This window comes from Medicago sativa, chromosome 2 (assembly GCF_051527215.1).
Source record: "Medicago sativa cultivar Bolivia chromosome 2, Bolivia_mono, whole genome shotgun sequence".
In the NCBI taxonomy this organism is placed as follows: Eukaryota; Viridiplantae; Streptophyta; class Magnoliopsida; order Fabales; family Fabaceae; genus Medicago; species Medicago sativa.
Genome location: NC_140750.1, coordinates 72,616,170 through 72,667,096, shown reverse-complemented (window position 1 = coordinate 72,667,096; position 50,927 = coordinate 72,616,170). Strand labels below are relative to the sequence as shown.

Sequence of the window (50,927 nt, the reverse complement as noted above, 5' to 3'; positions counted from 1 at the left end):
CCTAGCAACTTTCCAGATCTCACACCAAATGTGCACTTGTTAGGATTCAGCCGCAGCTTGTACTTTCTTAGTATTTCAAACATCTTTTTCAAATACACAACATGCTGCTCTTCATCACTTGACTTCACAATCATGTCATCAACATATACTTCAATCTCTTTGTGAATCATATCATGGAACAAAGTTGTCATACCTCTTTGATAGGTAGCACCAGCATTTATCAAGCCAAACGGCATTACTTTATAACAGAACGTTCCCCATGGAGTGATGAAGGACGTCTTTTCTCTATCTTCAGGAGACATCCGTATCTGATTATAACCAGAGAAACCATCCATGAAGGAGAATACTTTGGATTGAGCAGTACTGTCAACAAGCACATCAATATGAGGCAATGGGAAGTTATCCTTTGGACTGGCTTTATTCAAATCTCTGTAATCAACACACATTCGAACTTTCCCATCTTTCTTTGGTACTGGCACGATGTTGGCAATCCACTCAGGGTATTCAGCTGTCATGAGGAAACCTGCATCAATTTGCTTCTGTACTTCAGCCTTGATCTTAAGAGCCATGTCTGGACGAGACCTTCTCAATTTCTGTTTGACAGGAGAACATTCAGGTCTTGTCGGTATCCGATGTTCCACAATCTTGGGATCTAGTCCCGGCATATCTTCATAGGACCATGCAAAGACATCTGGATAATCATGGAGAAGCTGGATGATCTTCTTTTTCACCTCTGGCTCAAGTGCAGCACCAATCTTGATCTCTCGCTTGTTTTCTTCAGTACCCAGGTTGATAAGCTCAATCTCTTCCTGGTGAGGCTGAATGGCTCTTCTTTCTTGCTCAAGCAGTCGAGTGATCTCATACGGTATCTCTTCATCATCATCCTCATCTTCAGCTTCATATACAGGGAATTCAAAATTTGGATGAACCATAGGGTCACTGTGTTCAACGGGTTTATTATGGTTCAATCTGCATAATATGATTGGGATGATTTTAGAAAAATGTTTTCTATGCAGATTTTTGAAATTAATAAGAAAATACAGATGTTTTGGTTTTTTCTGGCATTACCATTATTTCCAAGGAAAAAGCACTAAAAAGTAAAAAACAAAGAGTCGTGAGAAAAACGACAACTTTTATTGATAACGGCAATGCCGAAACAAACACGCCCTTACAATGATATCACTTTCGCCTTGGGCAGAGCGAAAGGATTGTTATTTTGAAAACAAAAGACATGAGCAACAAAACACATTACATGGAAGCATGCATGACTAAAGGAACATTAATGGCCTCCCAATTTCTCACGGTGCCTCCTGGTATAACAAATGTGGGCACGTAACTACTCCCAGCAGCACCTTCAGTAATAGCATTGATGAACCCAGCACTGTAGAAAGTTCCCTTTGAAACACCAGAGGTTGGGGAGAATCCAAGGCCCTCTTTACGCTTGTTTTCCAAGATCTGAATCACTTTGCCCCAGCCAGCAGCTTGCCCTGCTTGAACAGCCTTCTGGGCGTCCTTGAGTGAAGCCATGCTAGCACCAGCCCTCCGGGGCTCTGCACCCTCAACAGTCAAGCCAATCACACATACATCACTGGTAATCAAGTGCTTGTCATCCATCAGGCTCTGGATATCACCTTGCACCACACAACAGCCCATAGGATTCTGAAGACATTCGGAACAAGAAGCATGATCATGTTTGAATAGAGAAGCCTGGCAAAGCTTGACATGTAATGGCACCAAGGGAGTAACGACATTGCGGACATCCAACATGGGATCCTCTTGAGGAACGGGAACCCTTTCAAAGGCCTCAATCATGTTAACAGCAGCATGGTTTGGAAGCGGATTGTCAAGGACATGAGGAACACTGTTCTCAAAAGTCAAACGTCCTTTTTCTATGAGATCCTTCACAATATATTTCAGAGCAAAACAACCTTCAACATCATGGCCTTGAGCACCCTGATGGAATTCACATGTTAGGTCCTGACGGAACCTGGGAGGCAATGGATTAGGCGGAGGCTTGCCTGGTCTAGTAACGCAGTGTCCCTTGGCCAATAGAGTTGGGAGCAGCTCACCATACCGCATTGGTATTGGTGGAAAAGAAGGTTTGGGTCGGGGACCCTGTTGTTGCTGCCGTTGCTGTTGAGCAGGAGGCTGTTGTTGCACTTGCTGAGGGATGGCATTGACGGGCATTGGTGGTTGACCCGGTGGTAGAGGATATTGCTGATAAAATGGTGGGAAGAAAGGGTGTTGAGAGTATTGCATGTAGTGATAAGGCAGAGGTAATTGTGTAGCAGCTGCAGATGGGTTACCAGACACCATTCCTACGTCGGATTCTTTCCTCTTGTGGTGACCATTGCCATACTTCTTTGGCGCACTGTTTGAAGATTCACCTTTCTCAAGGACAATAATACCATCTCGGACAGCCTCTTCTAGGCGAGTTCCCATTGTAACCATATCAGAGAAGTTGTTAGGAGCAGAGACTATCATTCTCTCCTTATATTCCTTCTTCAGAGTCTTCAGGAATGTCTGTGTTAACTCTTCCTCATCAAGTCGAGGAGAAACACGGGCAGCTGCCCCTCTCCACCTTTGAGCATATTCACGGAAGGTCTCATCTGATTTCTGAGATAGGGCTTTAAGAGAGTCCCTATTTGGCCTCAGACGGGTATTGAACTCATATTGACCTTCGAAAGCAGCAGCGAGTTCCTCAAAAGTATGGATGTTATCTTTGCTCAGACTAGTGTACCAATCTGCTGCATCATCTGTCAAGCTACTCTGAAAGCAGTGGATCATCAGTGCATCATTGTCGGCATAGTTAGCCATCTTTCGGACATACCGGATAACATGGTTATGTGGGCAAGAAGTCCCATTGTACTTGTCAAATTCTGGCTCTTTGAATTTCTTAGGAACCTCAAATCGGGATACCAAGCACAGATCACGAGCTTTAGCAGGAGCACCATTGTTTCCCCGGCTAGCCTTGACCTCACGGAGTTCTCCAGCCAACTCCCTTAACTGTCTCTTCATAGCTTCCATTGCGGTATCCTGTCCACGCGGAGTATCAACATCAATCACCTGTTGCACAGTGTGTACAATAGGGTCGGTAACAACGGTAGTCACCTGAGGCATAGCAGTAGACACAGGAATCTGTCCTTGACCAGCAAAACCAGAGACACCAGCGGCAGTATTAGGAGAGTAGTAAGCTGAGAGGCCATAAGGACGGCCGTTGGGCATAACAAAACGAGCATCAGTAGCCACAGTAGACAGTGGGATAGAGGGAATCACCTCAGCAGTAACTGGAACAGAAGTGGCTGGTTGTTCCTGTGCAGCCATCATAGCGGACATAGCGTCATGAGCCTTAGCCAAGTCTTCTTTCATAGCAGCCAATTCGGCACGGAGCTGAGCATTTTCTTCTTCAAAATTAGCCATCATCCTTCTCTTGTGAAATCTTGTTTGATGAATTCTATCTGGTTGGTAGACTTTGCGAACACGAGCCACTTTTCAGACTGCGGCGGACAAAACCAGGAGGCAATGAGCACGAGAGAAGTTTTTTGTGGTCAATGAATGCATATGATGCATGAAATGTGTTAATGTATATGCAAAAAAAGACTCTTTTTAGGTTATCGAAGGGTTTTAGACAAATTATAAACTCGTAAACATTACTAAACAACAATTAACATAAGCGGGAAACAAACACCAACATGTAGTTTTACAAGACAATTTTAACATAAACAAATGGAAATAACAGCAGGAAATGGAAATCCTCAAGCATAGGAAGTGGAAGCGTCGTTCTCAGAGTCGGACTCATAGTCGCAGTATCGTGCGTAGAAGTCACGGGCACCCCTAGCTCTCTTGGAGTCCCTCATAAGCAGCCTATCCTTCTCCTCAATCTCTCTCTTAGCCTTAGCTAACTCTTTCTTCAGTGTCAAGACCTCATGAGTCTGCTGCTCACCTTTTCCATCCAAAGTCATGATCAAGTTCTCAACCTCATAGTATCTAGCTCTCCACTGATGCTTCTCCCGACTCTCCATAGCTAGGTGCTCCTGATACATCTCCTGGGTAGGTGGGAGTAGAGGCAAAGGCATGGTAGGGACAGTTGCAGACACATATCTCATAGAGGGGTAAGGCGTACCAGCCTCCTCAGCTCGGTTTATCACCCACTGTGTATAGGCCTCATGAGCGATACCGGACCTTACACCCATATGCTTTACCTCTTTCTTCCGAAGCTTGGTCCAAGCTTGCATGAAATCTTCTCTAATGCCTGTGGGAGCACTGGAGTAGTGAAAGAAGTAAGGAGCTGTAGCAAGATTGATGGGCTTATCTTTCATCGGAAAACCAAATTGTCGCAAAGCAAGCTCCGGGTTGTAGTTGATTCCACCCCGGGTACCAAGAAGAGGTACATTAAGAAACTTTCCACCACCAAAGATGATTTCCTTGACCCTAGAAGCGGGAGTGAGCCAAATCACTTCATTAGGAGTGAGAGCCATAATCCTCTGTGAAATAGACCAATTCCTCGGATTGTCGTGGAAAGACTGCGGAAGGTGCGAAATAAACCACCTATAGAGGAGAGGCACACAACAAAGAATGTATCCACGACCTTTGCTGGAACGATCGTGAATAGCATGGTATGTGTCAGCTAGCAAAGTAGGAACCGGATTCTTGGAGTGGAAGATCATAATAGCATTCATGTCCACGAAGCCATCAAGATTCGGAAAGAGAATAAGCCCATAGATGAGAAGTGCAAGAATAGCCTCGAGAGTGTCCTGACAAGTGGTCTTGAGGTTGGCTTTCCCAAGAAGATACTCTGAAGTGAACCCTCGGATGCGTGCCTTAGTGACAAGATTCTTGGAGACATCGGTGGTCTTGAGATAGAGATCTTTAGCAATAACCAATGGAGTAAGAGGAGGCTCAAGCCCTGAGAAAGGTACCCCCTTAGCAATAGACAGATCCATCAAGGAAGAATAAGCCTCTAGAGTAGGCACCAACTGAAAGTCTGGAAAAGTGAAGCACCGATACCCCGGACCATAGAATTGCACTAGAGTGTGGACAAGCTTCTCATCCACATTAGTATGGAGAATAGGAAGTAAAGCCCCGTAACGGCGTCGGAAACCAGTTGGATCCTCAATCTTGAGTGCCAAATCCCTCAAACTAGCCAAATCCACTTCCTTGAACTTGTAGGATTTAGTCATCTTCATCCCTACAGTGTTTACAATTTCAACTTGTCTAAGCCCTTCGATAACAATGCATGGAAAAAGTTTATGCATGTATGCATGTATGCATGAATGCATGATTATGTTCAAGTTCGGAGAAAACATGGTGGGTTTGAAGTTCAAAGTCGAGGAGTCACGGGTGGACACGGTGTCCGGTGAAACTAGGGTTTTAGGATAATAGTAACCGGGTTCTAAAAAGGTTCCCAAGTTGCAACCTCTCCGACGTATCTCATGGTGTCACGAGACAACCCTCGCTCCATGATTATACGTGGAAGGTCTAACTTGAGTGTAGTATCGCGTGACGACTAAAACTCGAGACAACACCCGGTTTAGCCTCCGCACTACATCCTAGAAAATGGCCATGGATGGGTTTGGTTATCTACGGTTCATAGCGTCATAGAACAATTAGAAGCAAAGTGCCTAAACGCGACAACTCGCGCCGACAACATCACCCCCAAAATGCCTCAGCTATGTGGGATTGATCGCATAATCCAAAACACGAGGCAACCCCCGGAATGAATTGTCGATTATATCCCTCCTAAATCCTAAGTTCACTCAGCCCGGGTGCAGGACTTTTGATATTTTCACCCCACACGTTTGCAAGAAATTAAACATTTATTCACATAGGAAAGCAAGTAAAAGAAACAAGTAAAAATACAAGCGCAAGCGTGGAAATAAAGACTAGGCGTAACTCTCGAATCCCCCCAGCGGAGTCGCCAGCTGTTTTATCTTGGTTTTCGGGTGTCAAACATTGATCACGTTTGAACCTTTTAAACCGGTGATATCTTATTTTTTCTTGGGAAGGGAAAAAGTAAGCAAAACCCTTGAGAATCGAGGTCCGGGAGTTGTTTTCGCTATGGGAAGGTGTTAGGCACCCATAACGACTATAGTAACCTATAGGAACCGTCTTTAATTTCTACGCTCGCGTTTTATTTTTAAATGCTATTTGAAAATGTTATTTACACCTAAAATTTGCTAAGTGAAGAATTGGAGGGAGAAGAATGTTTTTGGATTTTTTATTTTAGTTGAATTGAAGGAATTTTGTTCCTTGTCTACGTACCCGTTTAAGGGATCAAATCCACCGTAGTTCTCTCTCAAAAAATGTTTTTGTTTTTGTTGGTTGATTTTAAGTTTGAAAATGGATTTTGGAAGAATAGAAAGAGGCCTCAAGGGCATGAGATTAGGAAATAGTGAGGTTGGATTAGTGAATTGCAAAAGAAGTCAAAGTTTGATTATTTTCATTGAAATTTGATTAAGAAAATGGAAAAGGAAAATACAATGGGATATTGGATCCCAAGGTTTATTTGGAAAAGGTTTGAGTGAAGTTGTTCACATTTGTTTGGAAAATTGGTTTTTCTAAGTATAAAGCCTAAACATACATCTAAGCATACAATCCTAAACATACATCTAAACATGCATATTCTAGCTACTTAGTGATGTGTGTGCATGTGTCGGTGCTTGTGTCGGTGTACATCATTAGAGTCCATTGTCCTTTACATCATACCCTAGATACATTCTATGGCCTCTTTGCCAAGAAAATTAAAAGCATGAAAGTAAAATATTACAAAACTCCTAAGTGTTTACATTCTAATTTTTGGTACAAATTAAATTGCAAGAAAATAGAGGGGAAAAAAAAATATGAGAAGGAGATGAAATGCTTATGGATGTATGAAACATAAAATGAAAATGGGTTAGTAATACCAATGATATAGAAACAAAATGACAAGTGCATGGTAAAACAAATATGACTTGCAAGTAAAGTAAACTAACAATTTTAGTAAAAAGTGACAAAAGAACTTGAATTTCAATGTAGGTGGGGTTTAGTATGGGAAAGGAAAGTTTTTTCCCATGATGGGAAAGTTTAAGCAGGGCCATAGATATATTATTTTTTTATTTCAACGGTTGAGATTTGTTACCTGTTAATTGAATTGACTTTTTGAAACAAAAAAAATGTGACCCCACCTCATGATTAAATAACCATATCTCACTTGTTTGAAGAATTGAGATTTTTGGCAATTAGTGTTGGGCTTTCTGTCAAAGAATTAACCAAAGGCCTCACGATATATATTTGGAAGAATCAATTATAAATTTGATATTGATTAATAATTATACTTAATCTCTAAAATAACAATAATTTGATTAAATATGAAAAAGGAAAAACCAACTAACTGCACATTATATTTTAAAAAAGACTGATAAATTATTTTGAAGGGAATGATAAGTAAATTTAAAATAGTTCGGATGTATTTTTAATCAGTTACATGACAAAAATAAAATAGTTTTTAATAATTGAGCAATAACCTTTGTTATTAAAAATTTTGTGGTAGTAATTACACACAACATTATTAAGATAAAAAGTTGTGATTTTGCATAATATATCAGTCTATATTTCCATCAGAACTTGATTATGCAACTATATTTAAGCTATATAAATTTTATTATCAACAACTATATTTCAGTTTATATAGACAATGGAATATTCCAGTCTTTTAACATTAAATCTAGATTGATTCATCAGAAAACTTTATTTTTTGGAACTATATTTCATTTTAAACGTCACCAACACTACGACCATGTCCACTTCTTCTTCACCCAACTCCATTAACACTCAACTTCAATTTTATTTAAGCCTTTATTCATTTACCTTGTAGTTCCTTCAATTTGGTTTAAGCCTTGCTTTTCTTTTCTCCAAGTTACAGTGACGTGTGGGATGTGGGATGCAAATTGCAATAAATTTGAAAACAACATTTCTGTTTCATATATGTTGATACATAACATATCAATGTAAACTCTTACCTTTCTTTATGTTAGGGAGCTAAATCTATGTCAGATCTAATTGGTTATGCTTGATTCAACAACATTTAAATCAAAGTCTAAAACTACCGGTTGTTGAAATTATCAAGTAATCGAATGAAAGAAGAAGAAGAATTGGTGTTTAAAATGAATCTTCACTTGAACAATCGTAGGAGAGTATGTTAAGCTTTTTTTTCTGGGTTTTTCTATGTTCTGTTATGTTTAAGAAGAAGAAGAATTGAGCTCTTCATGCTTCAGTACTAAAGGTGGGTTAGGTGCTGTTGTGAGAAAGTGGGAGGTGCAATAGCAATGTTACAAACAACATTAAAAAACTAAACTGAGTTTTTTTTTTTTTTGGACATAACCAGTTGCAACCTACAGCTGTCCTGGAGAAAGGGACTTTCCCATGGTGGGAAAGAAGTTTCCTTTCCCAGGCTAAATGCCACCTTCAATGTAATCCTAAAGCAAACTCAAGACCTAGATTCTCACAATATTAAGACATTTCAAGTGATTCATTCCAAGGGAACAAATATGAGAACCAAGGGAAATTATCATGCCAAAAATTATACGATTTTCAAGCTCTTTATGCACTTTTATTTCACAAAAGAGTTTCACATTATTTACCAAACACAAGGTCCTCAAGAACTAAACCAAAACAGCAAGCAAACACCACATTAAGAGGCAAATTTATTCCACAAAATTACATGTCTAAATGTCACAACTTTATACCAAAATCTCAAGGTCAACATTACATTAAAACTTCACAAAATTCTTCAAAAAAGTGAACTAAAAGCAAGACAAAAACACACATACTCTTGGAGTGAATTTTGGCATGGAACCACATCCCAAAGGATAGGTTTACAGGGCCAAGATTACTACAAGAAAAAGTTTACAAAGACCTAGACAATTTTTAAACAAGAATGCACGTAAAAATTAACACAAATGCATTAATGAGGACACAACACATTTCCACATATTTTGATCAAGATTTATCATGCAAAAGCTACTAATAGTCATCAAGAATTCACAATAGTAACAAGAAAAACAAACGTGCGTTTTTTTTGGAATTTTTTAGCGTTAAAATTACATGCGTGGGGGTGAAAATAGCAGAAAAACAAGGAACACGCCCAGGAAAGGGGGGTGCGAGCAGCAGGCCTGCATAACCATGGCAGTTGGGCCCAAAGAAAAAAGCAAGCGGGCTGGGTTAATGGAGCAACAGATGGGTTGAATGAGATTAGAATAAAAACACGTGAGCACAGACAAAGGAAAAAACGGTTCCCTCTTCTCCTTCTTCCTTGCGCGTGAACTCCCTCCTCCTCACAGCTCTCAACAACTTTTCGGCGGCGGTTGGCCGGCCAAGGGTGGCGGCGCCGCCGCCTGAAAAACTCAAACCACCTCTTTTCTTAACATTTTTTACAGTTCTTAAAACCAATTTCCTTCCTCTATTCGTTCATGCATTCAAAGGTTCCAAAAATCAAACTCAAGCCCTTAGATCTAACAGTTTCAGCAAGCAATTTTATACAAACCTTCAAACAACACAACAATGTCGAAAACGACATAGAATCAAGGAAGAGAATACAATACCTCGAGTTTGAAATCGGAGGTGACGACGAATTCGACGGGAACACTTCAATTCAGACTTGTTCCAACTCGAATCTGCTGGTTGTTTGCGTCCTTTTTCCTCCTTTCACGGTCCTGAAGCTTTATTTGCGGTAATCCACAAATTCATGTTCGAACTCGTTCTTCTTCTCTGATTCACGGCCTCTCTTCTCCGTGTTGCTTCGGTCTGAACTGTTATTGTGTTTCGCGTATTCGACACTTGAATCGGATTCTCTTTGTGACTGAAAATGGCGTGATCTTGAGCTGTTTGAGTATTGGAATTTCGGCCAGCTTTCCTTTCCAACGGATTCGGCTTAATTCGAAATTGCTATGTGTTGGTTTGATTGGAATTTGCGGTATTCGAATGAATTGAATCCGTGTTCGATTCGAACGAATCCGTCGGAATTGTTTGAAAATTGAATAGAGGGAAGGATTGTTGAAGAAAAAAGAAGAAAAAAATGGATTAAGGATGAAGAAAGTGGTGGTTATGGAGGTTGTTGTGGTGGTTTAGGTGGTGGTGGAAGTTAGTTATGGTGGAGAGAGAAGGTGGTTGAAGGTGGAGGAAGTTAGTTAGGGTGGAGGAAAGTTGTTAGAGGAGAGGGAAAATTGAGAGAAGATAATTATGAATTTTGGGATTTTTTGTGAAAAATGATTGAATGTGTAAGACTTTGACTTGGACCTTTGACTTATATAGGGGATGAAAGGAATGCTTGGACCAATGAGGAAATGCCATGTGTACTTGGACTTGTAACAAACTCTTAAGGACCAATAACATTTGGACACGTGGCACTTGGACTCTAACAAACTAAAAAAGGATTAAAATGCAAATATCAAAAGTGCAAGGACCAAAATGAAAATTAAAACTAAAATTGAATTGAAAAAGTAAATTGAAAATTAACGTAAAGCGAGACGATTAAAAACACAAAGCAGATTAAAATGAATCAGAAATATTATGTGAAATGACCAAAACGCCCCTAGGGACTAAAATGACTCGAAATGACTCAAATGCAATTTTAAAACGATTTTTTAACAAGGGATTAAAGCAAGAGTTCATACAAGCGAATTAAAAGACTCAGAGACAATTTTTAGAATCTAAACAGGGTTTTAACACATGAAAAGACTAAAATGCCCCTAGGGGCAAAACTGACTCAAAATGACTTCAAATGTAATTTTTGAAATGGATTTTGACATAGAATTGAAATGAAGACTTATTCAAACTATTTGAAAGGACTCAAACAAAATTTAAAAGACTTGAGAGAAATTTTGACATAGGAAATGACTAAAATACCCTTGCATGTGAATTTTGCAGATAACATTGAAATAGAGTGCAGAGAAAGATGCAACTGATTAGAGACAGTTCAAATGACTTATAACGCAAGAAAAGAAGAATTGGATAAGTATTTTTAGGTCCAAAATTAGGGTATAACAATTGTATCTTTGAACAAGTAATTTTAAACAAAAAAATATAAGACCTAAAACGCAAAAAATAAAATTAAAGAAGTGATGAAACAATACAAATTGTAGCTTTAAACAAGCAATGTTAAACCCTAAAAATATAAAATCAAAAAAAAATCCATGAAACAATAAAATTGATCATATGAACATATGAAAATGTAAAAATCGAAGAATTAATACGAAACCCTAAAAATTTGAAACTATAAATCACAGTGAGAATTGAAAATCTAAAATCAAATTAAAGAAGCAATAAAACAAAATCTCGCATAACAATGAAATGTTACCTGAAAGTTTTTGGAGAAGAAAGAAGTTATGAAGAAACGGCAGTGACAAACAGCTTTGACAATTGGTGGTAAGTAGGGCAGGACAAGATTTTTAAAACCGGCCGAACCGGGTGGGCAGAAACGTAACGGGTCGGGCAGGCGGTTAAGTGGTTAATTCCGTTCAGCTGCAATGGTTTGGGGTGGCTATTACCGGTCGGTTACGGGTTGTAAATTACAACCCATGGAAAAACCGTTTCAAACCGAGTACAACCCATAATAACATCACTAATATCCAGCCCAAGATCTAGTCCAGTTCAGCCCACATATATATAGTTAGTGAGAACATGAAACCCTAGTTCTCTCATTCATGTCTGCTGCAGCCGCTTTCCTTCCATACATCAGAAATTATTTTTTCCTTCAAATCAAACATCATAAAAAAAACCCACAAATCACAGATCATAAATCACAAAATCGTTCATCTTCTTCCATTTTCCACAAAAAAGTTCAAACAAAAATCACAAACAACTATGTTAATCAAGATTTTCAACCTTCCTCTTTTTTTGTTACATAAATCCGAATCTCAATCTAGTTTTTAAGATCTCTGAAAGGTTTGTAAGCTCTAATCACATTTGTTCATATTGCTAGATAGAAAATGTTTTTAGACATAGAAAGAGAAGCTCTAGCGATTTCGAGACTTTCTTTGTGTGTGTACTGTTCACCTTCAACCTAGTGTAGCTACCCTAAACCGCCTTCAATTTCCAGCCTTTTCTTCGTTCCTTTCACTATGTCCACCTTTAACATACCCTGGAAATGCTTAGACTTTGACCTAGAACCAACAAAAACACCAATCCAACAACCAAAACCTCAAAAAACCTTTGCTGAAGCTGTTTCAAATATTTGCGATATTCCTCAATCTCAACTCCCTCAAGCAGTAATCAAGGGTGATGACTATGCTATACAGATTCCTGAAGATGAATACTCAGCTGGTATGGATGATTGCAAATTCAATCTACATGGTAGAGTGATTTGGCCAAAGGGTTCCACGCCTCTCACAGTCGTTGCCTTAAAAGCCAAGTTAACTTCGCTATGGAAGAACTTATCACCATGGGGAATCATGTCTCTAGGCAGAGGATTCTTTGGATTCACTTTTTCAACCCTGGAAGATGTCAGAAAGGTAAGATCCTTCGCCTCTTGGAATCTTAGTCCTGGGTTTCTGAAATTGTTTCCCTGGACAAGAGATTTTAACCCTAAATTGCAAGCTAACTCTTCTGCTCAAGTCTGGGTAAGAATCCATGGTCTGGCTCAAGAATATTGGAGGAAGAACATCATCTTCTCAATCGCTAGTGGCCTTGGATCTCATATTTGTACATATAACAATACTGCAAAGCCTATGGCAGAGTGCACGTTTGGACAGTTTGCTAGGGTTTTGGTTGATATTGATTTATCTCAAACCCTAAAACACAAGCTCTTGGTGGAAAGAAAAGGCTTTGCCTTTTTTGTGGAAATAGAATATGAAAATATTCCTGCATATTGTACTTATTGCAGGTTGATTGGTCATCATGTGGATTATTGCAAGAAATGGCATGGTGAAGATGATTTTGTTCTAGACAATGAAACCCTAGCAAAGAAGAAACCTGTCAAGGAACCAAAGAAAGTTTTTGTCCAGAAAAAAGATGGGAGACAAGAACAGGGCAAATCGAAAGAAGTGATTAATACAGAGAAGGAAGTAGTACACGTCGAGGATGAAGTTGATGGAAACATAGATGAACAAGCTGTTGTTGCCTTACAACCAGTGGATGTTCCAAACAAGGTTCCTGAACCTGCAGAAGTCTTCAAGAGCCAAGATGTTCATTTAGAGGCAGAAATCAATGCTAACATTGATGAAGAGGCAAACAAGAGTAATACCAAAGATAATGAAACGGATAGTACACAAGGTTCCTTTGTAGATGCCACCATGGATTATAATGACAATCTGTCCACTGATGGAGAAGTTTCAAGTGCTCAAAATGACATTTCAACACCTGAGAGAGTGGCCAAGGATATGGAATTTTTGCAACAATCTTGGGCTAACATGGCAGAGAATGAGGATGTTGAAACAAACTTGCTTAAAGACTTAGAGAATGAACCTGCAGCTCATGCTTCAGATGGTTTTCAAATAGTGGTTTCCAAACATAAAAAGGCGCAACAGAAGGTAAAAAATCTTAACAGAGGTAATTATGCAACCAGGTCAAAGGTTCCTTCTAAACCTTTTAAATGATTTGTCTCTATTGGAACATAAGGGGAGTGGCTAATTCCCCATCAAAATTAGCTCTTAAGAGGCTTATACTACAACATAAGCCTGATTTTTTGTTTATCTCTGAGCCATGGATGAGTTTTGATGATATGCCAAGAAGATGGCTAGCAGACCTGAACCTTAAACTTTTTGCTGTCAACAGCAGATTGAATCAACTTCCCAACCTGTGGTGTATTTGTAAAACTGATCTTGACCCTGTGATTATTGCCTCTGATGCACAACAGGTTTCCTTTACCTATGTTGTTAATGATATTTTGACTGCTTTTTCTGTTATATATGCATCCACCAACTATTTGACTAGAAGACAGCTTTGGAACTCCTTAACCTTACTTCACAACCAACATGCCCTGCCTTGGTGTTACATTGGTGATTTTAACTCTATCATGGGTGCTCATGAACATAGAGGTCACTTCAACCCAGCTAGACTTCCTGTGGAAGATTTCCAAATGTGGACCAACACAAATAACCTCCTTCACTTACCAACTAGAGGTGCATAATTTACTTGGGACAATGGAAGAGAAGGTAATAGATTCACAGAGAGAAGACTTGATAGAGTGATTTGTAATCAAGCTTTGATTGATTCTTTCTGTTCCCTATCTGTTTCAACCCTTACCAAACACAAATCTGACCATTACCCCATCCTATTTGACCTCCAAAATAACACTGATACATTTGCTTCCCAATTCAAATTTTTTAAAATGTGGACTCTTCACCCTGATTGTAAAACCGTTGTTCAAGATGTTTGGAATACCACTGTTATTGGCTGCCCCATGTTTGTTTTAACTAAGAAGCTGAAAACTCTTAAAGAGAGACTCAAAGTCTGGAACAAGGAATGTTTTGGTAATGTCCATGAGTATGTAAAGGATGCTGAACAAAAACTGCAACATATACAATCTCAAATTCAAACCCTTGGCCCATCTGATAGTTTACTGAATGAAGAAAAACAAGCTCATAAAGTATATGAAGATGCCTTGAATAGACAAGAATCATTTTGGCAAGAGAAAGCTAAATTGAATTGGCATCTAGAGGGAGACAGAAATACTCAATACTTTCACAGAATAGCAAAAATCAAAACCACCACCAAAAAAATCACTACGCTACAAGATGGTGAACATGTCCTCACAGAGAAATCTCAAATTGCTGAGCATATGGTCAATTATTATAAAAATTTGTTTTGCTCTAACTTTGTTTTGCAGGAACAATCTCTTGCTGAGGAAGTCATCCCCAATCTGATATCTCTTGAAACTAACACAATGCTTACTATGATTCCTACAAACCAGGAGATCAAGGCTGCAGTTTTTAACTTGAATAAAGATAGTGCTCCAGGTCCAGATGGCTTTGGAGCCTACTTTTATCAATTTTTTTGGGATATCATCAAAGAAGATGTTTTTAAAGCTGTGATTGAGTTTTTTACTTCTGGATGGATTCTCCCTGGTTATAATGCAAATATAATTGCTTTGCTCCCTAAAAGTCCTGATTCTATCTCCATAGATCAATACAGACCTATTGCTATGGCAAATTTCAAATTTAAAATCTTTTCAAAAATTTTAGCAGATAGGCTTGCATCTATTTTGCCAACAATTGCTTCACAGGAACAAATGGGATTTATTCATGAAAGAAACATCAAAGATTGTCTTTGTACTGCCTCAGAAGCTGCTAATATTCTTCACAACAAAGCTTTTGGTGGCAACTTAGCTCTCAAGATAGATATCACCAAAGCTTTTGATACTCTAGAATGGCCTTTTTTATTGAAAGTTTTGAGATGTTTTGGCTTTAATGAAATTTTCTGTCAGTGGATTCAGGTGATTTTAAATTCAGCTTTTTTGTCAATATCCATCAATGGTGAGTCTCATGGTTACTTCAACTGCACAAGGGGAGTTAGGCAGGGAGACCCTTTATCTCCTCTATTATTTTGTCTTGCTGAGGATGTCCTTAGCAGAAGCATCACCAAGTTAGTTGAGGAAGGCAAGCTTGATAGGATCAAAAGCTCAAGGCACACTCACATCCCTTCACACACATTTTATGCTGATGACCTTATGATTTTTTGCAAAGGAAGGAGCTCAGGTTTACATGCTTTATCTGATTTGTTTCAAAGATATGCTCTCAATTCTGGCCAAATAATCAATACAAATAAATCAACTATTATATCCAACTCAATGTCACATCAGAGACTAGCTCAAATAGTTGATATTCTACATTTCAAGATTGGCACTCTTCCTTTCAATTACTTAGGAGTTCCAATTTTCAAGGGTAAACCCAAAGCTCAATATTTACAACCTATTGCTGACAAAATCATTTTAAAACTTTCTAATTGGAAAGCAAGTCTTTTATCTATGGCTGGGAGGGTTCAATTAGTAAAGTCAGTAATTCACATCATGATGTCTTATAGCATTTCTTTATACTCTTGGCCATCATCTCTTTTGAAAGATCTTGAAAAAAGAATTAGAAATTTCATATGGAGTGGAGACACTGACAAGAGAAAACTGGTGACTGTTTCTTGGAAAAAAATTTGCAGACCATTTGACCAAGGTGGTTTAAACATCAGGTCACTAGTCAATCTTAACCAGGCCAGTAACTTGAAGCTTTGTTGGACAATGTTGCACTCTCAAAAACCCTGGGCAATAATCTTGAAAGATAGAGTTATCAGATCTAGATCAACAATAAAGCACCATATTTTCTCATCCATTTGGAGTAGTATAAAGGAAGAATTCAATGTCATTTCAGATAATTCTTTTTGGCTTCTTGGTGATGGAAAACAAATTAACTTCTGGAATGACTCTTGGTGCGGTCCTCCACTTGCTGATATTTATAACATTCCTCATTACATTAGTTCATTGCTATCTTCAACAGTGAAGGACTATATTCTCAACAATCAATGGCAAATCCCTCTTCAGCTGATTCATATGTTTCCAAACATTGATAATGTTGTTAAGTCAGTTGCCATTCCTTTAGAAGATAAGAATGATCAATTGCTTTGGAAACATACCCTTGATGGTGAATTGCAGCTCAAGACGGCTTATTCTTTCAAATTGCAGCAGTACCAAGACATCCATTGGGCCAAAATGATCTGGAGCTTAGACATTCCTCCCTCAAAATCCATGTTTGTATGGAGATTGATGCATGACAAAGTGCCTAGTGATGATAATTTAATGCAGAGGGGCTGCAACATCCCTTCAATGTGTTCTCTTTGTTTTAAAAGTATTGAAACTTCATTTCATCTGTTTTTCCAATGTTCTTTTGCAGTCAAGTTATGGTCTTGGTTAGCAGCTACCCTTGACAAAACATTACATTTTCAATCAATTGAGGACATTTGGAAATTATGTGATTTGTCATGGTCCCCTCAATGCAAAATAGTGATTAAGGCAGTTCTAATCAACTTGTTAAATATTATATGGCACGTTAGGAATCAAGTAAGATTCAAGAACAAGTGCATTACATGGAGGTCTGCAGTTGGTATGATTATCTCAAACACATCTTTATCTGGAAACTCAACTTCAAAGGTCTCAAACAATTCAATCAGGGACTTCATAATTCTCAAAAAATTCAATGTAACAATTCACCATCCAAAGGCGCCTCAAATAAAGGAAGTAATTTGGCATCCTCCTATCCATTCATGGTTGAAATGTAATATTGATGGTGCATCAAAAGGTAACCCTGGTGTTTCAGGTTGTGGGGGAATTTTTAGGAATGAGGAGGCTGAAGCAGTTATTTGCTTTGCAGAACCTCTTGGTTTAAGAACATCTTACCATGCAGAACTTTGTGGTCTCATGAGAGCCGTTGAAATTGCAAAAGATATGAATTGGAGCAATATTTGGTTCGAATCTGATTCAACTTTAGTGGTTCTTGCTACTAAAAAGCCAGATAAGGTCCCTTGGGAGATAAGGAACAGATGGAACAATGCTATGACAATGATTAGAAGCATGAACTGTATTGTTACACATATTTATAGGGAAGGTAATCATGTAGCAGATTCACTTGCTAATCAAGCTCTTTCTTTGAATTCTTTCACAGTTTGGCACGATGCTCCTTTGTTCATTGGAGAGCATTATGCTAAGAACAAACTTGGTTGGCCAAGTTATAGATTTTGTTAATACTGGAGTTTGGTTTGGCCCCCTCCAGGCTGTTTGTCTTTCATCCTTTTTAATATATTTTGGGGTTGGTTAGTGCTTTGCTACCAACCTGTTTTTTTAAAAAAAAAAAAACATTTGTTCATATTCATGATTTTATTCTGTAGAGTATTTAAAATAAAATTCTAAATATTTATAAGAACCAAAATCATATTTAACCCAAATATTTACTTTTACATTTAACCGTTCTACTAAAAATATTTACTTTTCTATTTAACTGCTCTATAGTTGTTTTCGACTCTACAATTAACTAAACTTATAACAAAAATAGTAAATGAGGGGGATTTGCAATATTGATTGTTTGCAACTAAAAAGTAATGGTTGAAACAGAGTAATGACGACGATTATAATTATTTGATCCTATGTCCTTGTCGGACAAAACGTATTCATAGTTTAATTACTATTTAAAGGCTATGCTTATGACGCCTGAAAAAGTAAGACATATTCCAGTTATTGTTCCATATAGGCCCTTTTCGTGCAATGTTGCTCCTCTAAGATTAGTAGGGACTTATATTCTCACGAGCGTTTGGAAACCTTACACATAATTATACAAGATAAATTCCGATTTCTTGGCAAACTGACCTATCAAATAATATATCTCGATTCCGGTTGGAATGTTGAAAACTTAATCAAGGATTATTAACTAGGTTTGATTCAAGATCAAGGGAACTAAAAAGCATTAAGAATAATCTATATTAAATGAGCATAATTCAAATAGTATTCATAAAAGAATACATCATGGTAAGTGAATACATCTCCAAAGATAAAAAGAAAAGTAGACATACACAATAACAAGTGGAAAGGGATCGAGAAACACCCTTTTTTGTTGCTCTGGTCAAACTTTTTAGCCTATGAACCGTTATGCTTCTAAATGAATGATGGTGGAATGAAGCATGATTTAAACATGCAAACTTTTGCACATAGCATGCACGCGGTGCATGGCATAAAAATAGCAAAAGTTGTTTTCTCCATGTATGCAAGGCTCATGGGCCAATGAGTTCTTTCGTGCTTTGCAATCAATGTGTGAGACATATTGATCATATGCAAAATCCCTTATGTGTTTCATTCTTCATGCGTTTTTTTTTATCCTTGATATGAGATTGGGACTTGAGACAAAATTCCCCCTAATTGTTGTCTTTAAATTTTCATTGTACTTGATTCTCTAACTTTCACAACTTCCATGAGATGTCTTAGTTTTCCAAATTACACGATTAATACAAAAAAAAAGACTCAAAGCACATATGAAATTGTCTTATAAATTAGTTATAATTTTGACGCTGTATAAATTAGTTATAAGACTAAAAATATTAAAAATAATTTAAGTAAATTATTTTTATTAATCATTAGTCTATTTTTAATATAGTATAAGTAAAATAGACAAGCCTTGGACTCAAAGGTTTGTTTCACCCCATCCAACCTTTGGTCTTTCCCATGCCGAAGTAGAAACATGATTCATAAAAAATTCCACCACCTCCCTTCTAATCTCCTACTTCGTACACCCATTTGTTGCCCACATTTAATGTCTTAATCCCATTTTTAAGAGCCCTAGATTTGATGCACCTATGGAAGTACTTTGAATTTGCATCACCCTCTTTAAGCCACTTTGATTTAGACCTTTGTAGCAACATAGACTCCTTACTCTTCCACAACCTCCACAACTCCGCATACTTCAACATTCTATCCGCTACTTCTTGCATAGTCAACATTCCCATCTCACTCTTAGCATCCAATTCCTCAATATCCTCCCTTAAACTCACCAACCTCATCTCTACATTCCCATACTCTGCCTTATTCCACTCTCTAATATCCCCCCTTCAAACCCTTCAACCTGGACTTCAACACAAACCTCATCCAACCACTTCCATCATGGTTCCTCCAAGCTCTCTCCACCACCTTCTTAAACTTCCGTAGTTTTCAAGCCAATGATTGTTGAACCGAAACGGCTTTCGGCCCCAATCGGTAGTATCTGTCTTCAACACTAATGGACAATGGACGGACACATATCGAGGAAGCGCCCTGATGACAGTCAGTCATTCACTACTTTTAGAGTCATTTTAACTAAGTTTTTAGTCTATTTTTATTAGTTTAGTATTTAATATAAAGTCATATTGAATAAATTGTCGTTTTTATTTATTGAGTCAAATTGTATGTTATTGTTATTATTGGTCAATTAGTATGGTCAAGAAAGTGAATAAACAAACACATGGTATTATGAGCAAATGTGATTGGCCAAAGAAGTTGAAATAAAAGAAAAGGAGACAACAAGTGCAACATGGGGTGCTGGAATGAAGAAAAAGTAATTGGGCCTGGATTCAAGAAGTGAGGCAAGTAGGTAACGTTTGGAATTGGATAGAAACAATACATGAGAGCAAAAGAAGAAAGAAAAGGGAGATATATAAGGAGAAGCTAGCCGCACAGTACGGAAAAAAAGTCACGCTTTGGAAAGGAATAGGGAGCATCACGCGGTACGAGACAAAAAGGAGGAGGAGAAAGGCACATGGAAATTGGAAAACAACAGCTATCGAAAAGAAATTGAGAAACAACGCCGGCAACGACGGAACTCTATCGGTTTATTTTCTTTACTATGTTGTTTATTCCTTTGATCATGTTTAGCTAATTTTCTTTGATTAGGTCAAGAGATGATTCTGTACTAGCTCATGTGATAACCTGAAACTTGAAACTCTTACGTTATGAATGTCAATCTAGTTTATTCAGTATATTTTGTTCTTAATGCTTTTATGATTCTGACCAAATATAATTGTTTTAAGAGATTATATGACTACTGACACTAGCGTGTATCTCGGAAATATTTATGCTGTTCTATCTAACGGATAATCTAGGGATGGAGCGTTGTTAGATAGTGATAATTGAATTAACGGACTAAATAGCCTTTGATGATTATAGGTTCACCTAAGGAATTAGGGAATTATGATTAGATGGGAGGACTTAGGATCAAGGGATTGACCTAAGTTAATTTGTTAATTCGTTGTTGACTTTGTGACATTCGTAGACTTAAGAAACAGGTTACTAATGAGTGATGTATAGATGAATCGAATGACCTAGTCATTTCTCTAAAATTATTTCAAAACCAAGTTTATATTTCAGTTATTTATTTATCATTGCAACCAAAACCAATTTGCCTAAGGCAACCCCCTTATTTACTTACATCTTAAATATTAATGAAATTGCCAAGTAGAGATTAGAACAGTCCCTGTGGATACGAATTAAATTATTACTTCGATATAAATTGGTACACTTGCTAATTCTCTATCACGCCCAAAGAAAACAAATACCCCAATACTTCCCCCACTTCTCCGATACCAAAGCCCGATCAATTATACTCATAGATAGACCATTTGGATGAAACCAAGTAAACTTCCTTCCCACAAGATTCACATCTTCCACCTTCAAATCTTCAACAACCTCATTAAATAAGATAATCTCTGATCGCAACTCCACACTCGTCACCCCATTGACACCCCTTCTTTCTTCCCTACTAATCGCCGCATTAAAGTCACCGATAAAATACCAAGCACCTACACCCAAGTAGTTCCGTAGAAAAACAAGTTTCTCCGACAACCTTCTCTTTGCCACCAAATCACATTTAGAATGCATGATGATAATGAAACACCTCTTCCTAGTAACCCCCAATCTACGCACACTCCAACTCTTCACCCACAAAAGAAAAAATAAACTTAGCTTCAAACTTACGCCAGATAGATAAAATACCTCCTCTATTTCCCACCAAAGGAAGGAGACCCATTGACAATCTTCATCACCCCAAAGATTATAGCATAAAGACTCTGAAATGGCCTCCATCTTCATCTATTGGATAGCTAAAAAAATCAACCCTTTGTGTACGTACCAAATCTCAAATTTTCTTCCGCTTCACCATTCCCCCCAATCCTCTAACATTAAAGGACAACACTATCATTAAGAACTTGCTCTTCTCTCCCTTATTACTCTATTATCCACATCCGCATCTTCCAACTCCACAAATTTATCCACCACCCTACGCTCCTGAATATGTGTAGATGATAAGTTGTGAGAATATATAATAGAACAAAAAAATTAACATTATACGATGCTTATACAAATGGAATAAAATGAACAAGTAATTTTCTTTTAATAATTCCAATAAGGTCTCATAGTTTCCTATTGACTAGGATTTACTAATTATTCTTGTGAGTCAAGAAAACTGCATAAATTACTTGATGATTTAACCGTTCTATGACAAAGATAAATACATTATCTGAGTGGAATCCAGATTTGCTATTCTTAAACAATGATGCAGTAAATCTAAATAGTTAAAAGAAAGTTACAATACAATACATATACATGACTCAGATCAGATTCCAACTTTATTAGATTGGATTCAACACACAACTTAGAATCTAAACCATGTCCTTTTGAGAAAAAGTTCAGTTTAAAGTGGTAATAGATTTTGTATATTACGTTTAACATAATACAATACCGGACTAGGATCTACAATGTAATACAGTGATGCAAATGCAGAGATTATTAGATTTCGAGTGATTTTTTTTTGTTTGTTTAAGATTGTTTTCTCTAAATCTAATTGTCCCTACCACTGCAGCATCATATTGAAGCTATGTATTGAACTTAGAAGAGAATGCAGAAAATACAAAGAACACAACAGATAGCTTGCAGCTCAAGAATGAAACTTAGAGAGCATTTTGGACACTTCACTTTCTTCTTCTTTGTTTTAGTTCAGTTAGTTACCAAGCTTATGCTATAACTGTATATATACCAATGTAATAACTGATTCATCAATACTGATCGGGCATGCACTGAGAAACAAAAGATGTGAGGAATAAACTTTCCTCATTGAATAATATTGCCGTTTGATATTACAAACTTTACATTAATACTTAATAAGCGACTATATCATTTGTTTTATAATTAATACTTAATAAGCACCCAATCTCTCCAACTCAGCACCTCAAAATAATTATTAATTAGGTTCCAATAGTAACTCTATATCATTAAATTTTAACAATAATTTATATACTAATTCATAATTATATAATTTTAAAATATTGAAGTAATTTATTTATAAATTATAAAAAAAGGAAAAAAAAATAAAGTAATTAAATACACGATTTTTTTAATGAGTAATTAAATACAAGAATTTGTCGACTGCTAATTGTGTAAAATTTCCAACGGCTATATGCTACAAGAAAATTCAAATTCAACTATTATTTACAACTATTATATAATTTATTTTTTAATATCAAAATAATACAATAATTGAATATAGAGAAAAAAATATATAATTAATTAAACATGTGGGACCCATGAGTAATAGGAGAGAGAGGGTGCTTATAAAAGCACCAATCCTTATAAGCACCATATTCATTGATGTCACAATGGAGGTGCTTATTTAAAACGGTGCTAATAGGGAAGGACCCCCATTGTAGATGGTCTAAGAATATTCTCCAATATTTGTCGTCAACATGCGGATGGAATCACACCACCATTATTTCCATTTCGGTATTCAACGTCAGAAGATACGGGCAGAGGATGATCTGTTCTGGTTTCTAATGCATTGAATCCCACTTCTAATTGTTTCTGTTTGCATGAACTTTTAGTAGCATATTTTTTTAATAAAAAATAGGAAATTGTATGAAGAAAGAGTGACCCATTTTAGAAGGATTTGAACACCGTCCCTTAATATTGTAAAGGGACACTCGTGGACTAGCTTCTAGATTACATATGAATATGATCGATCATGCTAGGATAATCCCTTGCCTTTGTCACATGTTTAATGTTTGATTGTTGATAGAAAATTGGGTGTTGAACAGTGTATAAATGAAATGATCCATAAATCCAATAACTTAAAAAGTTTTTGGTTAAAATATAATTTTCAATTTACTTGTGTTCTTGCTCTATGACCAATATATGATTCCCAAGATTCCCTCTTGACAAATGACAACCCTAAGCAAAATGATCTGCCTTCCATGGTACTCAATGCAAGAGTTTCACATTTCTCACACAAATTCAAAATTGGAGGAAAATTTAAAAACTAAATTCACATCACAAATATTTTTTCATCAATAAATTAAGCTGGTAAATTTTTATTGATAGCAAATTTACATAAAGGAAGTGCTATTTTAACTTTTGAGCACTCAGCTCTCAAGTTTCATACAGAAATACACATCAGTGACACCATATTTTTCTGTGATGCTGAATTTTGCTAATTTTGTTTCCGTTTTTTTGTTCTAAGAATTTGGACCCAATATGCTCAAGAACATGATGGTTCTCAATGGTTCCTCTGCTTTCCTCTTCTTCTCATCACTCATGAGTTCTTTTGGAATTGTTGAAGAAGTAGGAGATAGCTTCTGTGCATGAGCTAAGGAACTCATTCATTGCCCTTTGATCCTTCAATGTATCCACCATTCCAACTCTTGTTGCAACAACGAATGCTCCTCTTAGTTGGGACCCCAACAACTCAAGTACATAACTTTCCTTAAAGATTCCTCTGATTGCTTTGCCTTTTGTTGTCTAGAATTAGAAACCATAGCAGAAGAAGAAGAAGATGAAAGTTTCTTTGCTTGAGAAAACGATCTGACATTATTTTTCACGTGATTTTGAACTGACTTTAGGGTATGGTTCCATCTGCATATTCCTTGATCTTTCAATGCTTCCACAACTGCAACACTGCCTGCAGCTACCCATGCTCTGCTTGTTGAACTCATTTTGTCTTATGATTCTTGAAATTCAAGTGATTTTGTAGCTATTTAGATGACAAAGAAAATTGATTAGTAGTAGTGTATGTATCTTGTGTTTTTGGTTGGTTGATGAAGAAGAGTGAAGGAGGTTGTTATATATATGAAGCTTTGAGATGCTAAAGTTAATAGGTTGATGAAACGCCCAAAGAATAGGAAAATACCGGGGGCTGAAAGCTATTGTTAGTTGTTTTCTAGACTATGGTTTTTGAGTTAGATATATACCATTGACACATTAAACTTATCTCTATCTTATTTATATATTTTTTATTCATCCAATGATTTTTTTTTAAAAGCCAATATTCATCTAATCTTATTATTAATATATAGAAGACAGTGACAGTGGCAAGATGGCACTCAAGCTAGCAATATCTTTCTCACTCATGTCACAAATTCTCTTATGTCGTATCTCAGCTATTATTTAACTATATGAACCTTTTTAACTATTTTAACTTGTGCCATGTAAACTGTGAACACTTCGCACCTCTTGCAACAATCATAAAACTATTTGTATGTTTTTAAGTGTCACACAAAAACAAGTTATTATAATTTGTTTAGGCGACATATCTTGATTGAAATTGACATTCATTGTTCCACTGAATGTCGTTGTTTGAAAGATCGAGATCACTTATTTTTTTAACGCGACTTTATTACAGGTGACTTTGGAGTCATATTTTTGGCTGGTTAGGCTTTTCAACATTTCATCACAATAACAACGGTAACATTCTAGATCATCTCCTTCAGTTTGATGGGCTAGGAGGTTCTTCCAAAAATTATCGCCTAGCTTTTAACATCATATAGATTTCTGTACAAAGGAGAGGAATGAGAGGATTTTCAATCATAAGGTTGACCTTCTTCATTCATTAACTGAAAAGGTTAAGGTTCAGATGTATTGGTATTTAAAAGTGTATTAATATGTATTGTTTGATTGTGATTGTCTCACTTGGAGGCTACATCCTTTGACGTGTTTAAACGCAGTTTCCTAATTTTTATTTTCTTTTTGCTGCATGGGCAACATGATTGTGCAATGTAATTTTGTGGATTGTTAGCTTTCTCTGATACACATTGTGCTGGAGGGGCTTTTTTAGTTCATTAATATATTTTCTTAGCATTTTAAGAAAAAAGGTTCTCACAACCTTTGTAACATAAGGGCTCTTGGTGGAATATCTTCCTTGCCGGCCTCGAGTGGGTTTAGAGATATCGTAATTTGATGTGCCTTAACAACGAGACTTGGTTACTTTTTCGTCTCAATTCTAATATTTTTAGTTCTGTTGAATCCACCACCTTGAGCTTTCAACACGAGAGAAGTGATGCTCCAACAAATCACCTAATTAAATAGAATAACAACAATCATATTTGTTCCATTCTCAATGTTGATGGAGCTGCAATGGGGTTCCAATCCGAGCAGGTTTTGATGGTGTACTTCGTAATAGTCCATGCATGTATCTCACAGGATTTTCATGTTTCATCCCTCATTCAAATGACATATTGCAAGCAGAGCTCACAACTACTCACTACGGCCACCATATGGCTATCAACATGGGTATCAAAGAGTTGATTTGCTACTCAGAATCCCTTCTCTCAATCAATCTCATCTTGGGTCACACGCCGCAGTACCACATTTATGCTGTTCTTGTTCAGGACATCAAAGACCTTATGGCTACCCGAAACTACTTTGTCCATCATACAATCAAAGAAGGAAACCATAGTGATGACTTCATGACAAAATTAGGAGCTTCCGCAGATGATCTGTTTGTCATCCATTCTTTTCCACCGGTTGACCTCCTTCCTCTTCTCAGGATGGATTCGATGGGAATCTTATTCCCTACGCTTTAGTTTTCATTATCATGATTGATGATTGATAATGATGATGATGGTGGTTCTCTTTTGGCATGGAAATTTCTGTCTAAAAGGGTTTTTAATTCATTTTCTGATTTTTTTTAATTTTTTCAAAACAAAAAAAATGGAAAAAAAAAAAGAAAATGAATTAAAAAAAAAAAAGGCTTAATAGCACTTTTGGCCCCCTATGTTTGCGAAAGTTGCGATTTTAGCCCCTCACATAAGTGATGTGGGTGCCCTGTCAGCGTGGACCAGGTCAAAATTGACCATGGGGCCAAAAGTGCAAAGAAACCAAAACATAAGGGGCGGTTTTGTAGTTTTTAAATATAAGGGGCCAAAATCGCAACTTTTGCAAACATAGAGGGCCAAAAGTGCTATTAAGCCTTTTTTTTTTTATTATCTTTGTAACAAAGAAACCTTCATATATAACATATGGCCACTAAAAATAAATTCAGCTGGATATCTCAAACATTGTTTCACATCCTCTAGAGTTAATTTGGTATCATTGGACAATTCCAAATTAACCTCTCCAAAGCCAACACACTTTAAGGAACATTCATGAGCCAACTTCACATTATCAAATTTATCTGATGTATAAGAGCAAAAAATAACTCTTCTAAGAATGACATGTAATGAGGTATCAACATTGATCATCCAATTAAATGTACTATCAACAATATTAACAAGATTTTGCTCGTCAACAAGAAGCAAGTTTTTATATGTCAAACCAACACGATCTTCATCTGAATTTTCTTCATTTTTATTTTCATTATCTTTGTCCTTGAATTCATTCACCTTTTTAAAAAAGAAACAAACAACCTTTTGAAATGCCCGTTTTCAGCACTACTGATGTAGCACACAACTATAACTTGAATTTCATTTCTTGTTTCTCCCCTTAATTCAGTAACCAATGTATCCCCAGATCTGTGTAATAGGGTCCGTTGATCAACAACTATATCATCTGGCTTCATTGCACCAAATACAAATTTGTCTGATAAGTTGATGCTAGAGCTTATCCCACAATAATTAAGCATCTTTCTTTTGTTACATGTCTCACTCAAATTCAAAATTTGAGGAAAATTTGGAAAGTAAATTCACATCACAAAATTTATCACACAAATTATGGTATAGTCTAGTATACTTTTATTGATAGCAAATTTACACTACTCCATCTATTCGATCGTAATACACAAACATCAACTTTAATAGTTCTGTTTTAACCTGTAAGCTCTCAGCTCAAATTTTTTTATCACGAACAAATCAAGCTGTGATAAGTTTTTATGGATAAAAAAATTTTACGGTACTACCAAATTCAATACTGATCAGGTATGCACTGAGAAACATAGATATGTGGAGAATAAACTTCCTCATTGAATAATATTGCCGTTTGATATTACAAACTTTACATGATTAATCTAATCTAACATCACTATGTACAAATGAATCAATTGGGACCCCAACAACTCAAGTACATGACAGTCCTCAAAGACTCCTCTGCCTGTTTGGCCTTCTTGTCATCCTTAAATTTGGTAGCAACAAATGAAGAAGAAGAGAAATTCTTTGCTTGAGACATTGATCTAACACGGTTTTTAAGGTGTTGTTGAGCTTGTCTTAAAGCATAGTTCCACCTACAAATACCAGCTTGATCTTTCAAAGCCTCCACAACTCCGACACTTGCAGCCACCATCCATGCTTTGCTTGTTGCTGTTGCACGATTCATGATTTTTGGTTGTTAATTTTTGGATATCAAAATTTAGAAGTAGATGATAAGTTGTTTGTTTGGTAGATAAGAAAATGAGATTGTTGATTGATGGAGTAGAAAGGAGTGATGGTTAATCTTATTTATATGGATTGAAATAAGATACCATGAGCTAGCTAGATAAATAACACACTTGGTTTTGGAGAAACCATAGGCTATGTACTGGTTTTGGAAATTAATTAAAACAAAATAATCTACCTTGGACCACTTTGCCATTACGTTCACTCCATCTAACTCACTTTAATGGTTCCTTATCTTAAACGTGCCTAAAAATTTTGTTTTGATGTTAAAAAAAAAAAAAATGGAAATTGTGTATTTTATTTTTGAAAGTTAAAAAAGTATTCATTTTAATATAAAACTTGACTTTTTTTTTCTTTTCTACTTTTAGTTTGTTAATCAGTGTCACGAAGACACCTATTAACAAGACTTCATTTTAATTATAACATAATTTAAATATCATGTGTGCATCCCCCTCCGGTCAAATATTCAACAAAGAAACCTCTAATCAAATAAGATTAAATAGGTGACAATTTTTTCATCTTTACATGTTTCAAAGATATTATCTCTCAAAAAAAATTTCAAAGATATTATATTTTGGCCTCGAGGATGGACAGAAGCAACGGCAATCCAAGATACCATTTTATAGGGATATCAAAATTATTATTTTTACTTAACAGTTAGTATTATATGGATATATTTCTTTCTAACTCACTTTGATTAATTCTATTTAAAATATATTTTTAGAGAATATAATTTTGATTATGAATAATTTTTTTGCAAAGAAAAATACAAAAATAATAACATTCAAATAACTTTTTTTTAAGAACATTCAAATAACTAAAAGGACACAATTTAATTGATTCGCCAAGAGCATCAAAAATCTTAAGACGGGCCCTGATTAAATTATAAGCTACACATTGCATAATATATGCTGGATCCGGTTTTGAACTGTGAACAATTCACATATTCATTTTAAAGGTGAATTTCTAGTTATTAAGCGCTTGAAAAAAAAAACATAAAAGGTCAATGATGCCCAAAGAAATCTCATATGTTTTGTATATGAGATTAAGCTTTTTAGGCGAGTTTAAGCTTTTTATGGTAAAAGTTTATTTACCTCTTTACTTTAATTATGTTCAAGGCTATTATATATTATATATTTTGTATATATTAATTCAATTATTAATCTAACAAATTGTGGATTATTTTCTACCAATATTCTTATATATTGCTGCCAAGTTTCGTCTTCAATGCTTGTTCAATTTTTTAGTAAATCTCATGTTGTTCTGCAAGCTATTAAACTCTAAATATAAATCCACGAATAAAAGTTTAAAAAGAGTCATATCCATGTAAAATACATCTCATAAAATTTCCACAAATAAAAAAAAAAAACATCATTCATCATATCATATCATATAATAATAAATCCTATATATACCCAAATCTCTACCATGCAAAAGGTTGATCACTTCCAAGACCACTTCATGATCCAAAGCAATAAAAGGCATGATTCATTCACTTGTTAAAGACTCAATTAATCTTGATCAAAAACTTTTGTGCTTGATTGGATCTTCCTTTGCATAAATGAAATGTTGATTTCTTTAGTTGGGACCCCAGCAGCTCAAGAACATGACAGTTCTCAAAGATTCCTCCGACTGTTTGGATTTCTCATCCTTCAATTTTGTTGAAGAAATTTTGTTGTTGGCATGAGACAATGATCTCATATTATGTTTAGCATGCTGTTGTGCTGATCTTATAACACTGTTCCATCTGCATATTCCTTGATCCTTCAGTGCCTCCACAACGCCAACACTTGTTGCCACACTCCATGTCCATGCTCGGCTTCTTGAACTCATTGTATATAAATTGTTTAGAAGAAAGGTAGACTGTTAAGTAATTTGATGTGTTTGATATTGATTAATTGTTGATGAGGTAGTAGTGATGTAGAAAATAGGCTCAGGTTGTAGTGTTAATATATAGTGTTGGGATAGAAAAAGTGACAATAATTTAGTTTGGGAGGAAAACCAGATGCTGTGTGGAGTGCGTGTGGGTGGAAAATAAAAAGAGGAACATGGTTTTTGTTTTGTGGGTTATTTTTGTCGTTAGGTGAATTGAAATAGATAGGGTATCTATAAAATATATCAATCCATGCATTTGGACTTGATTTGTAACCGTAGGACCATGCAAATTGCACTAGGTACTCATTGTAGTTCATGTAAGTGACAATTATAATGTTGTAGTTATAGAATCGTTTAGTACTGTACGGAACCACGGTTTGTAATGTGTGTGCAAAATGCCTAAAACCATTGTTTGTCGTAAAAAACCAGCTGGTGATGAGGTATAATTTGGTGCAGCTGAAATTTGATACTTGGACCTATGTGAATATGCGTGTGATAAATATAAAGCATGATAATAAGGAAGATAAATAATATACTTTTTTTTTAAAAGAAATAATAATCAGTGATGTCTTTAACTTAATAAAATAACAATAAAAATGAACATTATATACGATGCTTATACAAACGGAATAAGTTGTACAAGTCATTTCCTTTTAAAAAATTTCAGTAAGGTTAATTATTTTCTATTGACTAGGATTTACTTATTCATGTAAGTTAAGAAAACTGCACGAGTTAGTTGGAGATTTGACGGTGCTGTGACAAACTAAATACACTACCATCCGAGTGGAATCAAGTTTTGCTATCTTTTTTTTTACAAGCAATATTAAATCGAGTATAAGGGATAATCAAATCCCATTACAATAAGTTAAGAAATTACACGTTTTGAAGTCATACAATAGGTTTCAACCACCAATCTGAGTAAACAAAATTTTTATTAGGCCTCTCCCCACTTATGAACCAAGACTACGATAGGTGCTTTATGGGACCGACCACCTCCTAAACATTTGCAACTTTGCCTTTAAAGAGAACATCATTACTCTCCATCCAAATACACCATACGTTGTTAACCATGTGAGATGCGACGCCTTTTTTCTCCTTTTCCCTTTGCATATGTTGTTGAAAATAATGAAATTTGACACTACTTAACTACTCCATCCATGAGATTGAACACCCATCCATGTAATAACTAAGGTCCACACCTCTGAAGTCTTAACACAGATCGCCAACAAATGACTAACAGATTCAACTTCATTGAAACACCAAACACAACATTGTTGGTGCACATTTCTTATGACACATCTCTTCCATAATTCTACTCTAGTTGGTAGTTTCTCTTGAAACAATAGCCATCAAAAGAAGCTAATTTTTGTTGGGACAGTGGTGGTCCATAAACGTTCAGTGGCTTTCGCGAAGTCTTCATCAAATTCTGTGATAGAACACAGGCTGTACAGCAGCTTATAACATGATTTTACCGGGAAAAAAAACAGCCCCGAAATTCGGCAGCCAGTCGCACGAATCAGCCACATCAAATTTCGGGCTGACAGAGTGAACTCAACAGAGGCAGCATGTGTGACAGTCAATTTTATTCCAAAACATATTCCAGTGCCAAATATTTTCCTGCCAATATCCCGATTCCGCTCCTTTAACTTCTTTGTTCTCTGCATACCAAAAAGAAATGGGGAAACCTTAAGCATAGTGGTTGCTCCCCTAGCCAAGAATCCTTCCAAAACAGAATATTTTTACCATTTCCAAGTCATTTTTTAATTGTGTTGAAGAACCAATTTGCTTTCAAATTATCTACATTCAAAATTGAACACAAACCACCCCACATAATGAATCTAACCTTCAGCAAACAATTCCATCCTTACTAAGAATATTCCCCAATATTTGTCGTCAATATGCGGATGGAATTACCCCACCATTATTTCCATTTTGGTATTCAACGTCAGAATATGATTTGTTCTAGTTTCTAATGCTTTGAATCCCACTTCCAATTGTTTTTGTTTGCATGAACTTTTAGTAGCATATTTTTTTAATAAAAAATGGGAAATTGTATGAAGAAATTATTATAATTAGAGTGACCAATTTTACAAGGATTTGAACACTGTCCCTTAATATTGTAAAGGGACACTCGTGGACTAGCTTCTAGATAGCATATGAATATGATTGATCATGCTAGGATAATCCATTGCCTATATGTTTGATGTTTCTTTGTTAATATATTATTAAGTGTGAGTGTGAGTCTCGTTAAATATAAAAGTGGATATTAAACACCGTATAAGCGAAATGATCCATAAATTTAATAACATAAAGTTTTTGGTTAAAATATAATTTTCAATTTACTTGTGTTCTTGCTCTATGACTAATATATGATTCCCAAGATCCCCTCTTGACAACACTCAGAATTTATAAACTAATTAACAAAAAAAAATTGCCTTCCATAGTACTCAATGCAAGAGTTTCACATTTCTCACTAAAATTCAAAATTGGAAGAAAATTTAGAAACTAAATTCAGATCACAAATATTTTTTCATTAACAAATTAAGCAGGTAACTTTGTATGAGAAATGCTAGCAACACTCTCTTTTAAACACTCTCTCTAGCACTCACTCTTTTATTGGGTGAAATTAATGTGGAACCTACACTTTGAAAATGGAACCCACATAAAGTGGTGGGTCATACATTGATTTCACCCAATAAAAGAGTGAGTGATAGAAAGAGTGGTCAAAAGAGAGTGTTGGTAGCAAATTTACATAATGGAAGTGCTATTTTAACTTTTGAGCACTCAGCTCTCAAGTTTCATACAGAAATACATGTGATATATCAGTGACACCATATTTTTCTGTGATGTTGAATTTTGCTAATTTTGTTTCCATTTTTTGTTCTTATAATTTGGACTCCATATGCGCTCAAGAACAAAAATGATTCTCAAAGACTCCTCTGCTTTCCTCTTCTTCTCACCACTTCATCAGCTTTTCTGGAATTGTTGAAGAAGAAGTATGAGATAGTGGCATGATGAGCTATGGAAGTCATTCATGTGCAATACCCTTGTTCCTTCATTGTATCCACCAGGCCAAGTCTTAATTAGGACCCCCAACAACTCAAGTACATGACTTTCCTCAAAGATTCTTCTGATTGCTTTGCTTTCTCTTTTTGTTGTCTGTTAGCATTAGAAACCATAGCAGAAGAAGAGGATGAAAGTATCTTTGCTTGAGAAAAAGATCTGACATTGTTTTTAACATGATTTTGAACTGATTTTAGGGTATGATTCCATCTGCATGCATATTCCTTGATCTTTCAATGCTTCCACAACTGCAACACTGCCTGCAGCTACCCATGCGATTTGCTTGTTGAACTCATCTTGACTTATATTGATTGATTCTTGAAGTCATTTTCTTGCTTTTTAGATGACAAAGAAAATTGCTTACTTGAAGTGGTATCTTGTGTTTTGGTGGAACAAAAGAAGAGTGAAGGAAATTGTTATATATAGAAGTTTATAGACGCCCAAAGAATATAACTAAACCAGGAGCCGAAAGTTGCTGTCATGGTTTCCTAGACTACGGTTTTCAGATATATGCATACATCACCTCTATCTCAATTAAATATTTAAAATTTTCCAAATATTTTTGAATCTTATCCTTATATGAAAAAGAGATCAAATATCTCATCTGATTCTTTAAAGTTTTGTTTTTACTAAACTAGACTAGATGATTCCATTAAGTTTGTGAGGAAAACAAGAGGCTGTGTTGGCGATGTATTGTTGGTGGGAAAAAAGGCACATGGTTTTGGTTTTTTGGGGTATTTATTTTGTCGTTACATGAATTGAAATAGGAAGTTGTATCAAAGAAAATCTCAATACTTGTATTTGGACTTCATTTGTAATCGTAGGACCACACAACTTGCAATTTGCCAATGCTCATTCATTGCTAATCCTTAATTCATATATATATATATATATATATATATATATATATATATATATATATATATATATATATATATATATATATATATATTATTGGTACCGTTGAAAAAAATATAAAAAAACCAAGCGAAATCAAATTTTAGTTACTAAAATGAACCGAACTGATTAAGATATTACTCCTTTAGTATACACTTATAGTATATGCTTATTAAACTCTAAAGCAAAACTAGTAAACAAGCATTTGATATTAATAAAAAAAATGAACTGAGCTACAACTAATGTCCAAAACGGGAGACGGTGACATTGATACATATAAAATTAAAATAAGTGTGATTTCAGGTTTTTGATTTTGTTTCTTTTAGTTTAAAATAAAATTATCATTTTTGTACGTGTTTACGCTGGATATACGGTTTGCATAAATTCTGTTAACGATCGTTAACATTTCCCTAAATAATATGGTTGTAATGTGAGAATAAATAATAGGGTCTTCTAAACGATCGTTAACATTTCCCTAAATAATATATATGTTAGAAATACAAATAGATTTTAACTTTAAATCCTTATTACATTTATGCTTGCCTATAACACTCGCTCTAACAGTGAAGGTTGATCAACAACATCTTCCCTTTAGGTTCCTTAATTTATTTTCTATAGTGCACGTTTTGGTTGCACTAAAAAGAATAATCAGTAAGCATGTCATCACAGTAGATATGAATCTAATAAAATGAATACCACAAAAATCTTCCATGAATATGAAAAAAATTGTGCACTTGAATGACCATATTAAATCATAAATTAAAACTATCGTTATATGTAATAATTATTAACATTCTCCACTAAAGAATTCATCTTAAGATTTATCATAAACTTTTTCAGACATCTCCCTATCAATAACACTTCTAAATATTCAAATTCAACCATCATCCTTGCTCAAATTCTTCAATTTTGGGTTCTAATAATGCAATATTAAATAAATTAAATTCCTAACCAATTTCCCACAAGTCAACTAGCAAACTTTTGAAAGTATTATTTTAGACTGAGTCCCGAACTAAACAATTGATCAATAGAAAACCGACGATACATCTGCAATTCAAGATCTGAAAAAGAATATAAGCAAAAGGTTCACTCATGCTACCAAATATTAATATTTGATCTAAAGCATGAATCAAATATAAAAACAAAATAAAACCACAAATCAAGAGCAAATCAACTAAAACCCAAAAATTAACTATTGCTCCTCATGTAAAAAACATCCCGACAGATTTTGAAAAAACAAAAAATCAATGGTTACCTACAACAAATGTAAAATAAAATTACAAACAAACAAAAAACATACAATGTGATAATTAAAAATATTAAATGCTAAACATGCAAAACAATAAAACAATCATTTTATTTCAACATGGTCTTGTATCTTTCAAGTCATAAAACCCTATACCCCTTTTTGGGGCTGAAATATTCTCCGGTCGCTGAAATTGCAAACGAAATTGGCATAGGTGACAACTCTGCCAAATTGTCCAATTCATCCTGCAAAGGCCTACTAGGCGCTGGAGCACTTGCCGGAGTCTGCATTGGCAACTCCTTTGCAGGCCCAGTAGACGCATCCTTAGCGGCTTGCTTTCCATCAAAATGATTTTTCAGAAGGATTTTTACATCCTCGGGTGTTTTCTCATAAGGTTTCACTTCTCCCTTGATCCCTAATTGATTTTTTTTGGCTCTAGTGATTCCTCCAGTTGGGTGTCCGTAAAAATCACATAAAATTATTTTTTTACTCTCGTCTTTGTAAGAACTCCATCGCCAACCAATATCAGTGGATTCACGATGAATAGGTTTAAAAAAACCCTTGGCAGTTGGTGTTAGATTTGCAGATGAAGTTGATGCCATTGCAAACAAAATCAAGTAAGAATTGGGCGAACAGAACCAAACCTAAACATAACAAGAATAAATTATTAAAAATGAAGCAGAACACAGAACGCAAAGAGGAAAATCGAAGCAGAACACAGGGAAAAAAAAGATAAAACAAACTTTTACAAAGAAATAGAGCATCAATGACAGAACACAAAATAAAGATGAAGAGAGATGGCAGAGCAAGACAAAGGAACAATCAAAGAGGAAGGAACCGGGAAGCAATGTAGGCTCAAAGAGAAGAAGGAACAAAACAAGATGCAGCGGCCACAATTGTGCTCTTAAACACCTAGGTAAGATAATTAGGTCACCCAAAAGGTTATGAAGATACTAATATACCCTGAATAAATTAAACAATTTAAAAAATTAAATCTTTACGAGAATTTTCTCCTAAAACGAAAATAACATGGTTAATCATGTTATTGTTGTTTAAGAGAGTACCGCGAACAAATCTGTTAACCATGTTATTGTCGTTTTGGGAGAAAATTCTCATAAAGATTTAATTTTTTTAAATTGTTTTAATTTATTCAGGGTATATTAGTATTTTCATAATCTTTTGGGTGAACTTACCTAGGTGTTTAAGAGCACAATTGTGGCCGTTGCATCTAGTTTTGTTCCTTCTTCTCTTTGAGCCTACATTGCTGCCCGGTTCCTTCCTCTTTGAGTGTTCCTTTGTCTTGCTCTGCCATCAGTCTTCATCTCTATTTCTTGTTCTGTCATTGCTGCTCTATTTACGTGTAAAGGTTTGTTTTATCCTTTTTTCCCCTGTGTTCTGCTTCGATTTTCCTCTTTGCGTTATGTGTTCTGCTTCATTTTTAATAGTTTATTCTTGTTCTGTTTAGGTTTAGTTTTGTTCGCCTAATTCTTACTCGGTTTTGTTTGCATTGGCATCAACTTCATCTGCAAGTCTAACACCAACTGTCAAGGGTTATTTTAAACCTATTCATCGTGAATCCACTGATATTGGTTGGTTATGGAGTTCTTACAAAGACGAGAGTAAAAAAACAATTTTATGTGATTTTTGCAGACACCCAACTAGAGGAATCACTAGAGCCAAAAAACATCAATTAGGGATCAAGGTAGAAATGAAATCTTGTGAGAAAGCACCTGAGGATGTAAAAATCCTTCTGAAAAATCATTTTGATGGAAAGCAAGCCGCTAAGGATGCGTCATTTGGGTCTGCAAAGGAGTTGCCAATGCAGACTCCGACGAGTGCTCCAGCGCCTAGTAGGCCTTTGCAGTATGAATTGGGCAGTTTGGCAGAGTTGTCACCTATGCCAATTTCGTTTGCAATTTCAGCGACCAGAGAATTTTTCAGCCCCAAAAAGGGGTAGAGGGTTTTATGATTTGAAAGATACAAGACCATGTTGAAATAAAATGATTGTTTTATTGTCTTGCTTGTTTAGCATTTAATATTTTTAATTATCGCATTGTATGTTTTTGTTTGTTTGTAATTTTATTTTACATTGTTGTAGATAACCATTGATTTTTTGTTTTTTGGGAATCTGTTGGTATGTTTTTCTAACATGAGGAGCAATAGTTATTTTTTGGGTTTTAGTTGATTTGCTCTTGATTTGTGTGTGTGTGTGTGTTTTTTTTTTTTTTTATATTTGATTCATGCTTTAGATCAAAGATTAATATTTGGTAGCATGAGTGAACCTTTTGCTTATATTCTTTTTCAAATCTTGAAATGCAGATGTATGGTCGATTTTATGTTGATCAGTTGTTTAGTTCGATACTAAGTCTAAAATAATACTCATTCAAAAGTTTGCTAGTTGACTTGTGGGAATTTGGTTAGGAATTTAATTTATTTAATGTTGCATTATTAGAACCAAAAATTGAAGAATATGAGCAAGGATGATGGTTGAATTTGAATATTTTGAGTACAAAAAATGGTTACCTTTTAACTTTTTGATACTCAACATTAAAAATAATTGGTGCAAATCTTAATATTTATATTATATGTATGTATTATTATACCATAAACTTTGTCTGATATGTGCAATATTTTTTTCTGTAAAGTTTGCATAGTTTTTTTTTTCTAAGGTTTAATTCAACCGTTAAGTATACTTATACTTATAAGTCTGTTCAAATTGAATAGATCTATCTATCTATTTAGCTACCTATCTATTAGTGTTTGTGTATGGGCTCGTTTGAATTGACTTATTTTTGAGCTTATGCAAAATAGCTTATGCAAATTAACAAGTCTTTATATGTTATTTATAGCTTGGGGAAGTAGTTTATGAAAAAAAAAACTTATTATGATATAATTTTTGTTAGTGAAAACTTATGAATTAACAAAAAAAACTTATTTACTTGCATAAGCTATTTTTCATAAGCTCAAAGATAAGCCGATCCAAGGAGACACTCTTTTTCTTCACTTTTTCATCTTAAATTTTCATCATTCACCGCAATCATTTGAGTTTGTATAATGACATAAGTTTTACGAGACAATTTATGACATTTTTTATAAGTTTTTAACAGCTTATTTCCACAAGTTCTTCAAGATAGCTTACCAAACAACTTATAGCATATACAAGAAATAATTTAACATTATTTTATATTTTAATATATAAACAACTTACGTAAGCTTAGACGTAAGGTCTTATCATGATAAGCACTTGTGTTGTAAGCTGCAAATAAGTTGTTTATCTAAACAAGTAGTCGATGTCTGATCTTTGCACCAGTTAAAAACCCAAGTACTGGACATGTGAGGCAAATTTCAGCCATTGATGGATGACCCTTTCAAGCTTTTGATCATAGGCACAAATACCATTTTAACCTAAAGCATGACTAAAAAACTACAATGCGAGATGCATGCTGAAATTCAACTATGATTCAAGTAGTTTACTACACAAAACAAACTAAGTAGCCATTTTTAAAAACTTGGGTAGTGTAGAGAATGATGTAACTCTAAGTAGCCATTTTTAAAAACTAAGTAGTGCCCAACTCTCCAGAGTCGTCCAACCTTTGGCAGTGTAGAGAATGATGTAACTCTAGTAAGATTGGTTAGAATTTTAATACAATCCAAGCACTGTAAATATACGGATGATGTTGTAATTATTCAACCAATGTCAAATAAGAACTAATGATATACTATTAAAAACACACCTTGATGGCCAAATCTCGAGTCGGACAGATAATAAGAGCCTGAGGAGAATAAACGGCAGGATCTATGGTATTTAGGGAAGCAAGAACCATACACGTTGTCTTCCCAGCTCCTATATGGGCTTAAGCAATCATGCTTTTCCTAGGATTATGATTATTGAGACGTAACGCCATTGCATGCAACTCCAGTGGGGGACTTCTCACCCCATTATACTCATGAATATTTGGAAGAATATATTGTGATAACAGGTTTTTGTACGACGATAACAAATCGTCGTGTTGATATGGAATCGAATTGACCTGCATAAAATTCAAAAATTCGTTAAAATTTTGCAAAGCTTTAAGAAAACAAACAAAAACCTGAGAAAACATCGTGCACGCGGAAGTTCGGGGATGCCATTGTGATAACAAATAACTGCAATAAATTAAAAATGTTACATTAAAATTAATATGATCATATATACCGTACCGATCGAAGAAGACACTATCGAACATTGTATGAACAAAAACCCTAAAAAACAAATTAAACAAGCAATGAAATAATAAAAGTTGAAGCTATAAAACCTATAACCCTAAAAATCAAATTAAATAAGCGATGAAATAATAAAAATTGTATCTTTGAACAAGTAATTTTAAACACCAAAAATATAAAACCTAAAACGCTAAAAAATAAAATTAAAGAAGCAATGAAACAATACAAATTGTAGCTTTAAACAAGCAATGTTAAACCCTAAAAATATAAATCTGAAAAAATAAAATAAAAAAAAGCCATGAAACAATAGAATTGATCATATGAACATATGAAAATGTAAAAATTGAAGAATTAAGACAAAACCCTAAAAATTTGAAACTATAAATCACAGTAATCACTGAAACCCTAAAATCAAATTAAAGAAGCAATAAAACAAAAATTCGCATACCAATGAAATGTTACCTGAAAGTTTTTGGAGAAGAAAGAAGTTATGAAGAAACGGCAGTGACGAACGGCTTTGACGATTGGTGGTAAGTAGGGCTGGATATGATTTTTAAAACCGGCCCAAACCAGCTGAATTAGGTGGGCCGAAACGTAACGAGTCGGGTCGGGCGTTTAAGTGGTTAATTCGGTTCAGCTGCAATGGTTTGGGGGTGGCTATTATTGGTCAGTTACGGGTTGTAAATTACAACCCACGGAAAAACTGTTTCGAACCGAGTACATCCCATAATAACATCACTAATATCCAGCCCAAGATCCAGTCCAGTTCAGCCCATATATATATAGTTAGTGAGAACATGAAACCCTAGTTCTCTCATTCCTGTCTGCTGCGGCCGCTTTCCTTCCATACATCAGAAATCTTTTTTCCTTCAAATCAAACATCATAAAAAAAACCCACAAATCACAGATCATCACAAAATCGTTCATCTTCTTCCATTTTCCACAAAAAACTTCAAACAAAAATCACAAACAACTATGTTAACCAAGATTTTCAACCTTCTTTTCTTTTTCGTTACATAAATCCGAATCTCAATCTAGTTTTTAAGATCTCTAAAAGGTTTGTATGCTCTAATCTCATTTGTTCATATTTTTATACTTTTTTAATATTTATTTTCACGCTTAAGATAAAAGATTTGTTTCTAATTAAATATTTTTTTTACTTGTTTCTGTTTAGGGTTCATTGGCTATTGGAAACACTAGAGATGGAGGCTGAACAAGGAAATGATACTATAATTTTGGATAACATTGAGTTGGAACTTGTAAATGTGCTGGTTTTTTTTTTTTTTGACTAATTATGTTTCTATGAATATAATTTGTTGTGTTTTTTGTTGTTGTGTTTAGTTATTATATTTCTGTGAATGAAAAATGCTAACCGACCGATTGTCCACCCCTACTGGTAAGGCTTCAGATTGTATCACAAGGTAGAAGCTTTCGTTTTTTTTTTTGCACAAAAAAAAATGCGATATTAAAAACCTAATAATAATTTTTTTTCCTCCTCTCAATTGTTTTTCTTTCTTTCCTTTCAAAAAAAATGTCAAACAAAAATAATATTTTTTTTGAGAAAAATAATAATAATATAACGAGCTTTTCTTTTTGCTTTTTGTGATAAAAGTTAAACTTTATTAAACTAATTTTTTGATGGTATTTTAATTTTTTTAGGGGTTTATTTTTTTGGGTACACTTTTTTTTTGAGCAGATTGAGGGTACTTTAATTAAACTAATAATAACAATAATGTTTAAAACTAAAACTATATGTCCCCATAAATATTCAGAATATTATTTTTAGTTTCTATAAAATAAAATTGCATTTTTTTAGTCATATACAATTTTCCATCAAAACTTTTAATTGTTGTAAAAAAAATTGTCAGCATTTGTTTTCCTGTAAAATTTTCTGCCAATTTTATTTCTATTAAATGCTACTGGAAAATGTTGTAGAAATTAAAAAATGTGATTTTATTCTGTAGAGTATTTAAAACAAAATTTTGAATATTTATAAGGACCAAAATCATATTTACAAAATTTTGAATATTTATAAGGACCAAAATCATATTTAACCCAAATATTTACTTTTACATTTAACTTTTCTACTAAAAATATTTACTTTTCGATTTAACTGCTCTATTGTTGTTTGACTTCTTCAAAAAAAACTGCTCTATTGTTGTTTTCAACTCTACAATTAACTAAACCTATAACAAAAATAATAAATGAGGGGGATTTGCAAGATTGATTCTCTGCAAATAAAATGTAATGGCGGAAACAGAGTAATGACGACGATTATAATTATTTGAATCCTTTCTATGTCCTTGTTGGACGAAACATATTCATAGTTTAATTACTATTTAAGGGCTATGCTTATGACGCCTAAAAAAGTAAGACATATTACAGTTATGGTTCCATATAGGCCCTCTTCGTGCAATGTTGCTCCTCTAAGATTAGTAGGGACTTATATTCTCACGAGCGTTTGGAAACGTTACACATAATTATACAAGATAAATTCCGATTTCTCGGTAAACTGACCTAGCAAATAATATATATCTCGATTCCGGTTGGAATGTTGAAAACTTAATCAAGGATTATTAACTAGGTTTTATTCAAGATCAAAGGAACTAAAAAGCATTAAGAATGATCTATATTAAATGAGCATAATTCAAATAGTATTCATAAAAGAATACATCATGGTAAGTGAATACATCTCCAAAGATAGAAAGATAAGTAGACATACATAATAACAAGTGGAAAGGGATCGAGAAACACCCTTTTTTGTTGCTCTGGTCAAACTTTTTAGCCTCTGAACCGTTATGCTTCTAAATGAATGATGGTGGAATGAAGCATGATTTAAACATGCAAACTTTTGCACATAGCATGCGCGGGGCGCGTGGCATAAAAATAGCAAAAGTTGTTTTCTCTGTGTATGCAAGGCTCATGGACCAATGAGTTCTTTCGTGCTTTGCTGTCAATGTGTGAGACGCATTGATCATATGCAAAATCCCTTATGTGTTTCATTCTTCATGCATTTTTTTTTATCCTTGATATGAGATTGGGACTTGAGACAAAATTTCCCCAAATTGTTTTGTCTTTAAATTTTCTCTTTAAATTCTCATTGTACTTGATTCTCTAGCTTTCGCAACTTCCATGAGATGTCTTAGTTTGCCAAATTACACGATTTATACAACAACAACAACAACAACAAAAAACAACTCAAATCACATATTAAATTCTCTTATAAATTAGTTATAATTTTGACGCCGTATAAATTATTTTTATTAATCATTAGTCTATTTTTAATATAGTATAAGTAAAATAGACAAGCCTTGGACTCAAAGGTTTGTTTCACCCCATCCAACCTTGGTCTCTCCCATGCCGAAGTAGAAACATGATTCATAAAAAATTCCACCACCTCCCTTCTAATCTCCTACTTCATACACCCATTTGTTGCCCACATTTAACGTCTTAATCCCATTTCTAAGAGCCCTAGATTTGATGCACCTATGGAAGTACTTTGAATTTGCATCACCCTCTTTAAGCCACTTTGATTTAGACATTTGTAGCAACATAGACTCCTTACTCTTCCACAATCTCCACAACTCCGCAAACTTCAACATTCTATCCTCTACTTCTTGCATAGTCAACATTCCCATCTCACTCTTAGCATCCAATTCCTCAATATCGTCCCTTAAACTCACCAACCTCATCTCCACATTCCCATACTCTACCTTATTCCACTCTCTAATATCCCCCTTCAAACCCTTTAACTTGGACTTCAACACAAACCTCATCCACCCACTCCCATCGTGGTTCCCCCAAGCTCTCTCCACCACCTTCTTAAACTCCCAGTTTTCAAGCCAGTGATTGTTGAACCGAAACGACTTTGGGCCCCAATCGGTAGTATCCGTCTTCAACACCAATGGACAATGGTCGGACACATATCGAGGAAGCGCCCAAAGAAAACAAATACCCTAATACTTCCCCCACTTCTCTGATACCAAAGCCTTGTATATTCTACTCATAGATAGACCATTTGGATGAAACCAAGTAAACTTCCTTCCCACAAGATTCACATCTTCCACCTCCAAATCTTCAACAACCTCATTAAATAAGATAATCTTTGATCGCAACTCCACACTCGTCACCCCATTAACACCCTTCTTTCTTCCCTACTAATCGCTGCATTAAAGTCACCGATAAAATACCAAGCACCTACACCCAAGTAGTTCCATAGAAAAACAAGCTTCTCCGACAACCTTCTCTTTGCCACCAAATCACATTTAGAATACATGTTGATAATAAAACACCTCTTCCTAGTAACCCCTCAATCTACGCACACTCCAACCCTTCACCCACAAAAGAAAAAATAAACTTAGCTTCGAACTTACGCCAAATAGATAAAATACCTCTGCTATTTCCCACCAAAGGAAGGAGACCCATTGACAATCCTCATCACCCCAAAGATTATAGCATAAAGACTCCGAAATGGCCACCATCTTCATCTCTTGGATAGCTAAAAAAATCAACCCTTTGTGTACGTACCAAATCTCTAATTTTCTTCCGCTTCACCACTCCCCCCAACCCTCTAACATCAAAGGACAACACTATCATTAAGAACTTGCTCTTCTCTCCCTTATTACTCTATTAACCACATCCCACCCCACCCTCCTGAATATGTGTAGATGATAAGTTGTGAGAATATAATAGAACAAAAAAATTAACATTATACGATGCTTACACAAATGGAATAAAATGTACAAGTAATTTTCTTTTAAATAATTCCAATAAGGTCTCATAGTTTCCTATTGACTAGGATTTACTAATTATTCTTGTGAGTCGAGAAAACTGCATAAATTGCTTGATGATTTAACCGTTCTATGACAAAGATAAATACATTATCTGAGTGGAATCCAGATTTGCTATTCTTAAACAATGATGCAGTAAATCTAAATAGTTAAATGAAGGTTACAATACAATACATATACATGACTCAGATCAGATTCCAACTTTATTAGATTGGATCCAACACACAACTTAGAATCTAAACCGTGTCCTTTTGAGAAAAAATTCAGTTTAAAGTGGTTATAGATTTAGTATATTACGTTTAACATAAGGTGTACAAGACCGGACTAGGATCTACAATGTAATACATTGAAACAAATGCAGAGACTATTAGATTCCGAGTGATTTTTTTTGTTTGTTTAAGATTGTTTTCTCTAAATCTAATTGTCCCTACCACTGCATGAAGCTATGTATTGAACTTAGAAGAGAATGCAGAAAATACAAAGATCACAATAGATAGCTTGCAGCTCAAGAATGAAACTTAGATGGCATTTTCGACACTTCACTTTCTTCTTCTTTGTTTTAGTTCAGTTAGCTACCAAGCATATGCTATAACTGTATATATACCAATGTAATAACTGATTCATCAATAAGATTTTTCCCTCTTTTGTTCATTTGATAATACTATGGAGGATTCAAACACACACAGCAATTGAATCATAATGGAAATAAGTCCCTAAAATACACAAAGGAAGTAAAATCCATAATAAATAAAAAACGTGAGATATGAATCTCACTTATAGCATGAGCATCTAGGTAAACCATATTCTCTTATTAATTAAAATCGAATTAGCGATTATTTTTAACTGCCAACAATTTAGGTTTTCTTAAAAAATTATCACGAACAAATCAAGTTGTGATAAGAGGCTATTTATTAAGAAAGAATTTACAGTACTAGCATCTAATCATCATAATACACACACTCATCCCCAAATTCAATAGTCAATACTGATCGGGTATGCACTGAGAAACATAGATATGTGAAGAAGAAACTTTCCTCATTAAATAGTAATATTGCAGTTTGATATTACAAATTTTACATAATTAATCTAGTATCTAACATCACTATGTACAAATTAATCAATTGGGACCCCAGCAGCTTAAATACATAACAGTCCTCAAGGACTCCTCTGCTTGTTTGGCCTTCTTCTCATCCTTAAATTTGGTAGAAAGAAATGAAGAAGAAGAGAAATTCTTTGCTTGAGAAATTGATCTAACACGGTTTTTAAGGTGTTGTTGAGCTTGTCTTAAAGCATAGTTCCACCTACAGATACCTGCTTGATCTTTCAAAGCCTCCACAACTCCAACACTTGCAGCCACCATCCAGGCTTTGCTTGTTGCTGTTGCACTACTCATGATGTATAATGTTACAATTAATTTTTGGATATCAAACTAAGATGTAGATAGTGTTGTTTGGTAATTAAGAAAGTGAGTTTGTTGATTGATTGATGATGAAAAAATGAGTGATGGTTGGTCTTATTTATATGGACATTCCAAGATTGATCAGTGGAACAATATACCAGGAGCTAGCAAGATAAAAACACACATGGTTTGGACAAAACAGAGGCTATGTCTAGTGGTTTTGGAGATTAAATAAAAGAAAAAACAAAAGAATGTAACATAATCATGGAATACATTTACTCTAACCCATACAATCCACCTAATGGTTCCTTATCCTAAACGTGCCTTAAAATTTGTTTTCAATATGTTTCTTTCATGATTTGAATATCTTGTTTGCAATCACTTTAGTCAAATAGGATTAAATAGGTGACATTTTTGTTTTTTGTTTTAAAAAGTTGTGATGATATTATATTTTTGGTTTTTTTTTTTTAACTAGCCAAAACTAAATAGATTAATATTCAAAAGAATATTCTCTCTAACAAAAGACGTATCAGAGAAGAACATTAGAGTTTAAACAATTATCTCTGCCGGAATAGCTACCGGCAAGAAAACTATATTTTTGAATATTATTAGGAATTATAAACTAAAAATTGGATCCTATTTTTTCTTTCAAAATGTTTTGAATTTTTATTCATCGTTTCCCTTTATTAGAATAGGAAATTGGATTTGGTAACGAAATGTTTGGTTTTGCTTTGAAAAGAATTGCTTTTGAATGAATTGATTCTGACTAAAAGTGAGTTGCAGATAAAAGAATTTGTGTTTGGATACATTCACGTAAAAGTGAGTTAAATGATAATTTGTGTGTTAAAATCAATTCTAAAATAAAAAACTTTAAATAGTAACTTCAAAGTATAATAATTGCTTTTAGTCTCCAAAATTGATTTCTCAAAAAAAAAAAAATACCAAACATAATTTTATGAAGTTAGAATTGTTTTTGCCAGCGGAGAAAGCACTTCTAAAGAGCATCTCAAATGGGGGGTCCTTACTTAACAAGGACCACTCCCGTTAAGGACCCCCCATTGGAGGAAGAAAAAATGAGTTCATATTAAGCAACATGCAACTATATAAAGATCATCTCTCTCCTAAACAACTACTCCCTCCGTCCCGGTATAATTGACCTACTTTGGTTTTTCACACAGATTAAGAAAAGTGTATAAATGAAGAGAAAAGTGGAATATATTGTATTGGGAATGATAAAAGTAGTATTATTTAGTGTTATATTGTATTGGGAATGATGAAAGTTGTATTGAAAATTAAAATGGGTCAGTTATTTTGGGACACTTTTTTTAGAAAATGGATCAGTTATTCCGGGACGGAGGGAGTAACAAGTTTCGCGTTTAAAAGAAGTAATAAAATATGCAATAGTTGGTCCCACTTGTAAAAGAATATTCTAAGTACTTTAAATTAAAGTCCTTGTTAGTGGGACCAATTTAAGTTAGTGAGACATATTTAACTACTTTTAATTGGAGTCCATATTAGTATATTGCAGTTGGAGTCATTGAGTCCTTAATATGTACTTTCATTAAAAAATTATAGGCTAAAGTGCAACTTTGGCCCCCTATCTTTCAAAAAGTTGCGATTTTGGCCCCCTAAGTTTGAAAACTACAAATTTGGTCCCCTATGTTTTAGCCCCTTTGCATATTTGGTCCTTTTGGTCAATTTTGACCAAGTCAACGCATATGTGGCATGCCACGTGTGTAATTAATTAGTTAAAAAATTAAAAAATCGAAACAATCAATTTTTAAATTAAATAAATAAAAAAATATTAAAAAATTCTGGAAAAATGAAAAATAATAAAAAAAAATAAAAAATTCCGGCAAAATGAAAAATAATGAAAAAATAAAAAAATTTCCAGATTTTAAATTAAATAAATGAAAAAAAAATCCCGAAAATCAATTTTTAAATTAAATAAATGAAAAAAATAATAATAAAAAATTAAAAAATAATGAAAAAATTCGAAAAAATAATGTCAAATTTTCCAGATTTTTTAAAAAATTTGGAAAAAATATGGAATTTTTTTTAAAAAAATCTGGAAAATTTGACATTATTTTTTTCGAAATTTTTTTTCGAAAATTTTTTTTCAAATTTTTTCCAGAATCTTTTATAGAATTTTCTAATGTTGAAAATTTGACATTCTAAAGGCGCAAGGAAACGAAAAAAGTATACACAAAAACATCGACGAGAATACAACTTGGCCACAAATTTGGTACATATTTCTTCTTTAGGGAAATGAATGTTTCCATGACATTACTTTTTCGAATAAGTGATTCTTGGAATTGTCCATGAACTTTTGTGAAATTTTTTTTCGTTTTTCTAATCATTTTTATTAATATTTTTATTTTTTAGTGAATTTTTTTCGTTTTTAATCATTTTTATTAATATTTTTATTTTTCAAGAATTTATTTCGTTTTTTTGTAATATTTTTTCGTTTTTTAAATTTTTTTATTTTTTCATTATTTTTCATTTTTCCAAATTTTTTTTATTATTTTTCATTTTTCCAGAATTTTTTATTATTTTTTTCATTTATTTAATTTAAAATTTGATTTTTTCGATTTTTTTATTTTTTTAATTAATTAATTACACACGTGGCATGCCACGTATGCGTTGACTTGGTCAAAATTGACCAAAAGGACCAAATATGCAAAGGGGCTAAAACATAGGGGACCAAAATTGTAGTTTTCAAACTTAGGGGGCCAAAATCACAACTTTTTGAAAGATAGGGGGCCAAAGTTGCACTTTAGCCAAAATTATAAATAAATGATGTCTACATGTGTGATTTGTTTAAGAAATCCCTATTAATGTACTACCATTGCGAATGCTCTAAAATATTTAAAGTGAAACCAAACACTCATAAAGGGCGAAATCATTAATGTGGAACAATATTCGTATGAAAAAATAAAATAATGTGTAACAATTTAATATCAACAAAATACATGGGGCCGGTGCAAGTTTCTCCGTCATGAGAAATATTTTCTTCAAATATTCAAAAATATATTGAATAAACATTGAACAAATTTAAAATTTTACAATCACCGAGTATCAATTATGATAGAAATAAAAAAAAAATTGTGTTTATTTAACATGCCCGGTAATAATCAGGTAAATTACAGAGTCACGATCTTGAATTATGAGATGTAAATTTTAGGTGCTTATAAAATTGTTTAGAAGTTCTGTTGCCCAAACTATAAGTTAACTGTTATGAAAGGTCGACGCTTGTATTTTTTGGTTGTTCGATATATAGCATTTCGCTACTTATAGCATTTTTTTTAGGTACAAAACAATTCCACATAGACCATTTGATTATTTTTGCTATAACTCCATGGAGCATTTGAAAGAAGAGAATTCTGAACCTTTGGGAGAATAACAATAAAACGGCCTGGACATGTCCTAAGAATTTTGGTGTTCCGGATAAATCAATAAAGTTGTGTCAGTTATTATTTGAATGTCTTTCTTTTTACATTTTTTTTTGCAAACTATTCATTCAAAATCAAGGTTCTATAAAAATATATTTTCAATATATTTAATACGAATATATAGAGTTATCTCTCGAGCATCTAAAATATTACATTCTTGACAACATGGTTGCAAACTAGGCACTCCTACAACAAATGATTTTTCACCACTTTTAATCATAAATTTACACCTCCTCAAATGGATACGTGAAGTGCAATGTGCATGGTGCAATTTTTCTACACCAAAATTGTGTGGGAATAGGAACTTGTGTGATGAATATGGATTGATATCTGATCATGGCAAAAACTAGTTGGCTCAGGGCTCTATTCGGAATATGGATTGATATCTGATCATGGCAAAAACTAGTTGGCTCAGGGCTCTATTCGAATTGCAGAAGATGAAGTTTGGTGATTGTTAAAATTTACCAAATGAATTATCTCAGTTGGAATACCAAATATAATTTTTGAGATAAATCGTAAACATTTAGTTGGTGATGGCGCATAGCTAAAACAAATAGACCATAAAATGGCTCGCTCATTAAGGAATTAATTTAGTACCATACTTGAAGGTTAAGATAATTAACTTTCAGATTGTTACTAGACAACAAGTTAATGGCAACGCTCATGCTCTTGCAAAAGTCTAATAATTGAGTAGCATCAAGTCTTGAGTTGGTGAAACTACACTATTGGAGTAATTGTAATACTTGACAATAGATACATTCTAAGGTTAAAAGTTCTTGTACCATACATTTAAAAAGAGTGGGATGAGATTTTTCTCTTAATGGACATATATCATATATTTGCTGGAATGCATACTTATGGGGCATTCTCGATATAGTCTACCTATGTGAGAAATTGAGAATGAAGTTTGGCCGCTTCACGGAGTTCGATGGTTTGACTCTTAAGTTCTCATGAAAAGAGATATATGATACAAGATCTTCTTAATGTATCATTTTACAATTCTCTTTAAACAGTACCGAGACTCTATGTATAATTTATGCACACTTGTTCTAATGAATAGTTGGTTCAAAGCTTGCCTACCATACTATTTGGGAATGAGTGGAAACTTAACTTACTAAGTAATTGTTCAAATTGTGAGATACCATTATCTGAAGGTATGAAATTTCCGAATTTGTGAGATTTAGTATTTTGAAAATGGTGGGGGATTGTTGGTGATTTCCAAAATAATGGAATCACATTAGAACCAAAAGTTGTAACTCTTCTTGAAAATCATTCATATACATTGGAACATTATTATTTATTAATAGATAATGAGCCATAACATTGATTCAAGTCAAAAATCTGATGTATATGATCATAACATTTGGCGAATGGGTGCTTAATGAACCATAACATTGATTCAAGTCAAAAATCTGATGTATATGATCATAACCTTTGCCAAATGGGTGCTTTAACTCATGTGAGTGGTCATATAATGCACTATAAATGTTTGACATTTGGGCATCAATTTGGACACGAATTTTGTTACATTAACATATAATTCTCCCTCATTCTCTTACTCTAAATCATCCATCAATTCTCTAATGCATGGGTGAATTGTTGAAACCATACATTTGTAAAATGCTGTTAAGAATTACACTTGGTGTGATTGTGCAATACACATTAAGGAACTCATAATATCCTGAAGGGGATTCACTAATCATTCCTACTGCATCAAATATACAATTATTGGTTAGTGGCGGAACTAGGGGTGGCAACGGGGAGCCTTGGCCACCCCATCTTAAAAAAATAAAAAAATTACCCTGGAATTTTGTAGAATTGTAAATGATACTTTAATAAACCCATTTTTCTTGTCTAGTACACTTAACTTTGTTTCTTTTGTTAATTTCAATCATTCTTGTTCATTA

General features: G+C 34.4%; 5 protein-coding genes, 2 long non-coding RNA genes and 1 pseudogene across 7 annotated transcripts; 2 read left to right on the top strand and 6 right to left on the bottom strand.

The window, feature by feature from the left end:
* Positions 1-23,940: 23,940 nt before the first annotated feature.
* LOC146950456 (uncharacterized) lies at positions 23,941-24,569 on the bottom strand. The gene has a single exon (XM_085746402.1). The coding sequence runs from the start codon at positions 24,445-24,447 to the stop codon at positions 24,181-24,183; it is 267 nt and encodes an 88-aa protein (XP_085602528.1). The 5' UTR covers positions 24,448-24,569; the 3' UTR covers positions 23,941-24,180.
* A 1,348-nt stretch (positions 24,570-25,917) lies between these two features.
* Positions 25,918-26,313, top strand: LOC146950455 (uncharacterized). Its single transcript, XM_085748641.1, has one exon. The coding sequence runs from the start codon at positions 25,918-25,920 to the stop codon at positions 26,311-26,313; it is 396 nt and encodes a 131-aa protein (XP_085604767.1).
* Positions 26,314-27,665: 1,352 nt separating this feature from the next.
* On the bottom strand, positions 27,666-28,116 carry LOC146950454 (uncharacterized). Its single transcript, XM_085746401.1, has one exon. The coding sequence runs from the start codon at positions 28,034-28,036 to the stop codon at positions 27,761-27,763; it is 276 nt and encodes a 91-aa protein (XP_085602527.1). The 5' UTR covers positions 28,037-28,116; the 3' UTR covers positions 27,666-27,760.
* Positions 28,117-29,394: 1,278 nt separating this feature from the next.
* LOC146950453 (uncharacterized) lies at positions 29,395-30,072 on the bottom strand. Its single transcript, XM_085746400.1, has one exon. The coding sequence runs from the start codon at positions 29,926-29,928 to the stop codon at positions 29,674-29,676; it is 255 nt and encodes an 84-aa protein (XP_085602526.1). The 5' UTR covers positions 29,929-30,072; the 3' UTR covers positions 29,395-29,673.
* Positions 30,073-32,480: 2,408 nt separating this feature from the next.
* LOC146950452 (uncharacterized) lies at positions 32,481-33,509 on the bottom strand (annotated as a pseudogene).
* Positions 33,510-38,180: 4,671 nt separating this feature from the next.
* LOC146950451 (uncharacterized) lies at positions 38,181-40,283 on the bottom strand. The gene is made up of 2 exons (XR_015027542.1): positions 38,911-40,283; positions 38,181-38,833 (listed from the first exon to the last, which is right to left on the bottom strand). It is a non-coding gene; the product is annotated as an uncharacterized LOC146950451 (long non-coding RNA).
* On the top strand, positions 40,003-40,772 carry LOC146950450 (uncharacterized). The gene is made up of 2 exons (XR_015027541.1): positions 40,003-40,436; positions 40,554-40,772. It is a non-coding gene; the product is annotated as an uncharacterized LOC146950450 (long non-coding RNA).
* Positions 40,773-45,185: 4,413 nt separating this feature from the next.
* Positions 45,186-45,659, bottom strand: LOC146950449 (uncharacterized). The gene has a single exon (XM_085746399.1). The coding sequence runs from the start codon at positions 45,560-45,562 to the stop codon at positions 45,287-45,289; it is 276 nt and encodes a 91-aa protein (XP_085602525.1). The 5' UTR covers positions 45,563-45,659; the 3' UTR covers positions 45,186-45,286.
* Positions 45,660-50,927: the final 5,268 nt, after the last annotated feature.

Excerpts from the sequence above, each read along its gene's own strand:
- LOC146950456 (XM_085746402.1), bottom strand. The coding sequence starts at position 24,447 with ATGAGTTCAACAAGCAGAGCATGGGTAGCTGCAGGCAGTGTTGCAGTT.
- LOC146950455 (XM_085748641.1), top strand. The coding sequence starts at position 25,918 with ATGTATCTCACAGGATTTTCATGTTTCATCCCTCATTCAAATGACATA.
- LOC146950454 (XM_085746401.1), bottom strand. The coding sequence starts at position 28,036 with ATGAATCGTGCAACAGCAACAAGCAAAGCATGGATGGTGGCTGCAAGT.
- LOC146950453 (XM_085746400.1), bottom strand. The coding sequence starts at position 29,928 with ATGAGTTCAAGAAGCCGAGCATGGACATGGAGTGTGGCAACAAGTGTT.
- LOC146950449 (XM_085746399.1), bottom strand. The coding sequence starts at position 45,562 with ATGAGTAGTGCAACAGCAACAAGCAAAGCCTGGATGGTGGCTGCAAGT.